Source organism: Danio rerio, chromosome 3 (genome assembly GCF_049306965.1).
Source record: "Danio rerio strain Tuebingen ecotype United States chromosome 3, GRCz12tu, whole genome shotgun sequence".
NCBI classification, from domain to species: domain Eukaryota; kingdom Metazoa; phylum Chordata; class Actinopteri; order Cypriniformes; family Danionidae; genus Danio; species Danio rerio.
In genome coordinates, this window is record NC_133178.1 from 49,928,369 (window position 1) to 50,000,457 (window position 72,089).

At 35.8% G+C, this 72,089-nt stretch overlaps 1 protein-coding gene and 1 long non-coding RNA gene across 2 annotated transcripts; both read left to right on the forward strand.

Moving 5' to 3' along the window:
* Nucleotides 1–5,251: 5,251 nt before the first annotated feature.
* On the forward strand, nucleotides 5,252–33,167 carry hs3st3b1a (heparan sulfate (glucosamine) 3-O-sulfotransferase 3B1a). The gene is given in 2 exon segments (NM_001080569.2): nucleotides 5,252–5,968; nucleotides 32,310–33,167. Coding segments are annotated over 2 exon segments (1,101 nt in total). The 5' UTR covers nucleotides 5,252–5,486; the 3' UTR covers nucleotides 32,929–33,167.
* A 24,134-nt stretch (nucleotides 33,168–57,301) lies between these two features.
* On the forward strand, nucleotides 57,302–71,165 carry LOC103910314 (uncharacterized). The gene is made up of 2 exons (XR_002457820.3): nucleotides 57,302–57,419; nucleotides 70,899–71,165. It is a non-coding gene; the product is annotated as an uncharacterized lncRNA (long non-coding RNA).
* Nucleotides 71,166–72,089: the final 924 nt, after the last annotated feature.

Genomic DNA, 72,089 nt, shown 5'->3' on the forward strand with positions numbered 1-72,089 from the left:
ACTTTTGGAAAAAAATTTGGAGGTAGACTTGAACCGAAAGTGGGGGGTGTCATGGCCCTTTAACAGCTGTCCACACAGAGGTAAGTGGTCAGTTGGTAACCATGAAAAGGAATGGCGTTCACGATAGAAAAAATGTTTCTCTTCTTATCTCAGTTGGTCCTCTTACAGATCTTAAAACTAGGCAAATTGTTTAAACTTATAAGGCTATGTTACTCTATCTGTGAACAAGTTTTTTTTTTACTTAACTTCACAAAGCTAAAAGTGCCCATTGTTGAAGAATGGCCCACATACACAAATGTAAATCACAAAACAGCTGGGTCATTTGTTTGAAATTGTGGTATCAGATGCCAAATCTAAAAGCTAAATAAATAAGCTTTTTTTTCATTTATGCAACTATTTGAATCGGAGTGAATTTTTGAAAACAAATATTTGATGTCTGAATCAAACTGCAATGGTCAACATTGTGCTGAGAATAACTATAAACAGATATTCTGTGCTTTTTAGGGTTCCATCTTTTGAAATCATGTCTTATTTTGGGTTACTTTAGATATCCGTGGTTCATGTTGTATTCATGATTCAGTTGAACAAAACCAAATTAAAAAGAGAGTCACCATTTCAGCCGTTTCTGTTTGGTGTACATAGGGTTCTGTTGACAGTGTCCACACTTTTTCAACAAAGCTGCACTAACATAGCAATCCCAATAGAGTTAATATAATCAAACCAGACCTGCCAAGTGTGGTCACCCTTTCAAACACTAAATTTACACGTCCATTCCCACTTTATGTAAGAGAATACCAAACAATCCAGCTTTTAAACTACAATCCCATATGAAAGTGTTTGTTTCGTCACTTTATTTTTGAGGAGAGACTGAACTGACAGGAAGCGAATGTGTTTCAGACTCCAGTGAATCCAGGAAGTGTAGATACAGTCATCATCTCGCACACACACACGCACACTCCCGGTGTGGCAGATGAGATAAGGGGATTAGTGGGCAGCAGTTATGCTTCTGCTCATTCTCTGATTGACAAGGCGGCTCTGGTGTAATCCTGATAATCCCATAGAAGCTACAGGTGCTGGAGGTCCAGAGACCCTGACCTGAAGCCAAACACACACACATGCACACAAGTTCAGATGCATGTCTTTTCAACAGTTCCTTAACCCACTTTAGAGTAACAGCATCTATTAGTCTCTAAGAGTCTCTTTTCACGCTATGAGAGTTCAATGCCACTGTGACATGTTTATAGCCGAGAGCTAGAGACGAGCAGCGGGAGATGCGCAAACATCTGCTGGAATCCTGCCTAAACAATTCTGCACCCGAGAATCCTGTCATTTCTCTCGCACAACGCTTAAACAAGCAAACAGGGCTGTTGTTCATTTTTTATTGCACAACTCATTGCTTGAAGGATCGCTCTATGTTCTTTTGGAGTCATTCATCAAGAAGAGACTTGACTTTTTTAGAGCCACGTTTGCCAGTGTGATTGTCAAAGCAGTTATTATAAAACTTGCACTGCAAAGCGTTCAAATCCTTGTAACATTTTGCTAAGGACAAAAAAACAGCTGTTTTGGATCATATTTGTTTTATTGTTGAGTTTTAAGTTCTTAAAACTTTGATTTGGTTTAGTTTTGCACATTTTTTTTTTTTTGTCATACTTTATTCTAACTTTTTTGACTTAGTCCCTTATTTATCAGGGGTCGCAACTAGTGAAGTTTATTCATAAACTAATTTCGAGAGGATCACGTGCTTATGATTTATCACGGCCGGTCTCGCATTTGCTAATCACTATCTTCCAATCATATGAGCCCTAAGCTACTATAAATAGCCACAGTTTTCAGTTCACTTTATCTTCGCTTGGAAGAAACCCCCTCCTCCCCTATTCTCCTCCTTTTCCTCTGATTGGGCGGCACGGCGGCCCAGTGGTTAGCACTGTGAGCCCCACAGCAAGAACACTGCCAGCCCTGGTTCCACAGGACCGGTGGGTGTTTCTGTGAGGAGTTTGTATGTTCTCCCCGTGTCCGCGTGGGTTTTCCCCGAGTTCTCCGGTTTCCTCCCACCATCCAAAGACATTCAACATACATAACAATCAAGCTTTGTCTAATCCCTTGTGTTCCCTTAGCTACCGCAGCAGGGGAGTTCTGAGATCCACCAAGCTCAGGCTTCCCTCTTGCTCTGCCAACGGGAGGAAGCCCCGGGCTCGAGGAGCCCTTGAGCTTGGGGCTCTCTCCCGGGACAGCATGCCAAACAAGCTTTTATATATCATCAGGAAAGTGTGAACTCTTGAATTATAGTTTAATAGCAGATGTTCTTCCAGCTGCAACCAGAACTAGGAAACACCCATACACTCTCATAATCACACACACACACACACACACACACACACACACACACACACACACGGCCAATTTAGTTTTCTTAATTCACTAATAGTGCATGTCTTTGGACTATGGGGGAAACCAGAGTACACAGAGGCAGAGAGGGGGGACTCACAAGTCTTGACTTGTCAGACTTAAGTCACAAAATTTAGAACTGGAGACTTGCTTGACAAATATCCAAAAAAGACTCGACTTAACTTGGACTTGACTGTCATGATTTGAGACTTGACTTGGACTTGAGTTAAATGACTCGAAATAACTTGTTTTTGTTAAAAAAAAACATTTGTTATATATTATGCATTACATACAAAACCAAAACTTATTTATGTAAATATAAATTGCAAAAGAAATTGCAAAAGTAAAAACAATCAACAAACATTTGATTCACTTGAAAGTGACTTGCTAGAACAAGCTACGATTTGACTTGAGATAAGCAGTGACTTGACTTGAGTCTGACAAAAATTGACTTGACTTGCCTGAGACTTGTTTGTGACTTGCACATGTGTGACTTACTCCCACCTCTGTCCAAAGGAACCCAACAAACTCCACACAGACATGCCAACTGGCCCAGCGCTGACTCATACTGTGTAACCATACTGTGTCCTTTTTAGTGTTCAATCATTTGAAATAGTGGCTTGTTTTGGGTTACATTAGATATCCGTGGTTCATGGTGTATTCATGATTCAGCTGAATAAAACCAAATTAAAAAGAAAGCCAGCGTTTTTTTAGCCATTCTGTACATAGGGTCTGTTGACAGTGTCCAGACTTTTTTTTATCTGTGCTGCACTAAAATAGCAATCCCAATAGAGTTAATCAGACCAAACCTGCCAAGTGTGGTCACCCTTTCAAACATTAAATCCACACGTACATTCTCACTTAAAGGTGCAGTAGGTGACTGTCTTCAGAAGCATTTTTTGTTGTGCTGGTTGAAAGTCTCTTCACAGTCCAATAGTAATGATTAAAGTAAATGATCTAAATGTATTTATATATTCTTTTTATATTGTGGGTAAGGCATAAAACTAAAAAATGTTCATCCAATTAAATAGAGTCAAACCGACATCTTTCATAATTCCGATAACTAGCCCAGCCTGTCTGTCAGCAAATGCAGATTTGAACGTTCACAAGAGAGAGCACGCGCGCGATCGGTAAAAGCATGCTGAATCAAAACTTTTTTAAAAACTGAATCAATATTGGAGTTACCTTTGCACGCTGGAGAACGGATGACACAATGTATGAAGGATTTCTCTTAGACAGGTAATGTTCTGTTTTAAAACTGTTTTAGCTTCATGCAAAGCTGTAATGTTAAAAGTTGTTGTTAGAAATGGGTTATATCTTCACAGAAGTGTTGTTCAGCCACTAAAATCTTCAGATGAAAGATTGATAAGACTATTTTCAGTTTCATAAGGGACCTTTTACAGCACCGATAATGTAGATTTTAATTAGTTTAACAACAAAACACAAGTAAATACCGCTATTCCGCCTAGCGTCTCCCTATATTGTTTACCATGCAACTCTAATATTCACTCTGAAATAGCATGTCAGTTTGGCTTGCACGCCGCCGGACAAGCACTAGTCACTTTTAACACATGAGAGAGGGTTCTTTTGCTGTGCTCGTGTTTAAAGAGGCATGGCTCTAGACGGCATGGGAGGGACTGTTATTCAGAGATTTATGCTAAGCTTTTAGCATTGAGGAAAATCACCTTCTGCACCTTGAATTTAAGAGAATACCTAACAATCCAGCTTTAAAATGCCAACTGGCACAGCTCGGACTTGAACCAGAAATCTCATGGTAACCACTGAGTACTGGGAAATTTTATGCATGTTATTGAGATTTTAACTGTTTTTAGTTGTAAAATATGATCTTATTTGATGTCCCTAATCCTAACCAGAACCTGTAAACAACAAGTACTTTTCGAACTATTAATAAGCAGCTATTTGGTAGTTTATTGACCAAATAGTCATAGTTTATAGTTTGTTATTAATGTGAATTCTAGCATAAAATAAATAAATAAATTGTCACCCACAACTTTACAGTGCAGTGTTTCCACCTGATCTGACTCTAAAAACATATACTTATTAATTTTGTCAGATATAGTAAATAATATTACAACTTGCATAAGCGAAATAAGTTTAATACTTATGTTTTAGCTTTAGCTGGCAACTTGATTATGCACATTTCTGTGCATTGTGTGTTTTAGTGTTAAAATAAAATTGTTTAGATGTACTGTACATGTATTTGCATACCTCAGTCGATAGAAGGTTAGTTGCACAGTGTCTTGTTTTACGGTGGTTTTATGTTTCATCTTTGTTTTTTAGAAAATAAAAAATTCATCAATGATATATTAAATTGACCAGAAAAAACAAACAAACAAACAGCTACAATTGTTTTCTATTCTGTAAATTTATTCATTCTCATGTGTTGAGTAAATCAACACATGAGAATGATTTCTGAAGAAAAATTGATGACTGAAGATGAAATTTATTTTTGTATGCAGGATTAAATTTAAATATAAAATATATTCAGATATTAAAATCAAAGTACTATTTTAAATTGTTGATATTTTTACCAATTATGTTTTTTTTTACGAATTAAATGTAGCCATCTGGTCATCAAATAAATAAAAACAACAACAACAATAAAAAAATTATGCATGCAATTTCTTTCATTTTTAAAACTAAATCCATTTTTGAGAGTTTTGATAAAAATAATTAAATCATAAGTAAATAATGCATATAATAATAATAATATTAATAATAATAATAATAACAAAGAATAACTAAATAGTGCTTCAGAACTTGACTCTGTGCTCTCATTGGTCAACCCCGCTGCTAATCACACGCCCCTTTCCTTTAAATACCGCTCATGGCCCGTCGTTCACTCAGATGTCTAGAGAGCCAGAGAGAGACGATGGAGTGATGCGCAAAAAAGACGCGCTCGTGACTTCCTACGTCTCCGGCACTGTCCAAACGCCACAATGAAATGAATACATTTCCCGGGGACCCATGCCCTCATCTTCCCCGTCCCGCGGAGATGCCTTCACGTTGCAGGGACTTCTGCGGAGGAACTCATAACTTTGGCAATATGTTTCATTGGACACTGCGCACAGGAGAGCCCTATGGAATATAGCGCGCACTTTCACTCTGCTCAGCCGGTGAAAAACAAACTTTTCGTCTTCTGCATCATGCTCTCGCTGTGGGTGTACATGCTGTACTGCTGCGTGGGCTACTGCTCCACCACGCCGACGTTTATGATGGACGAGAGGAGCAATAGGAGAGCGCTCCAAAGACAAGACCCGGAGATGCTCCTCAAAAGCCAGTCCAGGGACCTGCTAAACAACGATAGCGATGCCGACAGCAGAGGAGATGGCTGGGAGGAAAACAAGGGCGATGCCGCTTATGACGAGGATGACTCGGGGATAGCAGGTGCCGTGAACGGGTCCGAGAGCAAAAAGTTGCCCCAAGCGATAATAATCGGGGTGAAGAAGGGAGGGACGCGCGCGCTGCTCGAGTTTCTGCGCCTGCATCCTGATATCCGCGCTGTGGGAGCGGAGCCGCACTTTTTTGACCGCAACTACGAGAAGGGACTCGAGTGGTACAGGTACGTTTTTTTATCCACACAACACGCTGTTATTCACACTTGCTTTTGTATATGTCGTTGATGGATAAACGGGGATTATGGATTATGCGGCTCATAATCGTCGCGCTAGTGAAACATAAACATGTCAGTGTTGTTGTTTGTGTAAAAAAGGCTTTCAGGGACTTAACTGATTAAGGCTATCGAGAAACACAAACATAAACTTTGGATAATAAATGTAGCTTTATTTATTTTAGGTTAAACTATAGAAATGCAGAACTTTGGTGGTAACGTACGTTTTTAAAAGCTTTACTTTATTCTAAATGTCATTTAGTCGTCCTCCACCTGTTTTAAATCATTTTGAGTTTTTTTCTTATTTTGGACACAAATGAAGATATGTTGAAGAATAAAAATCCAAAATCAAACAAAAGTGTTCGGGGGTAGCTTAAACAATGTGTCCGTGCTTTTGGGGCAAGGGATTCATCAGAATAAACAAAAATCCGTCCAAGGCAAACAAAAAGTGGAAAAACATATTTAAAAGCCTCAAATTATTAATATAGGCTTTTTTTTTTATTTTTTTTTCACACTTTTTCAAGTGCATTGGAATTATTTTTGCTGTATATAGGCTATTGAAGAATGTTTTTTTTTTTTTTTTTTCAAAAGGTACAAATTTGTACCTTAAAGGTCCATATTAAAACCGCAAGGGTACACATTGGTACCTAAAAAGTACAAAAGGGTTCCTCTTAAAATTTTTAGATACCAAATACTTCTAAGGTACCAATATGGACCCTTTAAGTACAAATACTTTTTGAAAAGGCGAACTCAATGACCCCAGTGATAGCTCTACCTTTATTTCTGAGAGTGTACTATCGATGTCAAATATCTCCCACCCAAACGTTCTTTAGAACATAGTGTTTTGCGTTCAACATAAGAAAGACATCAATACATGTAAATCCACTGTGAGTAAATTGTTAGAACTGTCCCTTTAAAGGTTTATATTAGTACAGAAAATGTACTTATCATTTTGTAGGGGGATGATGCACATTACTGTTTGAAAACATTGATGCATCTTCAATGACATGTTAGTCTATGTCCTATATTTAATTTATAATCACTATTATTATCTGGGAGTGTAAAAAATCACAAAGATGTAACATTTTCTTTTAAGAAAAGCAATTTAAGGAAATTGAGGAAGCTTTCAATCTGAAATAAAATATTTTGCCACAATTGTATCCCTCCTAGGTACTTACATGGGTAAAAAATAATACATTCCTATTGATTTACATTTTTGGCACAACAAAGTTGAACAAGAAACTCACTTTTTTAATTCAAAATGTATAAATATGTGTTAAAAATGGCCACATTGCCTAAAGTATTAATCACAATTAAAGAAACAAATGGATATGGATTAATAAATAAATTAATGTATTAATAAAAAGTAGCAAATAGTATTACACAACATTTGAAGATCAAAACCCTTCCCATTTGTCCTAAAGTTATTAAAACAACAATCATTCTTGTCTTTCTGAATCATTTTAAAAGCTGACTACTATACAAACTTGAAAGCAAAAAAAAATCATGCTTCAAAAACACAATATTAAAGTCATTGTCCAAAATATATGAAAAAGTAAGGAAACATTAAAAAAAAGACACCTTATGATCAAGATATTTCAACTCGTTGAACTTTCAACAAAAGCCATTTCAAACCAGTTAACATTTTAATTCAAGAATTTGAAGGTATTTTAATAGTTTTGTTTGGTTTATTTGTCCTGGTCCACCAGGCCTGAATAACAATTTTATCTTCAATAACTTTGTTTCTTTAAAAACATTCTTTCAACAGTTTGCAAAGCCAGAACTACATTGTTAATTTATTTATATAAAATATTTGCATATGTACCATTAGTTATTAAATGATATAAGCAGAACTAACACTTACAGAACATGTATAGTCTATATCGCAACTTCAGGCAACTTGTTTTGTGTGGACATGTGGATTCAGTCACCCACGCTGTTGTGTTGAACTTGTGGGAATAAATCCTTTCCAGCACGGTGTGGTTAGGTAATGGTGAACTAGACCTAGATAAAACATTGGAATGACTAAAGGCAAACATAGACTGAATAAACATCTAAGAGACTTGTGTAACCGCACTCATAGGCAGGTGCACTTCCACAACAGCGTCAGTTCACTGAGGAAACTCTCACCCTTAATTTCTGGCATTTTTATTCTTACCAGACAGCTGAATCATTTAAACGAAATGAACACTTTGATTTGTTGACTCAAATATATGCTATACACATGGCAAGTGAAATTGCTGAGTCAAATCAATTTAATTTTGCTAATATCCATGGTTAAAACTTTTTGAATTTGAAGTTTATTACTGATAATCATGAAAATCACATTTTTAAATAACATGGATGTGTATTTACCAAGTAATTTGTAAGTTTTTGTTTTGAAGTGGAAGGTCAAATGACTAATTCAACCTGAGAATTAAGCAAAGTTAGGCAGAGATTGGTCAAATATGTTGACTTTAGCTATTTTTGTGGCTGTTTGCCAATAGTGACTGTAATAATGTGACTTAAATTATCATGATTATCATGGTTTTGTTCAAGTGTGTTATATATTTTTCAATTTTTTCTTATACGAACCCTTGGCGAACACTTAATGACTTTTTTTAGGCTTATCTGCAGTGGTGGAAAGAGTACTGAAAAATCATACTCAAGTAAAAGTACCGTTAATTACCTCAAAATGTAGTGCAATAGAGTAAATGCATCTATTGTAAATATTACTTAAAGTAGGAGTAAAAAGTAGCCCCTTCAAAAGTACTTGGGAGTAGTGAGTAATACACTATAAAAAGCTGACGCATTTACAAGTAATTTGTGGATGTGTGTGTAAACGTAACATTCTGTAGTGCATATAGTCATTACTCAGCAGGCACACAATGTCATAGGACGTTGGTATAAGGTTAGAATTAGGTTGTGATATCAGGTGACTAAAATTCAAGGTCTAGCCAGCGTCTAAGGACAATGTTATTTCGACGTCCAATAACGACATCAAATGACAAAGATATTTAGTTGATACTAGGTTTAAGAAAGTGACCAAAATCCAAGATCATATTGACGTCAAATACTGACATTTATTCATCAAGAATGGCAACTAAAATCCAATGTCTGATAGACATCATAGTGGTAACGTCCACACAATGTCAAACATTAACATTATTAGATGTTGATATTTGGTTGGTTTTAGGTTGGACGTTGACGTTGGCCTGACATTGAGTTGTGACGTCAACCCAATTTTCACTTCCAAAAAAAATTCAAAGTCTATGACTTTAGCATACAAAGTCAATCTGATGTCATCTAGATGTCAATCTGACGTAAAGTGTGCAAAGATTTTGGCCATCTTCTTTAATGCTTCCAAATTGTTTGCTGCAATTTGAAATCGCCCATGTCGTGAGGTAGTACATTATGATGTTATTTATCTTCTAGTGTAATTTAACTGGACAGGAATCACAGGACTGCTTTTTCTATTTTCCAAAAACAAGAAAAAATAAAGTAGTTACTGCAGGTTGAAGGAAAGTAGTGGAGTAAAAGTACAGATGCAGCACTAAAAATCTACTCAAGGGAAAGTAAAAGTACACATTTTTAAAACTTAGTAAATTACAGTACCTGATAAAAACTACTCACATTAATTTGAGCATTTATAATTAGTTACTTTACTGCTTATCTGATACTGACACCATTTACTTTTAGCTTATAACCTGACTATTTTTAAGATATTAACTGTCTATTAGCACTCTTTAAGTATGATCTTATTTTAGTAAATAAAAGTTATGATCTCTAATCCTACCCAACTCCTACCATACTGTTATTATGCAGCTAATGAGTAGTTTATTGAGCTAAAAGTTTTAGTTAATCATTTAATAATATCATTAAACAATTTGAAAGTTTCTAAAATATTTTGATAACTAACATAAACATGGACCACTGAGAATGACCAATACCTTAAATCAGAAAATCAAATCAGTCTGCAGTCTTAAATTCTAGTTTTAGTGTCAATGTATGAAAGTGCTGCCATCTTAAAAATGATAAATTTTATTAACGTTCTATTCAGCATGAATAAGCTCTAAATGACCATCTTTGATCAAGTTTACTTGATACAAACCAAACTATAACCACAACTCAGATTTAGTTCTTTCATTAGCCGGAAGAATCTCCCAAGTGTTGCCTTCTTCAGCTATGTCTTTTTCCTCATTTAGACAATGTTGCTGTAACGAGGAGACTGACACGGAGGGATCCATTATGCAGTATTTATTAGTCAAGCTTCCACTCAAACACACAGTATGCACTAAAGTGCAAACACACATCAACAATAGTCTGTGAAGTATCAAGACTGGCGGTGAACAGACACAGAGGGGTTTACCAGGCATTGGTCGATGGCAGGCTGCGAGTATCAGCGTCCGTGTATCAGGCGTGGGTCGTGGGCAGGCAGCGAGTATCAGAGTCCGTATATCAGGCGTGGGTCGTGGGCAGGCAGCGAGTATCAGAGTCCGTATATCAGGCGTGGGTCGTGGGCAGGCAGCGAGTATCAGAGTCCGCATATCAGGCGTGGGTCGTGGGCAGGCAGAAGGCAAAGCAGAGTCAGAAACATGGCTGGAGTAATACACGAAGAATCAGGCAGGGAATAACTCTCAGAAATGCTGGCCGGGGCTAAACAAGACTTCGCACTGAACGAGTGTTTGAGTGCGGCTTAAATAGGGTACGTGGGTCGTTAATCAGATTCAGGACAGGTGTGTGCACAATCAGCGTAAGTGGATGATGTAATGCTAGAAGTCCGGAGATGGCGGCCTCTGCTGGCCAGCGAGGGGAGTGACTGGGACCGAGTCGGTGACAGTTGCACTTGCAATAAATGCTTTTCTATGGGGACTGAGAAAGCTCAAATGTGCTGCAAGTTAAGAAAAAACCTCCATCAATTTAACAACACACATACACACAAATACTCACAATAAATGTAAATAGAGAAATATGCAACCTAAGCTCATTCTGGAAACGTTGCCCCGCGGACATTTCTGGAGACCACGATTTGCGTGGCCACACACAAGTGTACCGCGCCAAAGCCCAAGTGAACCAGGCTCAGGCACACCTCTTCCAACCGGACCAGGGCCGGCCAAGTGAACCGTGCTTAAGCCTGATTCAGCGCACTCACACTTCTCAAACGATCCGGGAAACGGGCCTGGGCACGGTATGGATGGCATAGTGTGAGTAGGCCCTAAATCTTGTATCAGAGCTGCTTTGTTTATTTGTCATCCTCTGAGAAAACAGTTGATGGTAGCCTAACAATGACAATTGCCATGGGAGCGTGAGTGCAAAGCAAGTTGACAATGATGAAGGGAGCAGCGTGCCTCACACTTTTCACATGCTTTCAGATGCTATATGTGAACGGTCCCTAACTCTTGCTAACATGACATTAAAATAATGTTTCATTTTACATTAATTGGGAAATTAGACAGTTGATTAGGGCTTAAAATATATGTACAACAAAGCAACCGTATGACCATGAAGTTAAAATAAACAAATAAATCAAATCTCCAACAACACTTCTCTCTATAAACAGGTAGCAGGCAGCCGGGTTTGCCACTTTTTTGGGTTCCCTAACACATTTCTGTTATGATCTACACTATTTACTGCAGGACATTTCTGTTTTTGTTGTGAGAATTTATATGCATGAGTCTTCAAATCGATGATGTTTTAAAATGTTTTGTTTTCTTATCATATTTCTCAACTTGTACAGTTTAAGTCAGAATTATTAGCCCCCTGGAATTATTAGCCCCCCTGTTTATTTTTTTACTCAATTTCTGTTTAACGGAGAGAAGATTTTTTTTAACAAGATACTTCTAAAAGTGACATTTAAAGGCTTAACTAGGTTAATTGGGTAACAAGGCAGGTTACGGTAATTAGGCAAGTTATTGTACAGTATAATGATGGTTTGTTCTGTATGTTATCAAAAAAAATCTAGCTTATAGAGGCTAATAATTTTGTCCTTAAAATGGTGTTTAAAAATTAAAAACTGTTTTTATTCTAGCCGAAATTAAACAAATAAGACTTTTTCCAGAGGAAAAAAATAATATCTGACGTGCTGTGATAATGTCCTTGCTCTGTTAAAGATCATTTGGGAAGAAAAAGAAAAAAAAATCAAAGTGGGGCGAATAATTTTGACTTCAACTGTTTTTGTCAAATATACAGTTCAATTCATACTATGTCAATCGGAAACACTATCAAAACAGAAATGGACCTCAAGCTATTTTATTGTTCAAGCCAGTTCAGACTTTCAGTGGAGGAATCTAGAGACCCAGTTCTATCAGCATTGACGCACAGTGGGAAAACAAGGAGGAGGCAAAGAGCAGGATGAGCGCCTTTATCCAGGCAGCCAAGCAGGCTAATTGTGAGGCAGAATCATGGTGAGAGAAGCATGTAGCCAGGTGGCCAAGTGTCCTGCAGAGGTATTGAGCTCTGCTGCAATGTTAGTCCAACACAGAGGAGATGTCCATGTGCTCACTGTAGGAGGCGTTCAGATGGGTGACTGAGCACAGCAGGCTTGAATAACTGTACATGCAGCGTGACTTCAAATACAATGCTTTTGAAGAAGCAGAAGGGCCGGTGAATTCAAATATACGGTCCCATCATAGTACAGTTGTACTGTTTTTTGTTTGTTTTAAACTAAAAATGAAAAACTTTTTTTTTATTCATGCAGCTTTTGTTTACAGCAGTGTTTACGGGCCTGAAAACACATGGGGGCTATAGATATATTTGGTGTACAGTTGAAGTCAGAATTATTAGCCCCCTTAAATTACTACCACCCCTGTTTATTTTCCCCCCACTTTCTGTTTAACGGAGGGAACATTTTCTCAACATGTTTCTAAACATATTAGTTTTAATTAATCATTTCTAATAGCTGATTTATTTATCTTTGCCATGATGACAGAACATAATATTTGACCAGATATTTTTCAAGACACTTCTATGCAGCTTAAAGTGACATTTAAAGTCTTAATAAATAAATCAGATTACCTTTGCAGGATTGAATAATTAGGAAAGTCATTGTACAACGATGGTTTGTTCTGTAGATTATCAAAAAAAAAAAATAGCTCAAAGGGGCTAATAATTTTGTCCCTAAAATGGTTTAAAAATAAAAATAAAAACTAATTTTATTCTAGCTGAAATAAAACAAATAAGACTTTCTCCAGTAGAAAAAAAGATTATTAGACATAATGTGAAAATTTCTTTTCTCTGTTCAACATAACTTGGGAAATATTTTTTTTAAAAAGAAAACAAATTCAAAAGGAGGTTAATAATTCTGACTTCAACTGTATATGGCTATACTGCTATATAAACACTTTGTATTTCCTTACAAAGTAGCAGTCATCTACTGGCCTGGCATACAGGTATACTGTGTGGTGCTTTTAGCTCTTTAGATGTTAAAATACTTTAATGTTACTCAGATTCTCTATCAAACAAAACAAATGAATAAATAAAATCATAATTAAATAATACTATATAATAATGTCTTGCAAACAGTATTAAATGTATGTTTATCTCCTGGTGAAATTTACATATTTACTTTATGATCTATTATATGAAAACAAATTTGCAATATATTGCTAATAGTGTAAATCAGGGGTTCTCAAACTGTGGTACGTGTACCACTAGTGGGACGCAGGCTTCCTTCTAGTGGTATGCGGAGAAATTACTGAATTATTAAAGTAAAAAAAATGAATAAAATAACACACTTTTAACCCTTTGACGAACATGATAACACTGATGTGATCAGTTAACTAATTTTAATAGACTAAACCTTTTATTTTATTTTTAATTTTCAGTCCCACTTTATATTAAGTGTCCTTAACTACTTTGTACTTACATCAAAAAATAAATACAATGTACTTACTGTGTTTATAATGTATTTGAGAACACGTGGTGCTTTTGAGTTGGGATAGGGGTTGGGTTATGGACAGGTTTGGTGGCATGGGTAGGTTTAAGGGTGGGTTAAGGTGTAAGGGATAGTCAAAAGTGTATTTACAAATGTAATTACAGAAGTTTATTACAGATGTAATTACATACATGTATTTAATCAAGCATAAGTACACAGTAAATGCATGTATTTACACACAATAAGTACATTGTAACAAACTTCATTCCTGTGTAAGTACATATTAGTTAAGGCCACTTAATATAAAGTAGGACCCAATTTTCTATTGTTTTTTATGCATTCTATCATTTAAAGCCAATTTCTTACCCATAATTGTAATGGTTGTTGGGGGCATATCTTGTATTTTTATATCCTGATGTTTGCAGGTTTAGAGTAATCACTTGCTTTTCTGACACACGTAGCCTACTCTAACTGTATATTACAAGCTGCCATGGGTAATTTTCCTATTTATTTCTTAATTTTTAAAAAATAAATTAAAAGACATTACTAATCGTATTAACTAATACCGTTTAACTTTTACAATGATAACTTATTGCAATAAAAACATAAGAGTGAACAGTGGAGTTTAATGCTGAATACACTAGTCAAGAACAATCTGCCTTTGCCTTGATTTGCTCACCAAAGTCTCTGCGTTGTCCACTACCCATCAGATATGTGCATTTAAACTAAATGTGATTCATTTACAATATTTAATTGAAACGTTTCATTTCAATTAGCTTTTAACAAGAAAACAAACAAACAAAAGGTTGCATTAGATTTTAAATGATTATTTCTAAACCCTCCCCATAATTCTACCTCTTATCTCAGATGGAATGGCAGCCCAAATCAAAGGTTGCCGTGGGCCAACATTGGCCCGTGGGCCTTAGTTTGGGCATCTCTGCTTTTAAGAATATTATAATTAAATTAGCATTGCAATTTAGATTTAAATAACATTCTGTTTAATATGTCATAACAATTTGGATGCAAACCATTATTCTTTTTCATATCTTTATTAAAATTTTAGTCTGTTGGTTTCACTTGTGAATGCACAATCATTTGGTTAAATCACACTTGGTACATACTTTGGAACATTTTCATGTGAAAAAAAAAAATCAGTCAAAGCTGCATGTTTCATGTGCTATTTTTACAAATTGAAGCTCATGTGATGCTTTTGTTTTTATTTTTCTGTAAGGGCAGAATTACATCATAATGTGTCACTAAACACAACCATACCATTGAAAGATCTGACAGAGACGTTTTCATGCTAAAGCTGACTGGCGCCATCATATTACTTATTGACTCCAAGGCAAACCACCCGACAGTCTGATAGAGTTACAAGGAGAAGCTTGTTTGTGGATGGCAGATGCTGGCAGTAAATCGAAAGTGAGTCTATTGAGTGAAATGCTGAATGTTTCAAAAGAGGATCTGCCGAACCCCCCTAGGTTCTGCATTAACCCCGGTGAGAAAGAGCAGGCAATTAGAGTGAATTGTGTTGTTTCTTTCTTCACTTTGTATGCAAATGTGCTCAGGGGGTGAAAGTGCTTTTTGAGAAACACAGCAGGGTCTCCCTAAAAAAAAAAGCCCTGAGAGGAGCAGAATGAGGGGATTCTTAAAAACACGCACATAACTTTTCCTCAGTCTTGAAAGATGTTGCCGTCGTGTTTACTGATCAAATTTGCTGCTAGTCTTTGTGTGGGATGCTAAGGCATGACTAGGGAAGACAGTGATGGATTTCTTCTGTGTAAAAAAAAAACACACACACACACACCGCCAGTTGCTTATGATCATTTATAAACTGTCGGCTCTTCTTTTTACTGGCACACTGAGGGGGATGTTCTTGAACCTAGTCTTTTGGCTAAATAATGAACTGAATTGGAGCCTCTCGAGGGAATCTGATGTTGCTAAGCTATGATGTTAAAAAACAATATGGTCACACTTTATTTTAACGTACAAACCATGCTGTTATCAAGCCATTACTGAAACTTTTAACTTAAAAAAACTACTAATTAGCTGCTTATTAATAGTAAGATTTTAGTTTAGGTATTGGGTAGGATTAGGTATGTAAAAAAAAGATCTTTATAAGTGCTAATAGCGGTTAATAGTCAGGTGATAAGCCAGTAGCAAATGTTTAAAATAGTTACTTAAACTAAAGTTATACAAAAAAATATATGCAGCACAGACAAATATTCAGGTAACACTTACACTACAATACAGGAGATGTAGTTAATTATTAATGTTTATTTTTTTTCTTAAAAATCTTTTTTTTTTTTTTTAAACAAACTTGAGGACTCACAAATACAGCTCTGGAGCTGTAGTTAGAAACATAGTTCTGGCTGTGCTATATTCTTACTTATCCAACCTTTGCCCTAACCATTTAGAACAATCTAACATTCAAAGTTGGAATTGTTAAAAATAAAAAAGCATTAAGCTGATCTCCCTTAGGTGTAATTTACTTTCTAACTATTTTTACAGTTTTACCAATTTAGCATTTGTGCTCCCTTCAATATCTGTACTGTATATGACATAAGCCTGCTGGTAAAAAATAAATGAATAAGCAATATCCTACTGATTAATAATAATCATCATCATCATCATCATCATTAATATTATTAATAAAGTATGATTTTTTTTCATTTCTAATAAATAATAAATATTACATTTCATTTGATAATAAATAGCCTCAGTATTTATTTATATGATTTATGATAATAGATTACATGTTAGCTTTTGTAAGTGATATGTTTTAGAATAGAATATGTAATGTTTAACTTCTCAATAATATTAGTAAAGGCTCTATGTGCCATTTACATATATTTCAGTTAATACGGAAGGCAAGTGCATGTTTTTACTAAATCTAATATTGGATTTTATTTTAAATGCGTGTGCGTGTAATACAATATATTTTGTACAAAGAAGTTTCTATAAAGAAGTTATTCCACCCAGTTTAGAGCATCATTATGGGCGTTTTACATTATAACAACGTGGTTCAAGCGATGGATCTGCTACAGAGAAACTATGCAGTTTTGGAACCACTCGTCACTACATCGTTCTTTTCCCAAATGATGCATCATACTATGATAGTTGTTGTTTAGGAAACACACCCCTGCCTAGTTAATCTAAAAAAAAAAAAACTAGTTAGGCCTTCAAATGTCACTTTAAGCTGTATAGAAGTGTCTTAAAAAATATCTAGTAAAATATTATTTACTGTCATCATGCCATAGACAAAATAAATCAACTATTAGAAATGAATTATTAAAAATGTTTAGAAATGTGTTAAAAAAAAAAAAAAACTTCTCTCTGTTAAACAGAAATTAGGGAAAAAAATAAACAAGGGGGCGAATAATTCAGGGGGGTTAATAATTCTGACTTCAACTATATATATATATATATATATATATATATATATATATATATATATATATATATATATATATATATATATATATATATATATATATATAGTTATTGCATGCAAATGTAACAGTCTAAATGTTTACATGGAATTGAAAGGTTATATGAAATCCAGATGTCTCACAAACTTTTATATGCAAAAGTCAGTAAAGTAGTAGTTAATTCATTAGTTTAATACACCCAGTGTTTTCTTTTAGCTGTCATTAACTGTGAAAGATTACTATTAATTTCTAAAAGAATTTAGTTAACACCAGTTTTTTTGTGTAAAAGTACAGAGATTTCTATTTTGCATAAGTTTTTCTTTTATCGGCAAACAGAAGTGAATCGTGAGTGTATGATAAGACGGTGAAGTCCCATCATGAAAGGACCCACAGCTCTGTGTTTTGATGTGGGTCTGGAGCTCATCCCATTGAAGCTCTGTTAGATTATTTGGAGTAGCTGCATACCAGCACTTCTCATACCCTCCTGGCTTTTTTGACAAAGTGACATTCTCAGAAGAATTCACTCCCAGGATGGGTGAAATGATCATTGCTAAAGTGTGCATTTTGCTTTCGAACAGGTGGCTGGGATATATTTAAGAGGGAATTAAAGTGCTATATTGCATTTTAAAAATCCCAACTAAAAGCTCTCGCAAAAATGCACTGTAAAACACGAAAAGTTAAGGTAACTCAAACCATTTGAGGTAACTGATTGCAGCAAACCATTTAAATTGAAAAACTAATCCTAATGAGTACAGTGAGCTTAATCCATTTGAGTACACGAAGCAATTTGAGCACAGTAAAACTCAATAAATGAAGACAACTCAAACTAACTGAGTTCTCTAAAACCCAATAAGTTAAGGCAACTCAAACTGTTTGAGGAAACCGATTGCTACAAACCGAAAAAACTAATATACTGTAAATGAGAACTGTGAACTTACTCCATTTAAGTTAAAGTAATGAGGTATTTAATTAACTCATAAACTTCAACGCTGAGTTCAAAACTCTTTTCACATGAGTAGAATTAACTATCAGCAAATTTAGAGTTAACTACACTTATTTAAGTTGATGTTGACTGTTGACGGTTTTACGGTGTGTTACTGACTTAAACAAATTAGAATATTGGCTGATAATGCAAATGGAATTCTGTCATTTACTCATCCTCCACTTGTTCAAAGCGTGTTTGAGTTTATTTCTTATAAAGGATGATAAACTGAAAAATGTTGTTTTTATGTTCCTACAATAGATGTCAATGGCTGTTTTTTTCCAAAATTTTCCCAACATTCTTCAGAGTATCTTGTTTTTGTGTTCAAAAGAAGAAGAAAAATATTATAGAAGCACTTGAGAGAGTAAATTCATTTTGAAATGAACTGTCCTTTTAATATGATAAAGGAGTAAACCCAAATGATGCTAATTTTTATTACATTTTATTATTCTGAACACAAATGAATTAAGTTTTTTAATATAGTTTTAATACATCCAGTTTTTTTGCCTTAAATGTCATTTAATTTAGTTTTTCAAATGTAATTTCTAAGCATCATTACTTCAGTCTTCAGAGTCAGAATTAGAAATTATTCTAATAGGGTGATATGATGATCGGGGGTATTCAAGAAAGCTATGTGAATTTACCATCTGCTAAACTCTTGGTAGATTAACCCAAAACCTGCTTACCGTGAGTATGTTGGTTCCAAAACACCTGAGAAGAGTTGATCAACCTCCTAAAGATAACCATGAGTTAATGTGGTAGCACGATTGCCTCACAGCAAGAAGGTGGCTGGTTCGAGCCTCAGCTGGGCCGGTTAGCATTTCTGTGTGGAGTTTGCATGTTCTCCCCTTGTTCGGGTGCTCCAGTTTCCCTCACAAGTCCAAAGCCATGTGGTATAGATGAATTGGGTAGGTTAAATTGTCTGTAGTGTATCCGTGTGAATGAGTGTGTATGGTTGTTTAATGGGCAGCCGCTGCGTAAAATATATGCTGGATAAGTTAGTTCATTCCGCTGTGGTGACCCCTGATTAATAAAGGGACCAAGCCGAAAACAAATTGAATGAATGAATGAAAAACCTATGTGCACTTATAACCCTCTTCATCAAAAGATTGCGCAATGCTCAATAAACCCTCTGAAACAGACAAATAACAGTACTTGCTCCAAAGCAGGTTAACTTCTCTTGCTAAGGTTAATTACATACCCAAAAAGTTATTTCCATTTTTGGAACCAAAGGCAGAGGTTGTCCATTAACTTACTCTTAGGGTGCTTTCACACCTGAATCGATTCATTTGTTCCGAAACAGAGATCAAAATGGTTACATTGTTGCTCTTTGTTCTTGGTACTGGTACGGAGGGGTGAGAAGGTTGTAATTTAGCACCGGGAGGGAGACGCACAATTTCCGGGCAGTGTTGCCAGATGTAGCTGACTGATTCCAGCCCAAAGAACCCGATAACACCCTCTGAAAACCAAAAAGCACCGGCCAACAATCTGTAAACTATAATAACCTGTTGAGATGGTGAGGAGCGGGGGAGGTGGGGTAGGAGATGGTATATCTCGTTGGGAGATCACTGCTGTAAGCATTTGTATGTAAAGAACAGGGGCTATGGCATTTCTTGGTGAGATCATAACAAGTTTATAAAAGAAGGCCCGGGCTGTCGGGCATGCCGTGGCAAAACCACCCAAATTTTCACTACCTGTCAATGTCATTTTTTACCCGCAAAACAATTGGGCAGGAAACCGCTTAATCTGGCAACACTGTATCTGGGAGATTATCACTTGTTTGTGGGCATCCAGAAGTCTGCATTTGTGGGAGACTCAGGAACTTCCTGGAGACTTGGGATGTCTGGAAAGACCTCCCGCCCTGCTCATAATTCTCTCTTCATATATAGCTATATGCCTCTTACATATCCATAAAACACTCATATCGCTTTCTTACTACAATCAATCCGCTCCAGAGTTTGTTTCAATCGACCACCTCATTAATCTTGGACCAATTGTTTTGCCGTGGATCTGAGCATGATTGCTGGATTCACTTATGCCAAACAAACCACGCTAACTGGGCAAACGAGACAGGTTCCGAAACAAAAGTCTAGTCACATAACCTGCTTTTTAATACCCCAAGAAGCATTAAAATTGTTGTTTTCAATGTTTTTCTGGTCATAGTGTTTTTGAGTAATTCAGGATACTCTTTTAAAAAAAACTAAAGAATAAGAAAAAGAAGTTAAAATGTAATTTTAAAAGTATTTATTTGAAAGAAAGAAACAAAAAATATTGTGTGTAATTGAACTAATTAATTAAATGTAAGTTAAAGATTTTATTTTGAGTCTCAATTCTGACCTAAAAATACTGATCACAACTGATACACAAATTGATACACAAACTGATATCGTTAGTTTATATGCTGGGTTCCACAAAATGTATTGAATCAAAGTAAACATATTATTTTTTATTATTATTAATTTAGTTGAATTGAACATAAAACAATTAGGTTGTCCCCCTAGAAATCTCAACACTAAAAGCATGAGTACATTCCATCGAGCTGTTGCATAAGCAGACAGAAAGACAGTAAATCCCTGCTGTAAAGTGCTCTTCTATGACGACCGTCTTCTCAGCATCTCCAGCTATCCTGAGGGAACTTCAAACAGCACAAAGACTTTAAAGGTACAAACAACAGCCTTTGAACGTGCCATACCTGATAGCAGATAATGTAAACACAGGTTTACTGAGAGCGCTTCAAAAACAAGCTCAAGAGCCAAGACGAGCCTCACTTCCCTCTAGACAAAACAAGGTAATGACAGGCATTTCACACAGCAGGGATCTCTCATTTAACCCTGTGCTGCTGCTGAGTTTTATGAGGCTCACAGAGTGCAGTTTACTCTTAAACTCGGCCTTGTAAAGACTGTGCGTTAGCATAGTTTTGCTCTGTTGTTGTTGCTTTGCTAAAATGTACCCATGTACCCATGCATTAATGGACCACAAAACATATACAGCAAGTTTCAGTTTTTGGGAATTAAGATCTATATATCATCTAAAATCTGAAAAAAAAAGGATTTCCATTGACATACACTTGAAGCAGTTGAAGTCAGAATTTTTAGCCCTTCTAAATTAGCCTAATATACAGTTGAAGTCAGAATTATTAGGCCCCCTGAATTATTAGACCCCCTGTTTATTTTTTTTCCCTAATTTCTGTGTAACGGAGTTAAGATTTTTATTCAGCACATTTCTAAACATAATAGTTTTAATAACTCATCTGTAATAACTGTAAAATAAATAAATAAGATAAATTTTATCTTTGCCATGATGACAGTAAATAATATTTTACAGCTTAAAGTGACATTTAAAGGCTTAACTAGGTTAATTAGGGTAACTATGCAGGTTAGGGTAATTAGGCAAGTTATTGTAAAATGATGGTTTGTTCTGTAGACTATTGAAAAAAAAAATTAGCTTAAAGGGATAATAATTTTGTCCTTAATGTTAATAAATAAAAAATAATAACTGCTTTTATTCTAGCCGAAATGAAACAAATAAGACTTTGCCCCAAAAGAAAAAAAATATAACCAGACATACTGTGAAAATGTCCTTGCTCTGTTAAACATAATTTAGGAAATATAAAAATAAAAAAATTCAATGAGGGGCTAATGATTCTGACTTTAACTGTATATATATTTACCTTAAAATGGGTTAAAAAAAACTGCTGCATTCTATTCTAAATAAAACAAATAAGACTTTCTTCAGAAGAAAATTATCATTGGAAATACTGTAAAAACAAATTGCATTATTTCATCATTTGGGAAATAGTTGAAAAAGAAAAAAATACAGTGGCAGGGAGGAATTTGACTTTAACTGTATGTTCGTTAGCAAAATGACGTTTGCTGTTTTTTCAAACTATCTACTTGAATTGAGCTAAAACAACCCAAGTCTTGATGTTGTTGTTTTTGCTTTAATTGTTTTATGTTCAATCCACTTAAATTGCAAAAAAATAAAAATAAAAAAAATAAATAAACAAATAGGTTTACTTAATTTTTACATGTTGTCCCAGCACAAATCAGTCGTTTTAATCCAGCATTTTCTACAGTGAGTTTGAAAATATAGAATCAGAGGGTTAAAAAATCTAAATATTACAGTTTTTCTCCATTGGTTTGGTTCATTTCTTGCAACACAAATTACATTCTCAAAACAACATGGACTAACCTCCGAAGCACTTGGCAATTGTTCACAACAAAATGGAATTTATCATTTATTTCATCAAATTGCAAATATCTAAGTACATCTTTGCAAATGATTAAGTACAGATAGCCTACATTTAGTACAATTTCCAAGTGATTAGGGCTTGTTGATCTAAACTGACTGTTATTTCTCAGTCTAATGGTTGTTCTCTCCAAAATGTGTCAGCGTCATTTCATTGTATATGTCATTACATGCACAATATTCTGTTTAATTGTCAAAATTAGTCAAGTCTATAATACCATGAATACCATACAGTAGGTGAATGTTTGGATCATTTGATTACAATTTATTACAGCTATTTATTCTTTTTGCTCTGATATATGGAAGTTACTTTGTGTGTGGTTGATCATTACAACAAAAAAGAGTTACCATTTCCTTGGCAGTATGAATTGTATTATGCTAGCTAGACAAAAACATTACAGTAACTATTGTCAATGAAGGACGGGGCTAATATTGTAAGGTGGACGAGAGATCTATTGACTATATTTGGCTAGTGCTAAAAATATCTACATGACATATGGTGCTTTGTTTTGCTTTGAAAATATGCACAAATGTACACGTTAATTCATTCATTTTACACTAATACAATATGGACAATTTAGTTTATTAAACTAAATGCAAACTCCAAAAAAAAAAGCCACTTGAACAGTGCTAACCACTGAGCCACCATGCCGCCCATATGTTAATTCTTCTTAATGTATTATTTTTTTTTTTTTACCTCAAGAATCAATGATTTCTGTTATTTATGTAAAGGAAACTGAGAGAAAACTAGAGAAACTAGACTTTACCCCTTTCATACTTGAAAGTTAAACCAATTGTTTATAAATAATGCATTCAGTAGTAGGAGTGTAATAAGTGAGATGAAGCACAGTAAAACCATTCAGTCTTGCATCAGATACATTAAACCTGCTGCCAAACCTGTTGGGCATTATTCTGCGTATTTTTTATCTACATATTATTCAGTCACAATGTGGTGATTAGGTCATATGGATGGATGGATGGATGGATGGGTGGAGGGATGGATAGATAGATAGATAGATAGATAGATAGATAGATAGATAGATAGATAGATAGATAGATAGATAGATAGATAGATAGATAGATAGATAGATAGATAGATAGATAGATAGATACTTTATATAACTAAAACTTTATTTTATGTAGTTTATATTTATTTTCTCATTCATATTTATTTAAATAAAATTATATTTGACCAACAATCATTTGGTATTTACAACTCACAAAACCTAGTTGCTTACTATTTAATTTAATTCAATTTTATGTTTTATTTCATTTTTGTTTTGTTTCTTTTCGTTGTATTTCATTTAGTTTTTTAGTGTTGTTTAGTTTTTTTTTATTATTTTACATTTGTTAAATTTTATTTGATTTAAATTATTTATTTATTTATAACATTTATTTATTTACTTTTTATATTTAAATACATTTTTATTATATATATATATATATATATATATATATATATATATATATATATATATATATATATATATAAATAAATATATATATATATATATATATAAATAAATATATATATATATATATATATATATATATATATATATATATATATATATATATACATATATATATATATATTTTTGTTTTTATTTGATTTAAATTATTTATTTATTTATAACATTTATTTATTTACTTTTTATATTTAAATACATTTTTAATATATATATATATATATATATATATATATATATATATATATATATATATATATATATATATATATATATATAYAYATATATATATATATATATATATATATATATATATATATATATATATATATATATATATATATATATACATATATATATATATATATATATATATATATATATATATATATATATATATATATATATATATATACATATATATATATATATATATATATATATATATATATATATATATATATATATATATATATATATATATATATATATATTAGGGGTGTAACGATACACCCAGCTCACGATACGATGTGTATCACGATATAATGTTCACGATTCGATATGTATCACGATATTTGGAATAAAAATTGAAAATTTTACTGAAATGCAAATTTTACCAAGTAAACTATTTTTTATGTATTTCTTTTGTTTCAACTTGTTAAACTGAACCTTCTTTTAGAAAATATATTAAACAGGCCTGTCTCTGGAAAATAAAACAATTAAAAAACTTCTTAAAAAATATTATTGAAATGACAGAGACAAAATTAAGGAACAATTTAAGTAAAGGTGCAAAAAAATAAGCTTTCTATTCAATTGATTTTAACAGTAAGAGCTTAAGGCTTTGCTTGGTCACTTGCGTTTTTTTGTGTGTGCAAAATTTGTGTCTACATTTCCAGGTAATCAACAGTTCTACAAGATAATCCTGAACTTATGTATATCTGTCTGAGAGGTTTTTATGGATGGCTGTCTTCATGTTGGGCATGATGAGTGACAGGGTGGCCGTCTTATCATTACACAGCACAGTCGTGACTCTTTTCAGCAGTTTAGGCAGGTTTACTATTTCTTCGGCGTCGCTGATGTCGGGGCTATCAAGTGTATCATGTTGACGTGCATTTTTGTGTACCTCTGTACTCAAATTTAGCTTTAAAGGGTTAGCTCGTCGTAATCATAACTCTAAAATGCGATATGATTGTTTAAATAATGTGTACGTTTTCGGTTTCATTTACACTGCTAAGTGCTGTTCAAACTTCCCACGCGGCTCCTGAAAGATCACTCTGTTCCACAAACTGAATGTTGTTTACTACTTTATTAGTCACAACCTGCAGGTTCTGTTCACTGAAGCAGACGCGCGCGTATGGCAAGCCGTTTTAACATTTAAACCTTTGTTCTGACTATCCATAAATATATGTAATTCATATTTAATTAAATTTATTTAGAGATATCTCTAATTATATTTTGACTAGTGGAATTATAATTATGACTAGTCAAAATATAATTAGAGATATCTCTAAATATATTTATGGATAGTCAGATCAAAGGTTTAAATGCTAAATCGGCTTGCCATACGCGCGCGTCTATCATATTCCGCCCTCTGTAGTAACAGCTCACGTCATGTGTGATTTTGCGGCCGCCAATACATCATTACATGAAGACAGAATGATATTTTAGGGTGAATTGTACCTTATAAATACAGTATGTGACTCTTTCAACACCATTAGGAGGTATCCATGTCACTGTGCAAAGTATGTAAATCACTGTGAAGACTTTAAAACTTAGGATGTGTGACCCAGTATGCGTGTCAAAAAGCGGACGAGTCTAAAGCAATGACTGTACAACCGAAATGTTGCCAGACATCTGATTTTGAGAGGATGGGCCATCCTCTATTTCAGCTCCACTCATCTTGGTCTGCTAACATTACTGCTGCTGCAATCTGAACTCACGTGCGACAGCAGGTGGAACGTAGCTCACGTGCAAACAGCTCAACTAATAAGAGAAAACGGACGTCATATCGTAATCAAATCGTCATAACGCCACGATGCATATCGAGACATTTTTGCATCGCAATAAATCGTACAACGATAAATCGTTACACCCCTAATATATATATATATATATATATATATATATATATATATATATATATATATATATATATATATATATTATTATTATTACTATTATTATTATTATTATTATTATTATTATTATATATAAATATATTTTTTACTTAAATATGCATTTCCTTTTTTTCTTACCACTCATACATATTTAAGCCACTTAAATGGAAGCAAACTTTAATATCATGCCTCTCCTAATGAGTTTAGTGTGTAAGAGAGCGTCCTGGATAAGAATGTTTGGACAGTCATTGCTTGTGGGCTGCACAGTCCGTTAAGTACAGCAAATTGCGTAAACCCACCACTATCAGCACTCATATAGGGTCTGATTTTAACACAGGAATCCACGTTTGTGCCTGTCTGTTCGTATGAATAATGCATGCGCTTCTGATGCAGGCTTTTTTGCTCGGGGACCAGGTGGAAAGTTTTGATGGGTTGTGTTTTGTAAGTCCCTGTGGGCTGCAGAAAAAAAGCTTCAGCTTATGTGTCTATGTACCGCGATTGTAATTGCAGAGATACAGAGACCTTCTCAAATGTGTTTTGGTGTCATCATGTTTGTTTTTGTTTGTGTTTTCTTTATTAATACATACCAGTCAGTAGGGTTGGACCGATAGACAATGCCATCGTCCATCGCCGATGGCCAATAGACAACAAGATGCTGAGCTGGCATCGCCGATCATTCGCCCCGCCCCCGTTACAAACCCGCTTTTGAAAAATACACACTCAGGCCCCGTTTATACTAATACGTCTTAGTGTTAAAATTACATTTTGGAATGAAAATTATCTACATCCACACCGTTTTACCTAGCATTTCTGAACAGCCCTCCATCCTGCTGAAAACGCGTGACACGTGACTACAGGCAAACACAGCCACACACTATCATGCGCTCCTCTGAGCTCCAGAAAGTAGTGCACGTCGGACAGTTTATCAAGGATGTACCACTGGACCGCGCCTCACTATAGTTGTTAAACGTGATATTTAGACATCCCAAGTCTCAATTCAGTTTTTAATGACATCTTTTTCAAGGAAACAGTTCCTTTAGAACTTCAAATGTTTTTAAAAAAATATGAGAACATTAAAGGGTAGCTAAATCTCGAACACTATTCTTTTAAACATCACAATGTCCTTTCCTGCAATATCTGAATATATATTCTGTGCAAAATTCTTTATAGATATTCAGTCCTTTGTAACGGTGGTCACACAAAAAAATAAATAAATAAAATATGTACACCTAAGTATTATATAATTATTACACCTATAAACAGTATTATATGTCTTAACACTAACAATGAAAAAAATGTAAATAAAATTAACTACTCAGTTGAGGTTCATACTTGGATCGGCAGCATCGTAACACAATGTGCTGACCACTGGACCACAAGGGTGTTATTATAATAGTGCTTAAATGATTTTGCCGTTGAGCAAGGTGCCGCTTTTTGGGGTCGAATGAAAATTTACGTCATCAACCTTCAGACTGCATTTTGCTTACGGGGCTGCGAGAAAAGAGCGGAGCTGTGTTAAAATAATGAATAAAAAGAGTGAAACTATGGTCAAATAAAATAAATAACTAAAAAGTGTGACTGCTGAGAGTGCAAGTAGCTAGGGACACTGGCCCTCGCAGCCAAAAAAATGGCCAAAAGATTAGCCAAACTGGGCCTGGATATTAGGTATATTCTTTTAGAGCAGACTAATTATTAAGTAATATTCATTTACATGCATATTAGTGATTCTTTGGTTAATTATTGCATCTTACGATTAGTTTCTTTCACAAACAAATCAAAATATGATTGAAAATCAGTACTTTTTTCTGACCAGTTACTGGATGTTGAGTGACTTTCAGTTTGGCAATGCTTACAGTTATTACAACCAATCAATCAATTAACCAATTAATACATGAATAAGCTATATTCATTCTTAAGTCTCAAAATAAGCTGTTATAATTTAAATGTGAAAATAATGCATTTGATGTGTAAAACATTATGAAAGGTTAAACTGACTGCTTGGTCTTATACAGATGAAGTCAGAATTATTAGCCCTCCTTTGATTTTTTTTTTCCAATATTACCCAAATTATGTTTAAAAGAGCACAGACATTTTAACAGTATGTCTAATAATATTTTTTTCTTCTGAAGACAGTCTTGCTTGTTTTATTTCGACTAGAATGAAAGCAGTTTTTAATTTTTTTAAACACCATTTTAAGGACAATATTATTAGCCCCTTTGAGCTATTTTTCAATATTCTACAGAACAAACCATCATTATACAATAACTTGCCTAATTACCCTAACCTGCCTATTTAACCTAATTAACCCAGTTAAACCCTTAAATGTCACTTTAAGCTGTGTAGAAGTGCCTTAAAAATATATATAGCAAAATATTGTTTACTGTCATCATGGCAAAGATAAAATAAATCAGTTATTATAAATGAATTATTAAAAGTAATACTAATAATTCTGACTTCAACTGTATAAAGTTGTAGAATTATGATAATTCTAGGGTTAATGATTAGAGGATTAGTAAGAGAGGTTTCTTAGATTGCTCAAGATGCAGCATATACTTTTTTTTAGTATTGTGATTGGTGTTTAATGAGCTCAACCTGCTGAAATGAATCCCCTGACTCATCAAAACATGCTCATTTTCTACAGTACAAACCCTCACCGCCTCTATACTTATTGCCAGTAATTGCTTCAATATTATCTATTAAAAGTAGTCTTGAAGGGGAGGTTAAGACAACAGGCTTTGTCTAGTAATGCTTGTGTGTATAAATATAACTACCTCATTAATGGCGTAATCATTGTGGCAACATTTCTTTCAGCCCCAGAGCTAATTTTACTTTCAAACATTTGTCATTGTCAAAACCCTTGTCACTGAGAAGCTATAAAAGGCTTCAGATAAATCTCTTATTGTTTTAAGGGGAATATTTGACAGGCTTTCCCAAATAGTGCAGAAACATAAATCTTGTTGACAGGGCCCATATTACATGATTGCAAATGTTTTCTAAGACAACAGTTTATGAGCATTTTCTGCCCCTTTTTCCATAGAATTACATCTATTTCAGTGACTTTAAAAACACTCTATTTGCATTTGTATTTAAACGTAGTTACGTGGGTGATATTTTTAAATTCCTAATATATATACTGTTAGAAATGGCAGCACAGTTGCCAGCAAGTTACTGTAAAATTATTGTTAGATTATTGTTGATTAAAATTACAGTTGTTTACTGTATCTTAAAGAAAAACAATAAAGAACTGGCAGCATGGTTGCCAGCAAGTTACTGTAAAAATAATGGTATATTATTGTTGATAGAAATAACAGTTGTCTACTGTTTCTTAAAAAAAGTAAAGAACTGGCAGCAAGGTTGTCAGCAAGTTACTGTAAAAATAATGGTATATTATTATTAATTCAAATTACAGTAGTCTACTGTTTACTAAAAAAAGTAAAGAACTGGCAGCAAGGTTGGCAGCTAGTAAATGTTAAATTAACTGTGTATTACTGTTGGTGAAACTTACAGTTTTCCACTGTGGCTCTGTGGTTAGTATTGTCATCTCACAGCAAAAAGGTTGCTGGTTCAAGTTGGCATTTTTTGTGTGGAGTTTGCATGTTCTCCCTGTGTTTCTTCCAGGTGCTCCTGTTTTCCCCAGAGTCCAAAAACATGTGGTATATGTGAATTGACTAAACTAAGTTGGCCATAGTGTATGTGTGTCAGTGTTTATGGATGTTTCGCAGTGATGGGTTGCAGCTGGGAAACACTGCGTAAAATATATGCTGGATAAGTTGGCGATTCATTCCACTGTGGTGACCCCTTATAAATAAAGGTCTAAGCTGAAGCAAAATGAATGAATGAATGAATGAATGATTGAATGATATAAGAAGATACTTTATTCATCATGACACCGTTACCATTTTTTTGTAAGAATTGTAGGTGTGACTGTATAGTAAGTAACAGCATCCATGTCTTGTCCTCATTGCACCTTTTTCTGACCCTTTATTGACCCTTAGTTTGTTGTTCTTATCATCATGTGCATTATGATATTTGCCTAGTCTTATAAAACCTCTCTTGACCCAATTCAGCACTTGAAGTTTAAAAACTCTTTTGCCAATTGCAGCAGCTGCTCTGATTCTGCTGATTCAGGCATCATGGGAGCCAAACGAAATCTACACACACAAGCACAAAGCTAGAAATAAAACATGGGGGGACAGGAGGACATAATACATGTTTGTACATAATACAAAAATGTATTATGTACATTTTGAAGCCTTTGTGTGATTTATTTGGTAATCTGCATCCAGCCACAGCATGTGTCGTCACACAGGAAGATTATTTTAAGACTGTAAGAAGGATTAAGGGAAGTATAAGGAGGAGGAGGAAGTCTTTTCTTTTGGGGTTTAATTTAATTTATTGATGAATAGTAACTTTATAATAGAGTGACACGGTGGCTCACCGTCGCCTCACAGCAAGAAAGTTCCTGATTCGAATACCGGCTGGGTCATTTGGCATTTCTGTGTGGAGTTTGCATGTTCTTTTGTGTGGGTTTTATCCAGGTGCTTCCCAGTGCTGAGTTGAAGCTGGAAGGGCATCCGCTTTGTAAAACATATGCTGGATAAGTTGGTAGTTCATTCTGCTGTAACGACCCCTGATAAATAAAGGGATAAGCCGAAGGAAAATGAATAAATGAACTTTATAATATACAGTATACAAGTGCAGTCTTCAGTCACTAGTGCTCAAGCAGATTACCTTCGCTGGCTGGGTATAATGTGACTTATGAAATATGTCCAATTAAAAATTTAGCTTCAAATCACCCTACATTGATACATACATACATTGAAACATACCATGTCTGAAAAAATGTAATAATTGGCAGATTTTGTTGCTGAACTCAAAGCAAAAAATAAACAAATAAATAAATAAATAAAATTTTATGCAATTGAAGGTATTTATATAATATAAAAAAATTACAAAGAAAATTATAAAATTTTGCATTTTAAACAAACATAACATTTTTCTTGTTAGAATGCTGTTATTATAGAATAATTTTAAGAAGAATTATATTATATTATATTATATTATATTATATTATATTATATTATATTATATTATATTATATTATATTATATTATATTATATTATATTATATTATTCATTCATTCATAGGTAGGCATCCAGGAGGCATTCAAAACAGATGCCCAAGCCACCTCAGCTGACTTCTCTCGATGTAGAGGAGCAGCGGCTTTTCTCCAAGCTCCTTCCAGCTTAGATTTGTCCACCTGTCAGGTTTTAGATCATACGGGTTGTAGCATGTGTATTTGAAAATAACTCAGTTTTTTGACCACACTTCGTTATTATTGTTCATTTAATTGTTTGCTGGAAATTAAAAATGAATTTAAAAATAGTTTTGAAACAAATCTTTGCGCTTAATAAACTAAATTAATTATGTATAGGCTAAAGGATGTTTGCATACATGTTTCCCTATCCACGAGAGCGAAAGTGAAAGTAAAGAATGAGGAGGCTCATCTCTCATTCTCGAATGTAAATGCTCTGTTTAACTGTTTTCTCTCTAGTGAAGCGTTCAGTTTTCCACTTACAAAGTCCATCGTGTAAATAGCAAATGCGTGAATAGCAAAAAGGCATGACTCAACTGACTCTTAAAGGGAATGGAAGATTAGACTGTGATTGGTTTATTCTCAAAACACACCTAATACTCATTAAGAGAATAAGCTAAACACTGTTAGACCATGCGCTGCAGCGCAAAACTAATTTTTCTGCCCTTAAAATAGCAAAAGTGGATTTAGACATGCCCTTAATGCTTTTGCGCCCTGCGCTCTGGACTCAACCCTCAGTGCTTGATGCTTCTTTGAAATAATGTCTGCAATGTAATAGCAATATTTGATTAAAATCGAGGTCAAATTCATATACAAATATTTAAACTTAAGTACTCAAACATTTTTAAAAAATTAAATAAAAGGATGGTGTTCTTTAGAAACAATCTGCAAAGTGAACAAACATCTTGCCCACTTAATGTGAAATAGACCCTACACTATCCATAGGTGTTCATTCTGATGCAGAGACTCCCCTCTTTAAGCTTCTTTCAGACAAAAATATGTGTGAATCATGAGCCTCTTGCTGCTTTTCATATTTGCATTTCACATCTACCATGTCAAATCCTCTTTTGATGCTCACCAGTGTCTCTCTTCTCCTAGGGAACTAATGCCCAAAACGCTGGACGGTCAGCTGACTATGGAGAAAACCCCCAGCTACTTTGTAACCAAGGAGGTTCCAGGCCGGATCCACGCCATGTCCAGAGACACCAAACTGATAGTCGTGGTGCGAGACCCAGTAACCCGAGCCATCTCAGACTACACGCAGACCCGCTCCAAAAAACCGGACATCCCATCCTTCGAGAGCTTGACTTTTAAAAACCTCAGCACTAATGTAATCGACACATCGTGGAGTGCGGTGCAGATCGGCATGTACGCTAGACACCTGGAGCGGTGGCTGCAGTTTTTCCCCATGAGCCAGCTGCTGTTTGTGAGTGGCGAGCGGCTGATTAGTGATCCATCCGGAGAGATGGCTCGAGTACAGCACTTTTTGGGCCTGAGGAGAGAGGTGACGCACAAACACTTTCACTTTAACCCTGCTAAGGGCTTCCCGTGCCTCAAAAGACCCGAAAGCAACAGCAAACCGCACTGTCTGGGCAAAACTAAAGGGCGCACTCATCCCAACATTAACCCTGAGGTGATTCAAAGACTGAGGGACTTTTACAAGCCATTTAACAAGAAGTTCTACCACATGACCGGCCATGATTTCGGCTGGGACTGATTTTTGTTGTTGTTGTTTGGAAAATAATGAATTGTAAAAAGCATAGAACTTTATTTTATAATAATTTATTTGAAGATAATATACTCACTCGGCTGCCTATCTTGTTTGTTGTGTATACTGTACATGTCTACCTTTTTACATTCCAGTCGAATCTGTAAGCTTGATATTTTGTATTTTATATAAAAGAACGAAAAGGGAATTGGCATTGGAATTCAGACAACGCAAGCTCATTCTGAAAACGTAGTACTTTTTTTTTTTGGTTTTGTTTTCGCAAATGCATGTAAGGCTGCTTTGTAAACTTTTTGAGAATAATGTGCAAATAATGTCAGGTTTAAGACTTTTTAAAGCTTTTTTAAGACCATTAAGTATTAAATTTAAGACCTATATCACGTTATCCAAAACACGCAAGATAAAATGCAAAATCACAATCTTTGTGGTAAAATATAATTATTTAAATTGAACAGTGCTAAAGACAGGTTAGATGCACCATTGAACTACAGGAATAAAACAAACAATCAAACATCTTAAGGCTGATTTATACTTTCGCCTGGCGCTGCATCGTGCACAGTCACCTCACAAAATAGTCGAGGCTTTTATACTAGACGTGTTCGTCGTTGTGATATTCTTTACAACGACAGGGGGCGGTCAAAAGAAACCCACCGTAAAGTCAGACTGATTAACAGAGAATTAGGAATTTTCCGGAATTACGTCATGTCATTAATATTAAGATTTTAAAACTAATTATTTTTATTATTTTTAGAATTTATTATGATTAAAAGTTGGGCGACGGGGTGGCCCAGTTGGTAGCCCTCTTGCCCTACAGCAAGAAGGTCACTGGTTAGAGCCTTGGCTGGGTCAGTTGGCGTCTCTGTGTAGAATTTGCATGTTCTCCCCGCATTTGAGTGGGTTTCCTCCAGGTGCTCCGATTTCCCCCACAAGTACAAAAACATGCGCATTAGATGAATTGAATAAGCTAAATTGTATAAAGTGAATGTGTGTAAATGAGAATGTATGGGTGTTTCCCAGTGATGGGTTTCTGCTGGAAGGGCATCCGCAGTGTAAAACATGTGCATGATAAGTTGGCGGTTCATTCCGCTGTGGTGACCCCTGATTAATAAAGGGACTAAGCCGAAAAGAAAATGAATAAAATTAATAATAATAAGGTTTTATAACCATTCAAGATTTTTTTTTTTTTTTTCGGACAGTTATACCTAATAAAATTAAATATCAGTGGCAAGAGAAAATTTGTTGCTCTACAATTATAATTTTTTATTAATGCAAGAAACTTTTTTTTTTTTTCCACTCCACAATTCACACATTACTGTCTGGCTAGTTTCTGTCCTCTACTTCTAAACTAAAAAAGACTGTAATTGTCCAACATTTCATAATCACCAATAAAGCCTAGAAATTGGGCATCAGTAAACCGATAGGTTTAAATATTCTTCTAAAGTCATCCATAATTTGTTACTTAATTTTAGTTTGTAGCTAATACAATGTTTTAACTTCAAAATTATACATCATTGTACAACCTATAAATGGTGGAAAAACATTTTCCGGGTTTCCTCATTTGCCATGGCATCTTTTTAAGTTTTAACAAACTTATGCCTCAGGTTTTTCCAAACTTTTTAACAAAATGCTTTCCTCCTTTCCTTGACTGTTTCAATTTCTAGCCAAGAATTATTGGTCATCTGGTTATCTCTTTAAGACCTGACACTGCAAATTTAAAACTTTCCTTTCCTAAACCCAACCCATAGTGTTTTCAAAAGTACAGATTGACCCTCCCACCTACTTCCCTAAACCCAAAACCAACAGTTTTAAACGGCAATCCAGAAAAAGAAAAGCCTGCGCCTGATTTTATCATGTTATCAGATTTACCACATTCTCACCCTGTTATTTATCTGTTTATTTAATTTTTAAGCATCTGTTTTTGTCTTACCTGCTTTCTGGAACCATTCTTTGCCAGACTCAAACCCTGTCGTTGGGGTCAGCTCCTCTCTGTGTCTTATGTCCACCAAAGTACATAGCGAGCTACTGGAAAAACTGGTATCAATAGGAAAGCCATCCACATAAAGTTAAGCATCAGCTGTTAAGCACTAAAAGAAACAGCTTCATAACGCCCCATAGCAATCGTTTCAAAGATGAAATGAAGCCATACGTTCTTTTGGTTTAATCATTTGCAATCTTCAGAAATGTTTAAAGGCCTATATTTTCAGAATGAGCCTATGTCGAATTTAGAAAAGGGAATGACAATGGAAAAAGCACAATGGACAATCCCACTTTACTTGTCTTTAACTGTTATGTAATTAATTATTTGGTACAATGCCAATATTGTGTTTATGATGTGTCTTAAGGCTGTTGCTGCTATAGAGGTGGGATATGGTTAAGGTTAAGGACAGATTTAGGATTATGGGTAGGTTTAAGTCCTGTTTAAGATTAAAAAAAAAAATGTTTACTATTTACTCACCCTCAAGTGTTTTCAAAACCTTTAAGTTTCTTTGTTCTGTTAAATCAACACAATCTCATGGCAATTTGTAAATTTTTGATTTATAATTCATATGAATTGGTATGATCTCATTTGTACAATTTAGTACAATTTGCTTATCCTTGACTGTTGGCTTTAGGGGCTAGGTTGGGTGTCATGCTTCGTTTGTAAAATCGTACATTTTCATACAACTGAGCTTGTACAAATTAGACACTAAACTGACAAAACGTTTAAAAAAATTTTAATTGAAAACATTTCCTTATGAGATCAGGCTGGTTAAACACACTGTTAACAGTTTCATGAAAAATCAACAGTAACTTGCTGGCAGCAGTTCTCCAGTAACTTACTGTAAACTTACAGCAAAAGTACGCTATATACTGTATTATGTTTACAGTACCATTTATCTTGCTGTGTATGTATTGCGTTGTATGTCGTTACTGCAAAATATACAGTAAGTTGTCACAATGCTGTTTTAAAATACAACAACATACTGCTTAAAAGTTCTACAGTAAAATGCAGTTCTAAATATATTTAATACTTTGCAATTTACAAAAATCGTAAGCAGTGCACAATTTTGAGGAATATTAGAAAAATAGTAAACATCGACATCCAGTGTGATTAAAAAATACTTAATTGAAGTAAAAAAAATTTTGGCCATTTTTCCGAATATCTTCTTTTGTGAAAGTCAGGTATGGAAAAAGTAAATGGTGAGTAAACAGAATTTTCATTTCTGGATAAACTGTCCCTTAAAGATTAGGGACAGGTTATGAGGTGTGGTTAAGCTAAGGTATTCCCAAAGGGTGGATGGTGTAAACAAACAAGGTTAGGGAGAGCTTTAGCAGAATGAGCATTCTCAAGTGACTCTTAAAGGGTGAAAAGAGAGAATTGGTCAGGGTTAACGAGATATTATGCTAAGGGAAGTTCTAAAGATTAGGTAAAGGTTGGATAGAGTTATATTAAAGGTATAGGAATGTTAATATGTGCATAGGGTTAAGTGTGGGATAATGTCAAGATTTAGGGTTTGTTTTTGAATAAATTGTGGATTACAGTTAAATTTAAACACAGATGTATTCTTAGCGTTCACCCAAAATTGAAAATGTACTCAGTATTTACACACCCTCAAATGGCTTCAGACTTTTATGGGTTTTGTTTTTTCCAGTTAAAAACAAAATTATTTGAATTCCATTGTAGGAAAAAAAAAAGCCAATACTATGGAAGTCAATGATTACAAGTTTTTCAAATTATCGTTTTTGTTGAACAGAAATAAAAAGAAACTCATTCAGATTTTTTGACAAGGGCAGGTAAACAATGACTGAATGTTTAGTTTGGGGTGTTAGTAATAGTAAATACTTTAAAGGTGGGATACTTTTAAGATTAGGGTCGGCTTTAATGATAAAGATCATTTTAGGGATTGGCTAGAAGTAGGGACATAATTAAGTTATAGGGTAATGGACACATTCAGGGGTATGGATATGTTTTTATGTAATTACAGATGTAATTAATTACAAAATGTGGATTGCAGCTGTAATTAGAAACATGTATTTTAAAATATGAATCATCTATTTACACAATAAGTGCATTGTATCAAATTATTAATTTGATTATTAGTACACAGAATTTTTAAGACAAAATATAAAGTGGGTTTAAATAAACAAATTATACGGGTATATGACGAGTCATGGAAAACAATGTCTGTTATGTTTTGTAGTCGCCCCCAATTTTTATTTTGATCAAATTGTCTGCCCTGATCATACTCGATCATACTATCCTTCATTTTGAGGGGCTATTATTTAGTCTTAGCTGTTCCACATCAATACACATAAAGCATACACATAAAGCTAAATGACATGTCAATTATTGCAGAAAAAGGACACCAGCTTTTTAATGTAATTGAAGAAAATGTCTTTTTCAACATCAGAAGTGGCAAAGCAATTTCACAGCAATTCATAACTTTTTGATTTAGAGGCTAATTCATATAAAGTCGTACAATCTAATTCGCACAATTTCGTATGATTTGCTCATCAACCAAGTGACGGTTGGGTTTAAAGGTGGGGTTGGGTGCCCTTTCTGCTTTTTAAAAACGTATATTTTCATACGACTGAACTCGTATGAATTCAGTAAACTTACAAAACGTAAAATATCTACATTTTCTTGTGAGATCAGGCAGGAATTGCACACATGGGCTTTTATAAGATGGTCATTTCAACTCTACTACAGTTTTGTTTGTTATTCTGTTACAAAGGTCTGAGGTTTTATTTGTGATTTCCAAGACGAGTGAAATGATCTCTGTCTTTTGAATGACTTCATGGTACTGTACAACTTTTCCTGTGATGCTTTTCAGTATGAATATGAAATTAAGTTCATCCATTTATTTTATACCTAACAACGATTACAAAAATAAAATGTGAAGCAAGTATATTTTATATCTGATTGGTTGAGTTTTATTCAACCATTATTATGTGCATTGTTTTTATAATGAATCTGAAGATAATGAGTTCAAAAGAATTATTTCTTTCCGATTTAAACTGTCCTGACAGGGGTACGAGACACTGAGTATTTCTGAGCTGTGATCAAATAAATCTATTTTTACCAGAGTGTAAAAAGAAGTGTCTGTGTTTATTCGTGCAAATATAAAATGCACTGGAGATATGTGTTCAAAAGAATCTAAAACGCCTAATAGGATGAATTTATGGCGCACTATCTAAAATAATACATGCTGTATCTTGCTTTTCACGTGTCTGGTGGCTCTGAACTGTCAAAACACTTCTAAAAAAGGACATGACATATTTTTTTACAAATGTACATTACTGTAACATGTTTTATTCAAGAACATTTTAGCTGGTTTAAGTCCTTAGCTCTTTCATTTTCATCTTATTTAAAATATATTTAATTTGCTTGTTCATTAAATCCCATTTTGGTATTTAATATATTATTTTTATGCAACAGTCAGTTGAATGTTAATTTGCTATGAAGAAAAAAAAAAAAAAATATATATATATATATATATATATATATATATATATATATATATATATATATATATATATTTTTTTTTTTTTTTTTTTTTTTTTTTGCATGCTGATTTATGTGAAATAGTGAATATAGGTCTATATAATCACCTTGCAATTTTAAAATTATAGCTTTTTTTGCTTTAAGGACTATTCAGTTCATAAAAGCAGTTCAATCTTTTATGAAGTTTGCTGTATAAAAATAAAACATTTTGAAATATTTATAATTATCGGCCTATACATATCGGGTATCGGCCTCCAAGTCTGAAGATTTATCGGTTATTGGTATCGACCCAAAAAATCCATTAGTGCATCCCTAATTTAAAGGCTTAACTATCGTTAGGTAAGCAAGTTAGGGCAATTAGGTGAGTTATTGTATATTGATTGTTTGTTCTGCAGAGTATGGATATAGCTTAAATATAGCTTAAAGGGGCCAATAATTTTGACCTTAAAAATGGTTTTCAAAAAATGAAAAAAATAAATAAATAAATAAAAATTCTAGCCGAAATAAAACAAATAAGACTTTCGTTAGAAGAAAAATTACTATCAGACATACTGTAAAAATTTCCTTGCTCTGTTAAACATCATTTGGAAAATATTTTAAAAAGAAAAGAAAATTCAAAGTGGGGCTAATAATTCTAGCACTATAGTAACTATTCTGAAAAAATAAAGTAAAAAACTTTTAAATAATTTAAATAAAAGTAAAAAACTTTTAAATATATATTTAAGATAATGTTTGAACGGGTTATGAGGGATCGTTTGAGACTGAAGACTGCTGAATTGTTGCAGAAGTTCAGCTTTGCATCAACTGAAGAAGGTGCATGTATATGATTGTTATAAACGGTAATAATATTTCATATTATCAGTGTATTTTTCATAAATGACATAAGGTTTTGGTGAGTGGAATATACTTTTTCAAAGATGTATATTTTTTATATATCACAATAGTTTAACTGTTGACTTAGTTTTGTAACCTAATGTAATTTATTTGCAAAAAAAATAAAAATAAATAAATATATATATATATATATATATATATATATATATATATATATATATATATATATATATATATATATATATATATATTACTACACATATCTTTATCATGTATGTATGGATTACTTTAATTTCTATTATTCAAACGCTCAAATAGTGACACCAGCACACATTATCACCTCCTGCTTTTCCAGTATTTTTCGTTTTGCTGAGCTGTTTTGTGGGGCTTTGGGATGCAGCATAGCCTTCAGCACTTGTTTTAGGTCACTGGAGACCATTTTAAAGGTGGAGGTTTTTCCCTTGGGCTCCTAAAACACCTGCTGTCGCTTGAATCTTCATCAGCATCATCATCATAATCAAAGTTACCGTGGAGATTTCCAACAGAAATTAGAGCTTAACAGAAGCTCCAACAGAACACTAAAATAATCCTCTACTACCATACATTTTACTTTCATTGCCCTTGTATAAAATAAACTAGTGTATTTGATATACTGTTTAACTGAAGTACTGTGAATGGCTTGTCTTGACAAGTTTAAATGAATCATCGCTTTACAAATGCAAACAGGATGGTGTTTTACACCTAATGGGATCTAAAAAGTTTGTCAAAAGATTTAGATCACAAGCAAACAGTGATTTCCTCTATCAATATTTAACTGGCGAACAAATTATCCTCATTTTGTGACACCTGTAAATGTAAGGATTCTTTTCAATTGGACGGTAATTAGCTTTTAGAGGATGCTAATTGCTAAGCTAAAAATCCTTGATGTAGAGCAGTAATTGATTGCTGTTTACACATTAAATTAAAGTCTAAACTGTTCCAACGAGCAGTGATTTCCTGCGTTTATTATCAAGCAATATTTAATGGTGTTCAGATGGCCATTAAAGCAGAAGAAACAAACTGTAAATGTGTTTTCCCAGCTGGGGGATAGTTGTTTGCACTGATACCCGCAGGCTGAGATGTGCAGAGCTGTTGTTGTTTGACGGTTGAGAAAAAACACACACCTTAAAATACACAACATGAGTAAACCGACAATCCCTGATGCAGAAGAGGGAATAATGTTTAAAACTGTCCCATCGTACTCTTTTTTGTAAAAGGGGGTGGGTTGTTTCCATTCTGGGATATTTTTTTTCTTTTTTTTTTATCTTTCTGAAGTGTCAAACAGATCTCATTCATAAATATCAGTAACATTCATTCATTCATTCTCCTTCAGTGTAGTCCCTTTATTCATCAGGTCCCCTGAGCAGAATGAACTGCCAACTGATCCAGCAGATGTTTTACGCAGCGGATGCCTTTCCAGCTGCTATCCAGTACTGGGAAACACCCATATTCAATTCACCTATACAGCGCATGTCTTTGGACTGTGGAGGAAACCGGAGCACCCGGAGGAAACCCGACACCAACATGGGGAGAGCAAGCAAACTCCACACAGAAATGCCAACTGATCCAGCCGAGGCTTGAACCAGCAGCCTTCTTGCTGTGAGGTGACAGTGCTAACTACTGAGCCACCATGTCAACCCCATAGTAATATTTATATTCTTAATAATTATGGGTTGTTTTAGAGTGAAAATGTTGGTTAGTGATAATAATAAACACATAAACAAATAAATCACCCAAATGTTTGGTTGTGTAAGGCATGTAGTGTAATGTTCGGTTGTGGGTTCACTTCAGGAACGCACAGGATTACAGGAGTATCAAATGCATAAATTTATTGACAACACTTACATGGAAGACCATAGGAGACTCAAGAATGAAATGTGGTGAAAAAAAAAGCATTAACAAAGAATACCGGACAATGACTGACACACAGGACTGTAAATACATGGGACATGATCACGATGATGACACACAGGGGATGAATACAGGTGAAACTGATGAACATAATGACATGGCGGGAAAACAGAACAAAGGAGCACATGAGGCTGTCACATGTGGCATCAAAGAACCACGACATAGCTCCGAGATCAGACAACATGACATTAACCACGTGTTTCGGGTTTATTATTGGACAACTTCCGATTCACAAATTTTAAAACAAACTATTTACTTTTCATACCCTCTCTATTTTGTACACCTTTTGCTTTTTAAAAGACTACAAATATTTACTACAGAAATAATTTTTTGTTAAATATTTGATTGTAAAGTCTAGATTGTTTGCACAGGTTTATTTTCAACCTTTTTATTCAGACTATTTACTGCATTCAGTTTCAAGAACGATTGAAATTATGTATTTTAGTGAATAAGGCAAGGTCGCTGGGTCGCTGTTTCGAACCTCGGCTCAGATGGCATTTCTGTGTGGAGTTTGCATGTTCTCCCTGCCTTCACGTGGGTTTCCTCCGGGTGCTCTGGTTGCCCCCACAGTCCAAAGACATGCGCTACAGGTGAATTGGGTAGGCTAAATTGTCCGTAGTGTACGAGTGTGTGAATGAATGTGTGTGTGGATGTTTCCCAGAGATGGGTTGTGGCTGGAAGGGCATCCGCTGTGTAAAAACTTGCTGGATAAGTTGGCGGTTCATTCAGCTGTGGCGGCCCCTTAATAAAGGGACTAAGCCGTCAAGAAAATGAATGAATTTTAGTGAATAACCTAAATATTAACTCAAATAAGTCCTACTGACTAGAAAAAAATAATAATCATTATTGATTCTGACACCCTAAAGCTTTCTTAACAAATTAGGTTAACTTTTTTTTTTAAATAATTATTAAATGATTTATATGATTTTTTTATCCTGTCATGCAGGTCGTTTATGCACAAGTTTTATAAGTGACATTGATGTACCTGCAATTTCTGGGAAACTTCTACTTAAAGTGTATCTCACTTATTTTAGGATTGTCCTTTTGTTCAATCATTTTGGATTAAAGTGTTTTTTTAGAAAATGCTTTCATTATCCAAAATAATCTTAATCATTGTTTAAGACTTAATCAAAACACCTTGTTTACATTGATATAAATTGAAAATTTTAAATCTAAAAATGTAAATAAATGTAAAGTCCTTTAGCATATTCAAACAAGTACTAGCCTAAAGAGGGTTGTTTAAACCTCTAAAGTTTGTGTTTATTACCTTATATTTAATAAGCCTATTCATTTTTATGTTCATATTACCAACTAGTTTCCTCTTATTTATAATTAATTATTATTCATAGTTCCCTGATTGTTTAAAAAATTAATATTGTTTGTAGAGAGTGCATTTTGTTTTAATTATACTGTACATCATGCATACCGTGCTTCAAGTCGAACACACCTAGAGGAAGACGGGAGCTAACAGGTTGATATTTAACCCAAATTTTGATAAAAGTATTTTAAATAAATAGCAAATAAATCTTTTTTTTTCTTCTTCTTCTTTTTTTTTTTTTTGGACTTGTGGGGTTAAAATGTAAATATGTTTGAAAATGCATTATTGTTTAAGGGGGTCATTGAATAAAAATGTGGAAATATTTACATTGTAAAAGACATTGCTTGTCTTTAAGTTAGAACACAATTACATAAATTTAATGAGTTACAATTAAATGAAAACACGTTGTTATGATTAGTTGAACTTATGATGTTTTACAGTCTAAGGATAGCTGATTAATAAAAGTTCAGTCCATGGTTTTCTTGTTCTCATTTAAATCCAGTGAATGTAAAATACTGGAAAAAATGGGCCAGTCTCAACAAAGCATCGATTATGAAGATCCACACAAGATCATTAGTTTACGCACCCTTGGATGCATTTGATTAGTTACAAGATATTCCAGTGAGATTACAACAATGGTACTTTTTCTTTATTTTTAAATTTATCAAAACTTTTATTATGTGGACCTAAAAAAAGGTATACATATAGTACAGCAGATAACCATGTATGATCTCTGTTCATAGCATATAAGAAAAACGCAGGATATATGAACTATAAATTAATTCAATGCTACCCTTAAGAGCCACAACTTATGTGTAGATTGTGAAATTTATTTAAATATATTTCTAAATATCAGTTACTCTTGTCATGCCAAGCTTGTCACAGGACAACTAGTAATACTTTAAAATCTATTCTGAATGTAACTGAGAGGCAGTGTAAAGACCTGAGGACAGGTGTGATGTGCTCTAATTTTCTGCTTCTGGTCAGAATCCTGGCTGCAGCGTTCTGGATGAGCTGCCACTGTCTGACTGTCTTTTTGCGAAGTAAAAAATCCACTCTCTTTGTCTCTGTCTCTTTGTTTAACTGAAGAAAGTTTTGGCACATCCAACTGTTCATTTCATCAATGCATTGGCAGAGGGTGTCAATGGGGCTGTAGTCATTAGGCAGTAAGGCTAGGTTGATCTGAGTGTCATCAGCATAGCTGTGGTAGGAGTTTTGGTTCTTTCTCAATATTTGTCTCAAAGGAATAATATAAAGGTTGAACAGGAGAGGTGCCAGAAGCCTTGTGTGACTCCACATGTCATGCGGGTCCACCTCAACCTATGGTCACCTATACTAACATTGTAAACTTTCGCTTCAAGGTAAGATCTGAATCATTTGAGGACAGTCCCAGACAGCCTAATCAAGTTTTCCAGCCTATCCAGAAGCATGCTTTGATTGACAGTGTCAAATGCAGCATTGATATCAAGCAATACCAGCACTGTTTGTTTGCCTGAATATGTATTTAGGCATATATCATTGATTATCTTTATAACCAGATTGAAAATTGTCTAAACACCCTTTGGAGTTTAAAACTTGTCAACCTGGTTAAAGCACCTTTTTTAATGTTTTTTGCCAATGAAAGGGAGATTTGAGATTATCCTGTAATTGCTCAATAGGGTGTTATCCAGGTTGCTATTTTTCAAGAAGGTTTACCAACTGCAGTTTGGTAAAATCCCTGAGTAGTGAAGCATTTACCACTTTTAGAAAATCCATTTCTAAACATCAAACACAGTTTTGAAGAATGATGTGGGGAGCGTGTCCAGACAGCAGGTTGATGTTTTCTAACATCTCTTCTAAGATTTTACCATTAATTGCCATGAAATCAGACATAATGTTTAGGTTGCTATTTCTAAGCCTGAAAAGAAAGTCTGCCTAGCAGTGTTTAGTTCCACATTAAAAGCATGAAGACTGTCTTTATAGATATTATAATGGACTACTAGTTTCATCTTCCTTCACATACACTCAGCTTTTCTGCACTGCCTTTTCATCATCTTTACCTGTGTTGACCTTGTCCAAGGTCCCTTCTGTCTGCCAGTTCTCTTACTGACTTTAGCAGGAGCAATGTCATCTATGACATGCTTAATTTTACAGTTAAACAAATCAAGGAGAGATTTAACAGTGTCTGCAGATATACTTAGTGCTAACGATATGGCCTTCATAAACAGCTCACTAGTGTTCTCATTTATACATGTCTTTCTGACAGAGACAGATCTGTCTTTAATGGCTGGAGTGATCAATATATCAAAGAAAATACAGAAATGTTCAGATGCAACAACCTTAACAACAGTCGATGAATTGTGTACCCTTAGTCATAAGTAGATCAAGAGTGTGTCCACGATTGTGTGTGGGTCCTTGAACAAGCTGAGTTAGATCAAAAGTGTTAAAAACAGTCATCAGTTCTTTTACAGCATTGATTTCTGGATTATCAATGTGAATATTAAAATACCCAGCAATAGTCAAATTCAGAGGTTATTGTTGATAACAGTTAATCAAATTGCAACAATTTTTTTTTTTTATCAGTTTGACTAATGTACCCGCATAGCAAAATTTCTCTGGCCCAGCTCTGGCCCACACAATCAGGTTTTGCTTGGCCCACATGCCGCAGTGAATTACGGTACATGACAGGACCAAATCTGGCTTCCAGACAAGGGCCAAACACAGACCATATCTGGGCCAAGTCTCAGCCAAGTTAATAACTCATAACTGGGCCTGAACTGGGCCAGATAGTTTGGTGTGTCACGATTGCAATGAAATTGATAAACCCATGGAGTGATGCGCTTTAGGCACACTATGGGCACGCTTTTTCTCAAAGTGACCTGATTGGTAGAATTTTTTTTCTTTACTCAAAAGTGATTTTAGTGTATTTTAAATGTGGGTCAAGACTGGCCAAACTCACATGGCCCACTTATCAAATTTTTAAATCTGGGCCAAATACTACGTTTTTCATCTGGCCCGAATCTTGTGTGCCGCCTTAAAAACGGTGCCACCTCTGCCAAACCTGGGCCGTGTTTGGCCCACATGCTGTATGCCAGTGCCAGATGAATGCCTGATGTGCCAGCTTTTTGCCAAATCTGGGCCAGAATTCTTTGCTACTAGGGTAAGTTGATATGACTAGACAAGTTTCTTTAATTTAACAATAAAATATTTTTTAAATTGTATACAAAAGGTGAATAAATGTGTATAAAAGTACAACAGTTACTTTATCTTAAGAAACTAAAAACACCTGTCAGCTCGTTCCAGCATCTCCAATCACTGTTCTCCCCAACCAAACACCTGTCACCACACCCAAGCATAATCACTTTAATACTAATTACCTGCACCTGCACACACAATCGTTGCACAACATAAACTCAACTCCTTCATTCACTAACCGGCTGGAATCAAAGTTGGATGTTTCACCTCATCTTCTCTCCCTCTCAGTATCTTCCATGGATGTCTCTTTTCGTCTATGGATGCCAATACAACTGAATAAAGGAAGTGACTAAAGCTTATCTGGTGTTTGACTGAAGATCAGGGGCCTCATGTATCAACGCTGCGTACGCACAAAAACTTTGCGTACGCTAGGTTTCACGCTCAGAATCGCTCATGTTTGGATTTACTAACGATGAACTGAACGTGGGAATGTGCGCATTTTTTGTGTGTGTCTGTTTTATTTCCATTGGCGACTCCTAGTGGCAGTTGTGTTAAATTGCTCTCTACAAAGTTTCTTTGAGCCAAGCATTTACAGCTGTATGAGACAGGTTCATCTAGCAGGTATATAAGGTTTCCATACCATACAGTTGACCAGCCAAACATTAAAGCGCAATTTGCAGCGGTCGCCTGTTTTCCCATTGTAATGGGAGCGATCTACTGCACGCACATTGCTATAAAGGCACCATCTGAAGATGAATTTGTATATGAGAATCAGAAACATTTCCATTTAATAAATGTGCAAATAAAATATGATGCACAGACTTATTAATGATTGCTGCTTGTCTTCCTCGTGATAAATAGTAGGCAAAAGCTCATATGTGGGGGGAAGGAAAATGAGTTCACCAGACGCTTGATTCGAACCGAGTTCATGCTCAAAAGTGTCAAAACATGTTGATATGGGGTTTACAGATATAAATCACATTATTTCCTGTTTACTTCACTCAGTGCGATGTTCAGCCCCAACTGTGTTAACCGCATCAGCTAAACTCTCCCACTGAATTTTTTCTTTTGTTATTAATGCCGGTGGACAAACTTGCAAAATAACACCGTTTTTCTCTGGTCTACCTCCAAAAGGAGCACCTCTAATTCACATTCTGTTCAAAGTTTCTCTTTTTGCTTGCTTTTGCCATTGCTTTTTCCTTTGGTTTTGCCAAAGTAGAGTCATTAGCATATTCATATGGGGGAGGAGGCAGGGAGGGGTTTTGCGCTCGTGCATGTTGCGCTGTTTCACGTTCATTCGGATGTACAAAAGAATATGCGTGGGATTCAGCGTACGCAATGTTTCATACATCTGAATTTTTTTTCTGCGTACGCACATTTGCAGCTTTGTGCGTACGCAATGTTTTTGTATGATTTCCACGCAAGTCTTCGTACATGAGGCCCCTGATGTTTACCTGATGAACTGTGTGTGAGATTGCTCACCCTCTGATCTTAACATTGTGAACTGTTTGAGGTCGCTTACTCTCTGCTACACCACTCACTTGCTTCATTTCTCTGAATCAGCTGCATTGTTTCTGTACCCCTGTTTCTGTAGCTTTATTTCTGAGAGTGTACAAAATGTATATAATGATGGCATGTGCACTGAGAATTTACTCAGAGATTACTGGACCCCGGAGACGGCCACCTGTTCCTATAGACAGACAAAAACTTTGGTTAAGCCCTCTTTGGTCGACTAAGGAGTCTATAAACTGGCTTTGTCCATGGTTAACTTAAAGACACCCAGAGCACACCATGAAAAAAATATTCTCACAGACATTAATAACAGTTTATCACAATATGCAGTAAGATATATGAAGTCTAAATTATTTTCCCAAATGATGTTTAACAGAGGGAGGATGCTATCTTGCCTAGTTAACCGAATTAACACAGTTAAGCCTTTACATTCCAGTTTAAGCTGAATAATAATTTCTTGAAAAATATCTAGTAAAATATGTACTGTTATCATGGCAAAGATAGAAGAAGTCAGTCATTAGAAATTAGCTGTCAAAACTATTATGTTTAGAAATGTGTTTGACATTGAAATGAGTTTTTTTTTTCTTTTTTTTCTCTCCGTTCAACAGAAATGTGAGAAAAAATCTATAAAAAAATCAAAATTTAACAAAAGGGCTAATAATTCTGACTTTAAATATATATAGTGGTTTAAAGAGTACTAAAAGTTTTGACTGAAGTATGTAAATTTTGCTTAAGAAATGATTCACGAGTTCTAAAACAAGAGTTGAAAAATTAAATTCACATTTTATTTGTCACATACACATTCATACACAATACAGCATGCAGTGACATTGGACATTGGAAAAATAAGACCTAATTTAAAATATTTAAACCTTTACAACTCCTTAGTCAACCAAAGTAATAACTACTTTTTTATACGCACTTGTACACAGACCTTATATCAATTTACAATGCAATACTTTCTCCATTCGCATTTGTACACAGCACTGTATGACCTGTATATTTTTAACAAATCTGTACATACAACTCAACATCCAGAATTAATTTTTTTTTATTTATTTTTTATTTTTTGACTAACTGCATCTCTGTTTAATGTTTATCGTATTTATTTTTTTCCATATTTATTTTGTGTTGTCACTTGTCACTACGTACACGGAATCTTCTGTATCAAAAACAAATTACTTGTGTGTGTGAAGCACACTGAACAATAAAACTAATTCTGATTCTGACTTTATATAAAAAGAATATAGCTATAGAAATGAAAATAGAAAAAAAATAATATATTTAAAACAATTAGCTATACAAACAAAGGTAGAAAACATAGAAGTGTTTCTAATAAAGTGCCTGGTACATAAAGAGGAATGATTGTATCCTACAGGTGTTTTGTCAAGTCCATTCACCAACATGGACGACACTCAACGTTATGTATATAAAGAATTTAAATGAACAAAGTAAAAACAAACTGATATAATAACGAGGACAATAATGTAAAACATATATATTTGACATTTTCAGTGTTTCGTGATCGATTTATTGTTCATTAAAATATGCCGGGAAGGTCAGATCAATATTATTTTTGTTAATATTAGTTTAAAAAATCTACATCTTCTTTATAGCAGAATCTTTCATGAGATTCACAAATAGTAAGACAAACTCTGACTGCATGACACTGTTTCTAAATTTAAGAGCAACAACTAACTCTCATAAACTGCGAATATGTTCAATTAAAATTGTGAAATGAGCTTTAGTGCCGACATATTAAAGACAAAGTTCTTACACTGTAGAACCCCATTATAAACTTTGGAAACAAATTAAAACTTTGCACTATAAGGCTTGGTAATGAGCATACGACATGGTATTCTTCTCAGAGTTTAAATCCCTTTTGTTTTAGAGCCCTTTAAACTCCTCAAGCCCTTGTATGCTGGGTAAAGCACTTGACTTTCTTAATACTAGCCATGCCAGAGTTGAGGCTTTAGCAAATAAGATTAGTGAATTTTACATATGGTTCCCAGCACTGGCTGTAATCTGAATGTGAGGGTAGGATTGATTTTCACCATTTTATATATATATATATATATATATATATATATATATATATATATATATATATATATATATATATATATATATATATATATATAAAGAAAATGTCTTCATTGCTGACCGAACAAGCAATATATAAATGCAGTATTGTATTGCTTTATAGTAAACTAAAAAAAAAAGAAAAAAAGAGACGGATCTGCTCCACATTAAATGAAACTTACAGAAGGGATAACAGACTAAATAAAATGTCAAAATTGCTCTCATCAATAATTGCAGGTGTTTTCTAATTTTGAACAGTGTTCTTCTTCATCTTCAAGTTCATTTGCAAAGTCAGAATTTTTAGCCCCCCTGCATGGATTATTACCCGAGGATCGAACTAGCAACTCAGCAACCTTCTTGCTGTGAGGCGAACGTGCTACCCACTGCGCCACTGCGTCGCCTTTTTCAACACATTTCTAAGCAGTAAATATTATTTGACAAGATATTTTTTTCAAGACACTTCTTTACAACTTAAAGTGACAATTAAAGGCTTAACTAGAAATATTAGGTTAACAAGGCAGGTTATGGGAATAGAGCAAAATATTGTACAATGATGGATTATTCTGTAGACAGTCATTTTTAACTGTCTACAGAATAATCCATCATTATGCAATAATTTGTGGCTTAAAGGGGCTAATAATTTTGACCTTAAATTAGTTTTAAAAATTAATAAAACTGCTTTTAAATAAAACACCCAGACCAAAATAAAACAAATCTTTTTCCAAAAGAAAAAAATATATATTATCAGACATACTGTGAAAATCTCCTTGGTCTGTTAAACATAATTTAGGAAATATTTAAAAAGAAAAAAAAAATCAAAGGCTAATAATTCTGACTTCAACTGTATGTTGCATTTTCTTTCATGTGAAATCCAAATATGAACTTGTCACATATATAACTTGCATATATTGCCATATATCATATATCATAGCATTTATTTATTTATTTATTTATTTATTTATTTTTTGTTTGTTTGTTTGTTTGTTTGTTTGTTTGTTTGTTTGTTTTTAATAATTAACTGATTGAAAACTGCTCTTTTTCCAATGTTGGATTATTTCTAATTGAACAGTTAATTTTAGTTTATTTAATCATTTTCTCAAATTTTAAACTCTATCATATAAAACAATACTTTTCTTTTTTCATACTAAAATCTATTATATTTTAAATTATTAAAAACTCCTTGCTAAAACTATCACCTTAGGTTTCGAAGAATAGGGGCAAATAATATATATTTGTAAATAATAGCAAATAATAGTGGCAAATAATAAAAGTTGCAATAAATGAGTATTTTGAGCTCGCAAACAGTCCTTTAATTTGTTATCAAATGATTGTTGTAAATATGCCATAAATATACTTTTTGGCAAATGAACTGTTACACTGAATGACATTTTAGTGGGTGTAATCTGTAAATAATGTTAAAACAAAACAACAAAACATAAACTAATATCATTACAAATAAACCAGCAATATTACAATACAAAAAAAATATATATATATTCCCCTAATGTAAAGTGTAAACAAACAACACATTTAAAAAAAATCAATACAAAAAGCTTATCTTTCACAGAAACATTCGTTTGACAAGCATCAACCCCGTTGACGAGTGGTTTAATTGTCGTTTAATTGCTTCCTTTCCTCAGCAAAAGATGTGCCAATGCATATTTACATCTGAAAACTTCAAATTAGGTTCCCTGTGGTGATTGTGCCATCTTTACATGGAGGAAGATGAAGCATTCCTGAGCTCCTGCAGAAAGAAAATCACAACAAGCCTCTTTTACTAAAGATGGGAAATCACTATTCTCACATTAGCAGCAGATGGTAATATTTATCCCCTGCTGGCTTCAGGCCTAAAATAACCCTGATCTCTGTTCAAGAGGACAAAAAGAGATAAAGATCCTCTATTTCCCCTGGAGTCCTGTAACCTTGACCCATGTCGTCCCCATAATCACAGTAATGGGTCATGAGGACCCCTTTGGGATTAGAGAGACCCTCTGTTGTCTGTCCTTGTCATCCTCTACCAGCTTCTACCCAAAAACAGTGTAAGCTATGTTTCAAACCTCCAGGAAGCTGTAAATGTAAAAGGCCCTGTCGTATGTCTGAGGTGCTGTGGGTCAAGCTTGGCTCCTAGTGATAAGGATGGTTATATTGGCCAATTCTCTATTTCCTTTTCTCATGCTTATTCTGTCTCTTTAAAGTCACCATAAATAAAGAGTCAGCCACAACTGCCCCTTATCTACAGACTTGTTGGAAATAGGTGCTTCAATCTACTTTTTGTAAAACTGCAAAAACATAATTTATCATATGTTTGTCTGCAGTTAATATGCACACAATGCACACATTTAATATATATTGTTTTTATACAGTTATTTGCACTACACCACACTGTAAAAAAAAACTGACAAAAATATTAGGTTAAACTTTGTATAACTTTATAACATTTTGTTGAAACCTGATTAACTTATTAAAGCAGTTAAAACTACATAAAACATATTTGTTGTCTTGACTTTTTGTCATAATTTTTTTACAGTTCAAATTAATTCAATAAAACAACCTAAATGTGTTTATGATTTGTAACTGGATGTGTTTGACTCACCAGTTTATCTACAACTGATGATTTTCTGGCATGGTCAGTTTTTTAATAGCTCACCTTATACTGTTTGAGACGTATAACAAAACAGATTAAAGCAATGTAAAATCATCATGAAAATAGTTTAGTAAAACTAGTAGGAAATCAAAAAAATACCAAAATGTACTTATGTGCATGGGCTGTTTTTGTTGATTTTTTTTTTTCATCAATCCAATACACAGCACCAAATCCAACTTAAGGCAATCAAATCCAACCTAGCAGTGTCATTGATATGTAATAATATGTTTGCCTCTCCTATCTGTCTCCAGAACAACAACTTGTCTGGTGTAAGTAATTTCTTTTTAGATCATTTTTTTATGATGTTGTAAAGTTTATTTATAAACAAATTTCGAGAGGATCATGTGCTTATGATTGATCACAGCTGGTCCAGCTTTAGCTAACACATGATTCACCAGTAGGATGATTCCTAACTTACAATAAATAACCAAAGTTTCTCACTTCAGTTATCTTTGTCTTGAAGAATAATTCCATCATTCCACCCCTACTCTTTTCTTTTTCTTGATAGGGTGGCCCAGTGGTTTGCCTTACAGCAAGAATGTCACTGGTTTAATTCCTTACCAGGCTAGTGGACATTTCTGTGCGGATTTGACATGTTCTCCCCATGCTTGCGTGGGTTTTCCCCGGTTCCTTGGTTTGCCTCCCACAATCCAAAGACATGCAACATAGGTGAATTGACCTAACCAAATTGGCACCATAGATGACCAATAGTATATCTCTGCTTGGCAATCCCTAATTTGCCATTAGCCATAAATAAGCAGGGGAGTTCTCAGACCTACCTGAGCTCAAACTCCCCTCTCTCCCTGCAAACGGGGGCGATCTTATAAGCTCAGGGCTCTCTCCCAGAACAGCATGCCAAACATGCTTCATAATCAGTCATCAGCTAAGTGTGAACTCTATAACTCTTTTTTTTTTTTTTTTTTTTTTTGTAAACAATTGTTTTTATTATTTCAGTTTTTGTTTAATATAGACAACATACAGCATATGACCATATCATAAAACAACCCCGAATCATCACCCCCCACCCAGGTAGACTTGTTCTATAATAATAGAAGTTTAAAGGTTGCTGTGTTTAAAATAAATAAATAAATAAATAAATAATACAGAGTAAAAGTTAGGTCAGTGAAAATAAATAACTATTATATCACATGATACATAAAGACCATATAAACAGAAAAGCTGTACATTAGAAGAAAGAAACAAAGCTAAGTGTGAACTCTTGAAGTACCTGTGATGCGCAGGTTTACGTCTGATGAAGCACGCTTACACAAAAGATTTAAAATCGAAATCAAGGTAATGTGGTTGCACACTTTAAAAATGGGGTTATTTCTTTTACCCAAATCTTGGGTTGAGGCATTTGGGTAAATTTTGGGGGTTAATTAAAGAGTGTTGGGTAGTTTAAACCCAGCTCTTTGAGTCAAATCAACTCACAGCAGGGGTTGACTGGGATACCACATATTATATAGTAATTTGTTTAAATGCAATGAAAATAGTGTAGCATAAACGCAGATTCCTTGCATTTTCAGATGATTAAAATGAGATTTATGCTCATAGCAGCCTTTAGTCAGATCTTTCTGAATTAAAAAAATTCTTACTAGCACCTTTTGAACACCAGTAATCAAAGCTGCTTCAGTGATGCCGAGTCAACACAATCACTGGGTCATCTTTTACGGGCATTTTTGGATCAAATTAACCTATTGTTTACGTTAAAAATAACCAATTATTGGGTAGGAAAAACAACCCATTTATGAGGTTAAAAATAACAACCCAATTACTTGGGTTAATTTAACCCCTGATGTGTTCTGTCCTGTATTTACCCAGCAGTAGGGTTAAAAACAACCCAATTTGGGTAGTTTTTAACCCTGTGTTTTTTCAGTGTGCAGTCCACTGTTTTCAGTTAATTCCTAATTATTGGATTTCAGGACAAGTTTAGGTCAACAATTCACTAGGGTATCTGTATGATAAGCCTCACCTTCTAGTGGATGTGTTCAAGGAGGATGTGTATCTGAAATGTATAGCACACATTTTATGTTAACAAGCAAAAAAAATGCTTTCCCTCACAAATTCAAATTGAACAGTGTCTTGACCTGCAGGCTAAATTGATCTTATTTTGAGAAATGATGCAGAGAGGCTTTTACTGCATTCTCATAGTAACTATTATAAGTATGGAGATAAAGCCAGTCATCTCTTAGCACACCAATTAAGATGTCAGCTAGTCAATCGATTCCACAAATTCAAGTTTCAGTTGCTAATTTTGTATCTGAACCTGAAGAAATTAATGCCATTTTCAACTCTTTTTATTCAACTCTTACATCTGAAGCTCCACCTGACCTATAGGCTATGATTTTTTTTTTACAAAGTTGAAATGTCAGCAGCAGATGCCACAATTCTTGATGCCCCTAGACATTAATGAAATAATTCTGGCAATTAAAACTATGTGCTGCAATACAGCCCCAGGGCCGGACGGCTTTCTGGTTGTATGTTTTAAGAAATTTCAGAATAGTCCCCAACTTTTATCAGTGTATATAGAATCCCTACAGCATGGTTACTTACCAGAGACACTCACATACTGTAAGCATCTATAATTCTCCTTTTAAAAAAATATATAAAAATTAGAAATTATGTAACTAATATTGTCCTCTCGCTTTGCAAAATATAGATGCCAAAATACTGACCAAAATATTAGCCTCTCGTCTTGAAAATGTACTTCCTAAAATTGCTGTATACAGGTGTGTGAATGTGTTTTGCACCATATTCACTGCAACAATAGTAGCAAAGAACATGAGCGGATGAGTTTCTTTATTTGTTATTCAACCCATTGGATTTGTGCACCTGCACTGAAAGATTTGAAAAGGTGCAAATGTTGCATTGTGTTTGTTGGAGACAAAAAATACCTACACATTTGCAAGTTTGCTCTGCCAGTATAAATTTACCGATACACATTTTTGCCTATTCTATACAACTACAAATTACACTTTTACAGATGCTTGGGAGTTTTGCGCCAAAATACCTTCATACAGACTTGAGACGCAAAGAGGAGTTGAGTCCGAGAAGTACAAATCTGGCAAAGAACGGTTCCAGAAAGCAGATAAAAACAAAACAAAAGGCAAAAAATAATGTAGATAAGAAAATAACAGGGTTTTCTTTTTCTGGATTGCTTTAGAATACTCTGTCGGCTGGGTTTAGGGAAGGGGTGATCGAGTCAACCGGTACATTCTGAAAACACTATCAGTAGGGTTTAGGGAAGGGGGTGGGTGGTGGCTTTGGTCAGTCAGCCAGTCGACAGCTATCTCTGATGAATTTGCATGAGAACAGTAGGCGCAAATGGCAGTCGCTAGAGAAATTTGAGATCTCAAAAAGTGTACACAGCAGCTTCCGATAACTTTCCGAAAACAAAAACTGCAAACAAAAAAAAAGTTCTTAGGACGTATTTTGGGATCTCCAGAAATGTATATAGGGGTACATATCAATAATGAGCCTGGATTGCCTTCATCCTACACTCTCAGAATAAAGGTACAAGAGCTGTCACTGGGGCAGTACCTTTTCTAAAGATACATATTTGTCCCTGAAGGGTCCATGATGGTACCTCCAAGATACTTTTTAGGTACATTTGGGCACTTAAATGCATCTTTCAAGTACCACTGTGGACTTTTTGGGTACAAATATGTATCTTTCAAGAGTTCACACTTATCTGATGATCAATAAAACATAATTGACATTCTGTACCAGGTGAGAGCCTTGAGCTCGTAATATGCTTGAGCCCGGTGCTCCATCCCGTTAGAAGGGCAAGAGGGGAGTTCGAGCTCAGGTAGGTCTTGAGAACTCCCTTGCTTGTCGGCGTGTGAGAAGTGTAAACTAAGGTTGTCCTAGGTGATAATTTTGTTTAGTCAATTGGCTATGGTGTATGTTTTTGGACGATAGGAGGAAACAGAGGAACCTAGGGGAAACCCACGCTGACACGTGAGAACATCCAAACTCTGCACATAAATGCCAATCAACCCAGTAGGAGGTTGGACCAGCTGTGTTCTTGCTGTGAGGTAACAGTTCTAGCCACTGGGGCGCCGTGTCGTCCTATCGGAAAAAGGGTGGGAAGTAGGGATGGTAGTAGGGTAAACTTCAAGATGAAGATAACTGAATTGAAAAGCTCTGGTTATTTATAATGAAATAGAGGTGATTACGAAGCGAATGAGGTGCCAGCCATGTTGATAATAAGCATGTGATCTTCTTGAAATGAGTTTATAAATAAACCGCAGTTTTAAAAAAATACTGCACCTGTGACAGCTCCTGTACCTTTATTTCTGAGAGTGTAGAGTAAGCTAAATATGTTCTAAATATATATTTGACAAAAGTGCTAAAAAAAAAAAGATAACTTGTTTTGACCACACTTTTTTCTAATTTCATCAACATCTGTTTAAAATTATTTTCAAAGATTTTCTGAAAAAAAATCTCAGTTAAGTGGGTAGAGACAAGTAAGGCTTTTCACATATAGTCTGCACAGGCAATACATGACTTAAAAGCTCAAAGACGTACTTTAGATTTCGTTTGACTGCAGTTTCTAGATAAATTGAACACTACCAGGCAGTGTGACGCCAACAACTTTTTCACCTTTTCACACTACTGATACTTACAAGGATATACTATTAAGGAATGAGGGATCATTTTTGCAATTCTTTGCAAATAAATACCAAATAAATACCACAAAACAACTTGAATGTGTCAATCATTTGTAGATATATATTTACATACTCATCTGCTTATCTCCATATAGAAGACTTTGCCATGGTCAGTTTTTGTGGTAGCTTTCATTGTTTTCAGTTTGAGTCATGTCCGGTGAATGACAATTCTAGAAAACGTTAAAGCAATGTAAAATTGTGTTAAAACTATTCAGCAATTCTACACTTTGCAAAAAAAAAAAAAAAAAAAAAAGTGTTTATGTTTTTATTAGTCCAATCCACAAACATGGATGTAAAATGGTTTCCAATATTTATTTTGTCCACTTTTGACTACTTCCAGACCAACTTTCCAAAAACACATTTAATCAGATTGCTTTGGCCAAAAAAAAATAAAGCTACCCATGAAAAAAAAGTACAGAACTGTTTGTTTGAGAAAGCAGAGGTCCATCTTCAGATGTTTTCATAAATCACTAGATAGACCAACAATGAACTGAATAAAAACTGTATACTATTCGCCCTCCCAGCATTCTCGATCCAGGAGTGTATATGTTGTGTTTCTGTGGAGACTCTTCCATTCTGCTTGGAATACTGCAGTCCTGATTCGTTACAGAGCTACTTTACAGAATTCCACGTTTCCCTGGTTTCTTGCCTGGGCATGTCATTCCCTGTCAGCTCGGCAACGCTCTCTTTATTCGTCACACTTTTGAGCAGAGATCTGAAAGAGTTTTCCTTTCTCAGCACGATTGTCTCTGACAGAGGTGGGCAGAATGTAGTCTCAGAAAGGTGGAGGTGTCTCTCAATTTCAATGAGGTGCAGTATCTGAACTATTCTTACCTTTAAGAGCCAGAATAATTTATATACATTCTCAGACATGTTTTTGCCATAATTTACAGATAGTATCAACTAAAATGTAATCCAATTGTTTATATACCAAAATATGTATTATACATTTATTTAGCCCACTCTCTCATCTCTTTATACTTACTTTTTCTTTAATCCATGAGAAAGAATCAAATCTGACACCATGTTTTGTTTGTACTGTTTACTAACAGACCGAACACATTCAATCCTTTTCAGTCCAGCCGTCTTTATTGTTTTGCTTCCTTGAACACAGCCCCTTAAAGCCCTATGAATAACAGCACAGCCGCTGTGTACATTTTTTTAGATCTCAAATTTCTCTCGCGAGTGCCATTCGCGTCTGCTGTTCTCTTGTAAATCCAATGTCAACTGACTGGCTGACCAATCAACTGACTTAGTCTCCTCCTTCCCTAAATCCAACCAAGAGTGTTTCAAAGGCACAAAGATTTTGACATTATTTCCATCATTATTTCAATCTGTTTTCTGTAGTTATTCCAAGTATAGGATGTGTCTACACACAAATGCAAACACCTCTATGTGAACAACAAATAACATAAGAAGTCAGCAGTAGGGATATGATGCGTTAACATGCATTTGCTGTCAATTTGTCTCTGCATCATATCTGCACCAGCATAACATCTAACACAGCTTTATTGTTGCTGACATGGGGAATAATGAAAAGGCAGACGGCATCTTTCTTATCCTTTCAGCACAGAAAACAACAAAAAGATGATAGTACCATCAAGCAAACAACTGCTGCCTGATTCTGACATAAAACCTACAAAAGTTCAAAGGCAGATTCGACAGATGAAGAATGCATCCAGCTTCACATATATGTTGCTCTGTTACAGTTAATCAAAACATCTAGACATACTATCTACAAACTGCAGGAATCCTCCATGAGCATCCCTAATTGATAGATAGATAGATAGATAGATAGATAGATAGATAGATAGATAGATAGATAGATAGATAGATAGATAGATAGATAGATAGATAGATAGATAGATAGATAGATAGATAGATAGATAGATAGATAGATAGATAGATAGATAGATAGATAGATAGGTTGGTTGGTTGGTTGGTTGGTTGGTTGGTTGGTTGGTTGGTTGGTTGGTTGGTTGGTTGGTTGGTTGGTTGGGTGGGTGGTTGGTTGGTTGGTTGGTTGGTTGATTGATTGATTGTGTGTTCATACTAACACTGCTTAAAACTTTACATAGAAAAAGCTGGATACCATCCAATTATTAATGTAGTACTTTTTTTCTCTAAAGCAACAAGTAGAATATTTAAACAAGAGTTTTATATCAGATCAAGTGGAAGTTAACCTTTAACTGGAATTTTACCTACTTATTTGAAAGTTTGCTTGGAGTTGTGTGAATGTTAAAGGCACCGTTCATCCACAAGTGGAAATCAGGTCATTATTTACTGAACCAGATGCTGTTCTAATAGACTTATTTTATGTATAAATAGTAAATTTTTACCTTAACTTTCATTAATTATTTAATTAATTTATTTATATATAATTGATCGATTGATAATATAATGGCTATCACTGATGCTTTAAATGAACATTTAATGAAAGCGTTCCAGATAGTTGTGCTGTATACAAATGGGTTTTGTAAAATACAAATTCTAATGTAGTAAGTACATAAAAAAAGGAAAAAAAATCCATTAGTTGTTTTTTTTTTCATGCACAAAAAAGGATTATAATTATAATGTATTGTGCGTAATTTTATAATCAATTTTGGCTATTTTACCGGGCAAGTCGAAGTGAATTCTCTCAGAAAACCAAATGCAGTTATTACTTAAATATTTCATCACATTTTAGGTTTGCTTTCCACCTATTTTCATTGTCATGATGTGTTCACAACACATGTAGTCACCTTAGAATTTTAAGGTTTTACCTGACATTTGTCGCGCTCATACTAAAGAGCGGTGTTGTCGCGCGCATACTCAAGAGAGGTGTTGTCGCTCGCCTACTGAAGGGCGGGACCGAGGGTGTGTTGGGTCGCGGGGGCACTTTTGATCATTTTGGAAGGGCATTTTCTATCCAAGACTAAAAAGGGCATGTGCACTGCACAGGTTGAGCCCTATGTGTGCACGTGCCTGAAGGGAAAGACCAGAAAGAAACACAAAATTAAAAAAAATAATAATTTTTTGATATAAGAAGAAATATTAAATTTAACATTGTTAAAAAAGAAAGAGTTATTAAAAAATGTAATATATTAAATGTGAAATATTTTTATTTGTGTAAATATAGGCAGTAGAACATTTTTCAGTGTTTATTTGTAATGAGGAGGTTGAGGCTTTGTTAGAATCCATATGTGGGAGTTTATTAAAGGGATTAGGCAAAGACATCAATGAATAAACAGGCAAGTAGTCAGCAACATGTAAGCAGTCCAAACCAATCGACTTACACAGGCGCAAATCCAGAAGACGTAATAATAATGCAGGCACAACAGGTGGGTAAGGTAAGTAAGGGCTAGGGGACATTTTGGAAGGTTGCGCCTATGGTGGTGCAGGTGCGTTCGTGCTACTGCGTGGCGCGCCCCTCACCAGAGACGTGGTAAGATTTTTTTTGTTGAGTCGTTTTCGATAGATTTCTTCATAGTGGAGGTTTTCCACATAGCAATAAAGTTCGTGAACGAAAATGCTATTTTCCTTCATCTCTGAATAATGAGATTTATGAATGTTAATTTAATAGTTTATTAATCATTTACTTACTTATTCTGAAGGATCTTAAAATCCTCCAACTACTTGTAACGCTCTACTGCACGCCTTATGATAGATCTATAAATAAATTTTGTTGTTTGAATTGATTTATTTGGTGTTGCAGTATTTTAAACTTTAACACAGAACTTCTAAGAAACACCTCATACATTCAATTCAATTCAATTCAGCTTTATTTGTACAGCGCTTTTACAATGTAGATTGTGTCAAAGCAGCTTCACATAAATGGTCATAGTAACTGGAACAGTGTAGTTCATACATCCCATATTCCGACAGCTTTCATTTATTTTAAACTCTTTTTTTGCTGAATATTATTAAAAACAGATATAATATTGTATTTTCATGTATACAACATACAGTAAATATAAATATTTTCTCTAGTAAATATTATAACAAATAAGTTACAAGTCTAGTATATTAAGATGCATCAGAATAATCTAGATACTAGCTAACAAAGTTTATATATTATTCTATATACTATATACTATACTACGTCTTTCTTATCTGCCTCGGAGCGAACTTACTTTAACTTTCTCCATCACTGCTCTTATTAAATGTTCAATTTTATTCCTTGTTTTTATTGACGTTTACATTTGCATTCAACTACTCACAATAAACGCAGTCTGTCAGAAATTGCGCTACAGAAAAACACTGCATGTCATGTGACTAAACCAAAGCATATCATTGGCTAGACTAAGGTCTTCTCTTTCCAACAACAAAAATCAATGTTGGTCTTAAAGAAACAGTGGCAGGGAAATGAACATAAATATCATGTTACCATGTGGCAACACTGTGCGGTAGAGGGTTTAATACAAACGGTTTGTTAATAATGTACCACTTCATTTAGTAATTAAAAATAAATCATCAACAAATTATGAAAGTACAATTATTAAGCACATTATAAATGTGGTTATAAGTCAAGTATGCAGCATTTGTAGCTGCAGTTATAAACTGCTTACTAACATTTATTAATGTAGAGTTAATGCTTAACCTATAATGAATTCACTAGATGCTAATGCTTTATAAATGGTTCAGAGTGTGTAGTTATTATAAAGTGTTACCCAGTTTTTTGTGTAATGACATGAATATGACATGAGTGAGGGTTGAGTTCAGGGGTCGGGCAATACAATGAGCAGTTTTTACAGTACTAATTACGCCTATGGAGAGTCTCTCTAAACCACCAATACCAACATATCTCTGTGTGTGTGTGCGTATGCATTCATATGTGGATGCATTTATGTGTGTGTGCGGGGCATTCAGATCTTAAGCAATTGTGATAGTTGATGAATTACTTTATGGGAATATTAAACCTTCTGGTAAAAACTTGGACATTCGTTCTTTCTCAAAGTTGCACCCATCTGCCAAAGTAAACCCTCCATGAGCCCAGGCCTTCAGCTCTGTTGTCTAAGGCCCTGCTGTTTTCTGAACATTCTGCGTAAAAAAAAAATCCAGTGTGGTTTTATTGCATATAATAGAGTATTTCTAATTTGTCACAAGTCCTGGGAAATGGTACAGCATGTAATTATAATATTTCAACTGTTTATGTTGGATTTATTATTTGCAGCTATTTCCTGTATAGCTTTTGGATATTTATCAAGACCCTCATATATGAATACATATTAGGAACATTCATTAAAGTGGTAGTTCAACCAAAAACTAAAAATCTATCATCTTTTACTCACACTTGACTTGTTTAGAGCCATATTCAGTATTTTTCTCTGTGTTGAACACAAAAGAAGATCATTATTTAATTATTTAAAATGTCATTTCTATGGAAGTCAATGGTTAAATTCATTTACAATTGATTTAACTAAATTATCTAGCAAAATAATGGCAAAGTTAGAACATGTTTTATATATGTGACAATGCACAAGTACATGTGTATACAGAGGCTGCTGTAATTTGCAATTCTATTAATCAAATATCGGTAACACTTTACAATAACAGTACATGGATAATGATGTAATAATATGTAAACTATGCATTACTTTATTATCAGTGTTGTGCAAGTTACTTCCAAACTGTAATACATTACAGACTACTTGTTACTGTTATTTAAAGGTAATCCCTTACCTTACAATATCACTGTCTTAGAATTGTAAAATGTTACATTACTCTTATATTACATTTTAGTTACTTTCACCAAAATTACTGCAGAATTAAAACTTAACATTCTAAAATGACCAAAAGTACTGCAGAGCATTTTAGAAAGCGACATGATGTAGCATAATGACTGTGACCTGTCCAGGCTACTAACTATAGTATATAATTGGCAACGCGAAGGCTCAAGACTATGCAAGAAAGCATAAGAGCCAGAATCACAAATGATCTAAGTCTGTTAAAAGTATGGTAGAGGTAAAGTGATTATCTGGCAATATCTGTGAATAGTTTGGTATATTAGACACAACAGGCCTATGTATGTAAACTCTAATGTCATGACAAGATGCAGATTTCTTTTCTTATTGATGCCATTATTTTGTTTACTTTAAATTCAAATGGTTCACAACACAAAACTGTCATGCACAAAGTGAGCATGATGAATATAGCTTTCTCAGTATAAAGTGCAGTTAGAGAACGAACCCCTCAACCTGAGTCAATTTAGGCCATAGAAATGAACATATAGGCTAAACATCGCCTAACTGCTTAGAAAAAAAAAAACAACAACAACAGATCAAACAGAGATTTATATGCCTCTAAAAATACTATATTAATCCACTGATTAAGAGAAACTTAATTTCTGCTGCTCATCTTTATATTTAAATAAATAAATAAATCATATCAACATTGTGTACTGTCTTTCTGCCATTTTCATCTATTTGCTGCTTTTCCGCTTAACATTACTGCAAACTGGGGTGAGCCAATGGCCTCTGACCTCAAGCTCAGAGGCTGAAATCATTCCGCCTTCAAAGTAAAATGTTCTAATAGCCAGAGGGAGATTAAAGACAACACATACATATATTCACGAACCATGAACAGGAAACAGAACCTATTTGCGGTATTTTTATTTTTTAATGTCTTGCGGGCAAAAACTTTGTTGTAACGCAAGCGTTACTGTACATGTACTGAGTTAAATATTATTGAAAAATGTATTAGAAAAAAAGTAATCATTTACCATATCTTAGCTTCTTATGGACTCCTTTTGTGCATCTATCTAGCGCATTTACACTGATTACCAATAGAAAAGAGTTCTGTCAACATCAACATAAACAGTTTAAACACAGGAGTTCATGAGTAGTTATGTCACACTGTTCAAAGAAGACGTGGGGACCCAAATGCAAGCGACAGTTTATTAGACAAGTTAAGGATGAGCTAATGGTGATGTGCCCCTTCAAGTGAAGTCATGACATAATTACACATTCACAGCTCATGAGTTCATGTTGCTTATATTTAGCTTTAGCCGCTATTCACGTGAACTCATGTTGTAGTTGTAGTTAGTTCATGATTAGTGCTTGCATTAACTCATCTTTGATTCATCATAAAGAAATTTTTAGTTTACATTAGGGCTAGCATAGACTAGTCGAGCAATTGACAACTTCAACCACTAGTCAGCGCTGTCAGAACAATCGACTACTCGGGCATGCATTTACCATAAATGAAATCAAAATGGCGAACATCTTCAACAAACACCACGCATGAGATGTGGAAGTATTTCATCAAAAATGACCAAAATATGGTAATTTGATAACTCTGTAAGGCTTCTGTAAAATACAGCAGCAGTACGACAGCTATAACCATCTACGATCGAAACACCCAAAGATTAAGTCAAATGTTTAAGAGGCACACACCACAAAGCAAACGAGCATAGGTGAATTCTGTAAACGCCCGACAAGAGAAGAGAAGGCAAGCAATTACAGACTTACTTGTGTATTTTACTGTGTAGGATTTAAGAAGTTTCAAGAGAGGAATTCAGGGAAATTATCAACTTCTTTGAACCCAGTTACAACGTTACATCGAATGCTACACTGTGGAAAATAATTGGCCACAAATACAACTCTCTTAAAGCGGACATTGCTTCTGAAATGAAAGGAAAGGAAGTCTCCCTCACTACTGATTTCTGGACTTCTTAAATGAACTATGGGAGCTGAAATCGCGGGTGTTAGGCACCGCTATCATGGAAGGGAGACACACTGCTGTAAATATCGCACAGAACCTGATAGAAACTATAAATGAGTGGGAGCTACGTGTATTCTGCACAGTTCATGACAACACAAACAATATGAACTTGGCCATGGAAATATGCGAAGCTTTGCCCCACCACATTGATTGCAGTGGGCACACTCTACAGCTTGCTGTTAAGGCGATTTGGATTTACCTGTGGTCTCGAAGACGGTTGACGCTGCAAGGCGTATTGTCAGTCACTTCCGTCACTCTTCAGTGGTGACCCATGCTTTTAAAGCACGCCAGAAGCAGCTATCCATGAGAGGGAGAAAACTCCAAAGTGATTGTGCTACTCGATGGAATTCCACGTTCGATATGTTGGATCAGCTTTTCGAGCAGAGAATCCCAGTGCAAGCTGTACTTAATGACGAAACGGTAACTAATATCCATTATAGAAAAACACGCAATAAAGTTATCTTGTTAGGATCTGATTGAACAGTTGCTTCCCATACTGAGGCCACTGGCAAAAATGACAACAATTATGTGTGGAGGACTGCATGTTGGCCTTTCCTTTCTATATCCATTACTTTTCAATCTGACAGAAAACATGCTGCGGCCCTGCACGGGCGATCTCACGGCCACTCTGGCGTTCAAAGAGACGGTTCGGAAACATCTGGTGATGCGGTTTAAATTGGATTCTGATATCATAGCCAAATCTCTTCAGATTAGTGCGTGCTTGTTGGATCCACTGTTCAAGCGTTTGCCGTTTCTACCAGAGAAGGCCAGAGAGGATGCCAAAGGCCATCTAGTCAATTTATTGAATAACAGCAAGACAGCCCACACACAAACTTTAGGTAAGCTTAGAGTAGCCTATATCATAATAATCTATGGAAAACTTAGTTGTTTTTATATCACTTCTTGATGCATATGTTACATCAGGTAAACAGGAAGTTGCCAACTGCAGCGTGAGAACGTTCGAGGTTACAAAAGTAACCCTTCGTTCCCCGAGGAGGGGAACGGAAGTGCTATACAGTGGATTTGATTTTGAAAATCCACGTATGGGAGGTTTCGGTTCAGAAGCCGCTTGTCTGAAAGAGTATTGAACGGGCCAATAAATGCAATGAATTGGCAGCATAAGCTTGCACAGGTGTGCTTCATTGGCAATTATCCCAGCATATAAGTACACCTGAGCGAGCAAACACCATCCTTTTAAGCTGAAGAGACTTTCAAACAGCTAAGGGACAGTCATTACAAATGTGTTGGGTGTCGCCCAGACCGCAGCTCTACAAATGTCTGTTAGAGAGGAGGACTCTCGGAGGACGCGGCTCACCACAGCTCTGATAAGCGAGAGAATGGCATCCACAATCCAGTGGGAAACTTAATTTCGATACGGCACTTCCCTGCTGCCAACCGCCATAACAGACGAAGAGCTGCTCAGATGATCTAAACTCTGAGTGCGGTCCGGATAATACGCAAGACGCGAACTGGACAATAAAGAAAGGGCTGGCACATAGTGCGGGCGGGGTCTCAGGACGTGAGAGAAAGCCAGCCCAATTACAGGCACGAGTCACTGACTGAAAAAATGCCTCCGGGTCCCTGACCCTCTAATTGATATCAACGCGACCAGCAGAGCTGTCTTCAGGGACAGAAAGATACTGAGTCGAGGATCGAAGGGATCTGACGCGGCTCGTGTAACGAGATCCTAAGAGGGCATGAGAGGGGGCGGGGTGGATTAATTCGCCTAGCGCCCCTGAGGAACTGGAGGGCGACAGCCTGCTCTCCAGCTTCTCTTGGCGTAAAGAAAGCACAACGCTGATCTGGCAAATTATGGGGGTCTTCTTTGCAAAAGACGGCACCATTCAGTAAATAGACTTTACTTCAGGGCATAGGCGCGCTCGGGGAGGGGGCTCTAGTCCGAGTGACGGTAATAGCCACCGCAATTAGAGGTTACCTAAGTCTTCCTCGCGTCTAATAACCTCCAAAGATCGGCGAGGGTGCCAGATGGTGCCCTGTCCCTGAGAGAGTAGGTGCTCTCTCGAAGGGAACTGCCAGGGGAGGGCTATTGTGAGAAGGGAGAGCTCTGACATCCAGGTCCGGTTGAGCCAGAGGGGCGCAACCAGCAACCTGTTCCTCGTCCTCCCTGACCTTGCACAGTAACTGCGTGAGCAGGCTCACTGGGGGAAACGCGTATTTGCGCATGCCCCGAGGCCAGCTGTAAGCCAGTGCATATGTGCCGAGAGCGCTCGGTCAGGGAAAAGAACAACTGGCATCGTTCGTGAAGCCAGTGCTGATGTGGTCTCATATAGAGTAGTCCGAGCGGCGTGAAGCGGCTGCGGATGCCATATGCCCCAGGAGCCTCTGAAATACTTTCAGTGGGACCACTATTTTACTGTCGAGCTCTCTCAGACAGCACAGCATCAGCTGAGCGCGCTCTCCGGAGAGGCATGCTGCCATGGTGACCGAGTCCAGCTCCAGCCCAAGAGAAGAGATTCTTTGCAGGGGGGCGAGTTTGCTCTTTTCTCGGTTGACCTGAAACCCCAACAGGTGGAAGTGCCAGAGCGCTTTGTTTCTGTGCATAATCAATTGCTCAGAGAGTGGGCAAAAATCAGCCAGTCATCAAGAAAATTGAGTATGCGGATGCCCGCGAGCCGAAGGGGCACTAAGGCACCCTCCGCGAGCTTAGTGTGGATCCGCGGAGACAGAGAGAGCCCGAAGGGGAGGGCTTTGTATTGCCAAGCTCGACCTTCAAACGCAAACCGTAGAAACTGACGGTGGCAAGGAAGAGTGGAGACATGAAAATACTCGTCCATCAGGTCTAGTGCTGCAGACCAACCCAGAGGATGAACGCACCGGAGGATTCGCTTCTGCGTGAGCATTCTGAACGGCAGCTTATGCAGACAGCGGTTCAAAACGTGCAGATCTAGGATTGGCCGTGACCCACCGCTCTTTTGGGCACGATGAAGTGTGGGCTGTAAAACCCGCTCTCCATCTCAGCTGGAGGGAGCGGCTCGGTTGCATCCTTTGCCAGGAGGACAGCAATCTCCTCTTGCAAGACAGGGGCGGACAGGGGGCTGACCCTGGTGAATACACACCCGTGACTTGCGGGGCCATTTCGCGTACTGAATCGCATAGCCAAATCTAACCAGGCACTAATCAGGCAGGCACAGCTCTCGCTAATGGACTCATCGCTACAATCGCTGACGTACCAGCAGTGGGGCAGTGCGGAGTGGGTGTGCTGATACGGGAAGCGCGCGGGTCCCACGGAAGAGCTGGAGGTGAGAGATTTGCTCTCACTCCGCACCCGAGCTCCAGAGGGAAGGCTTGAGGGGTGGGAGAAAGGAGACCGTCCTCCCTACGCTCGTGAGCCACTGGCGAAACGCACCGAATCTGCAAGCTAGAAAGCATAGCATCCCAGACTGGCAGATATCAGGCTGTCACATCCAGGGAAGTTGAAAAGTGCTCTTTCATGTTGTTTTCATGGCAGTAAAAAGTGCCGTTGGAAATGGGGTCCCGCCCTCCAGCGGGGAAAGAGCAAGTTCCCTCTTCTCCAGATGGCCTGTCCCAGGGGTGCTTCGCGTTCTGTTGCCGGACTTAGCGGCGTTCTGGGCAGGGGGGGCTGCCTGCTTCCGAGGTGCTCGACGCGCTCGCTTCGCCAGAAGCGTGTGCGGGGGCGGTGCAGCTCTCGTACGTGTTATGACCTAAACTGGTCACCACAAATAAGAAGTCGAGTGCAATTACGGTAGAAAAATATATTTATTTACTATTATCAAAGGTCATGTTGCTAGCCCACTCGGGTCCAAGACCGATCCCAGATGAAAAGTAAGTGACCAGATTCCACGTGCAGCCTCCTTGATCCTCGTCTGAAATGAACACGCTATTATAGCAGAGCAACTCAATCACAAACCGGTGTTCTCAATCCCGGGCGCATTCAACTGGACCTGCAACACACACACACACAGACGCACAGACCGACACCACACTTCAGCTCTGAGGGAGGCAGATAACTTTCAGGCTTTGGATGGAAGACGAGGCGGACCCTGCCAAGAATAGGCGCCGTGCGGATTAACCGCCTTCGCGCACTCAACCTGAGGAATCGCCACATACCCCCTGGCCATTCCACCGTCAAGAGTGGTGAGGGTGGAGGGACACGCAGCACGAGCAGAAAAAAGTGCCCTTCAAGACCGTGTGAGCCTACTGTGCACCTCCGGGAAGAAGGGGACGCCCCTCTAGTTGGTCCGGCCGCGGAGCTGGGGGATAAACCATCTTGGTTCTGGATCATCATCAGTCAATGAAAGCCCACCCTCCGATGCCGCGGTGGACGTCTGGTCTCCGGTGTCATCGAGCGTAAGGGCTACCATCTGTTAGACGGATCGCTTCCCCCGCCCGAAGCTTGGATGGAGCGCTTGGAAGAGCGGGAGGTCCGCGGGCTCGTGGGTGACGAATTATCTCTTGCTGAAACCCTCAGATCTGCCCAAGGGCCCGCTGCAGAGCAGGGGACAACTGGGGTGGTTTGCCCTTTTGCAAAGGCTAGCCCCGATCTTTACTGCACAACAGTCATGGCATAGCAATGACGACATAAATTGTCCGCGAGCAGCGCATTAACATGCTGGACCCCCCAGGCATGCAAAGCAGCGCCCGTGCCCATCATCCGAGGACAGGAAACCACCGCATCCAGAAACGCACAGTCGGAGCGCCGTCCTGAAAAGGACGTGCTGCACGACTGTGTTGCTCTCTTTGTGAAGTTGCAACTTTATACGCACTGCTCTGGAGGACCGGACCCAAAGAACGCCAGGCAAGGAAGAAACCCAGCTCGACCGTCTGCCACTGCATGTACACACTCTGGACCGGGAGAATGCTCTCGTTCGCTTGGAATAGCTGGATCACAGCAGGAGGAACCCTCATCGACTCGATCAGAAAGTCTCTGAAGCGAAAAAGATGGCGTTTGCTCGCTCCAGGTGTGCTTATATGCTGGGATAATTGGCAATGAAGCACACCTGTGCAAGCTTACGCTGCCAATTCATTGCATTCATTGGCCGGTTCAATACTCTTTCAGACAAGCGGCTTCTGAACCGAAACCTTCCATACGTGGATTTTCAAAATCAAATCCACTGTATAGCACTGAAGTTCCCCAACCGAAGGGGAACCAATTTATTGCCCAGTAAGCATAAAAAATCAAGACTCGAGGCTGATCTTGAGGAGCTCTTTGGATGTAACTACAGAAGCCGCAGTCCAACGTTGAAACAGCCAACTACCATTGAAGACGAAATTCAAGATTTTTCCAGATGCCTGACATTCCCACTATGGGGAATCCTCTCGAATGGTGGTCAGCTAATGAACACCTGTTTCCAAGACTATTTAATCTAGCGAAATAAATTCTCGCTGTCCAAGACAACTTTATTAAATGTTTTAATTATGAATACTCAGCTATGAATGAGTTTTTAGGATTCTCATTCTGTATTTCGTGAATGAGTTTTTAAAATGCGCATTCTGTATTTCGTGAATGAGTTTTTAGGATGCGCATTCTGTATTTCGTGAATGAGTTTTTAGGATGCGCATTCTGTATTTCGTGAATGAGTTTTTAAAATGCGCATTCTGTATTTCGTGAATGAGTTTTTAAAATGCGCATTCTGTATTTCGTGAATGAGTTTTTAAGATGCTCATTCTGTATTTCGTGAATGAGTTTTTAAGATGCTCATTCTGTATTTTGTTAATGAGTATTTAAAATGCGTATTCTGAATTTTGTGAAAAATTTTAAATGCGCTTTCTGTATTTCGTGAATGAGTTTTTAAAATGTGCATTCTGAGTTTCGTGAATGAGTTTTTAAAATGCGCATTCTGTATTTCGTGAATGAGTTTTTAAAATGCGCATTCTGTATTTCGTGAATGAGTTTTTAAGATGCGCATTCTGAATTTAGTGAATTGAAGGAATAGAATTACAGTCAAATACTTCTTTTGAATAACATATATGTGTTCATGCTTATTATGCATATGTGTATGTGTTTGCTTGAACCATGATAATCTAATGAGCTCACGCAGTGATATGCTGAGAGATTCTGTTTGACCTTAAAATGAGACAGGATCTTTCCACCCCTATAATGTCAAATAACTAAATCTGTAACTAACAAGTCTTGCAGAAAGGCCCTATCTGGGTTGCAGCTGTAATGTGTGACTTTTCTATACAGAAAGGAGATGATGATGTCTCCTGATATAGCGTACTTTTACTTAACCCCTGTTATAATGTGTTTCTAACTAACTGCTAAAACCACAAGGGCTGTGTGTGGGTGCTGGCTGGAGACAGATCTGAAGAGGGGCTTCCCCTAGATGGGTGCATACACAGGTCAAGAGTTCATAGACAGGACTAGGAGGAAAAGCAGATGTGGGTAGATGCAGCATTTTTATACTGCTCTGTGTGTATGCGTGATTAATGATGCTTCAATAAAATTGATATTATCCTGATATCTCTATAAGGAAGTTATGATGCTTAGCTGTGCTTTCATGATTTTTTGCTACAGTTGCTTGCTGCACCCCAGATGTCAGTAAAATTGTGTCAAGTATGTCAAGGAGGAGTGATACTTTTCACTTGCCCTTTTGTTTCTGTGTGCAGAGGTATCTCTGTGTGCAGACCACAGATTTTTGAGAGATGATTCTGCCTGAGAACAGCTGATGGGAACAACAGAGATTTGGGTTAACTGCTCGGAGAAGTGACCAAGGAGATCTGGCGCTGCTGATAAATAAAAGGATGGAGGCCAAAGAGTTCGGGAGCTTTTGGACATCCAGACTGCTTGGCTGACGGTTCTTCAAAGATCCTGATCCAGGATCCTGATCTTCACTTTATTCACTTATGCTCGATAAATAAATTGATTGATTTTGATTTATTGACTCCTGACCGATTATTGAATTGGGGTGGACTAAGAAAAGTGAGAAATAGTCCATCAGAATGAGTTTTCAAAATGCGCATTCTGTATTTCGTGTAACTGTTAGATACTTTTTTTTTTAACTTTCTATTTGTTAATTGTAAAATTAAAATGTCATATAGCCTTATAATTACATACAGCATTTTATTTGTTTGTTTTGTATTATTTTATTTATTTATTTCCAATTTAAACTATTTATTTATACTTTTTTATAGTGGGCTGTAATGTTTACGAACTACTGTTAAAAAAAAATTACGAACTGGCTTCAGTAATTATGATTAACTTTTATTACAGCTGAAAGCTTGTTAAATAAAAAAGTTATCGCAATAAGTTGTTACAGGTTGCCTATGATGCAGACGTTAAGATTTGTTGCATGCATGGTAGGTCAATACGTTTTTTGTATTACTCTTTAACTGAAAAATAAAAATGTTGTCAATGTTTTGACCATGAAGTTTTTGCTTTAGGCTATGAATTAATAAAAATAAAAGTGTATTGAGAAGGATTTCTTTGTGTCTTTTTAACCAGTGTTGTTTGAACCACCGTGTTACAACCTTGTTGATGTTAGTCTAGGCTAGGGTAAAGGGAATAATATTTAAAAGGTGTGGTATTTTCACAATGTAAGGGTGTAAGCCAAAGACACTTGACAGAACTGCCAACAAAAGTGATTTAATGTTCAAAAAGTGCAACCAGAATATTGTCCAAGTATATACAAAGAGAAATATTAACAATTTAAAAAATTATATAATAAAGTGGCAAATTCAAACAAAGCATCAAACAAACAGTTAAACTCAAGAGTAAGGGGAGGATAGGGAAACCAAACAAAAGAAAGAAATATAACAAAACAATACTAACTCATAAATAACCCCTTACCTCGCTAGAAA